We start from the raw sequence: 72,089 nt of genomic DNA on the forward strand, positions 1-72,089 counted from the left end.
CCTGATGAAACCTGATAGGCTAGGGTCAGAGTGAAGAGAAGGAGGACCTCCACTATCAGTGGACTTGGGGAGAGGCATGGGAGGAAATGAGGGAGGGATGGGGGGGTTGGGAAGGGGCTACAGTGGGTATACAAAATGAACAAACTGTAATTTATAAAAAATAAATAAATTAAAAATATTTGGAAGGTAAAACTTAAAGATTTAAATAAAACTGTTAGTGTTTAAAAATATTTTAATAAATTTAGTAATTTATGAATATATGTGTGTCATAAGGTTTTATTGCTATGAAGAGACACAATGGTCAGAGCAATTCTTATAAAGGAAAAAAATTAATTGGGGCTGACTTTCACATCAGAGGTTTATTTCTTTATCATCATGGAAGGAAAGATGGCAGTATGCAGGCAGACATGGTGCTAGAGAATTAACTAAGAATTCTACGTCTGGATCCACAGACAGCAGGAAGAGAGAGTGATATTAAGCATGGCTTAATCATCTGAAATCTCAATACCTACCCTCAATGACACACATCCTCCAACAAGGCCACACCTACTCCAACAAGACCATACCTCGTAATACTGCTACTCCTTATGAGCCTATGGAGCCATTTTCATTCAAAATACCACAATGTGTATGTGTACATGTTACAGCATGTGTGTAACAGTCAGAAGACAACTTTCACGATTAAGTTTTCTCTTTCCTTCCTATGGCTCACAGGGATCAAACTCAGATTGTTGGCTTGGCAGCAGACACCTATACACACTGAGCCATCTTACTGGCCCACATGGTAAAATTTTTTGCCTAGACGTTCTGCTCAATAGTCAATGACTAAAATAAATGTCACCTTTTAGTATCTTTCACTAACAAAAGCAGGTCAAATTATACATTTTCCATCTGTGTTCTTATATCTCCTTTCTATGGACATACATTATTTTTAAGAGGCTTCATCACATAGTATTCATGGTATTATGACTTTATTTTTAAATTTTTTCTTCTTACGGTATGGTAAACATCTCAGAACCAAGAGTTCCAGACTTAATAGCATCTGATTTTTTTAGAAACAGTAACGTTGAACTTGCTTAGCTGATAACAAACTTAAAGCTCAGGAAATAACAGGGGAGGGTTAGATGATAAGGATTAAATTCTTGTTGAAACAGAGGTGATCTGAAGTAAAAAGAGGTAAATATATTAGTGTAGCATCTGGTATTAGAAGGACATAGAGCACAAAATATATTATGAATGGCTAAATTTAGAAAATGAAACAAAAATTATTAGAAGGGGGCACCAGGAGAACACTGCATCTAAGAAGCAGGACAACATTTTCCGTGCAGCAACCAAGAGACTGAACTTTGGGCCCTAAAACAACAGCGATCGTGTTTCCCAGGTGAAAAGAAACCCCCACGACGTGGGAATCAGGTGGGTCCAAGCTTAGGCCACCCAGCCAGAACCCAGAAGAGAACCCGGGTCACGCAGGCACTAGGTCCCCAGACCAGAGCCACACGTCTGCGTGTCCTGATCACCTTCCCAGGCTGATCGGTGGGCACAAAAACACCAGAGATGGGGAGTCCCAGTCGGGAGAAAAACCCACAGGGAAGGAAAGCCGCAGGACTGGCCACGGGTCACCCAGTCTTTCCCTGGAAAAAGTCTCGCAGACCGCGGGTACCCGCTGCCAACACTGAACTGGCCTCCCACCGCCAGCACGGAGTGGCTGCGCCCAGCTCTCTAGCTCTCTAGAGCTGCATGCCCTAGTGCAACAGAGACAAGGAGTTCCTGTCGGGAGAGGGCCCCATAGGAAAGGAAGGAAACAGTACTCCAGCTCTCTAGCTCTCTAGAGTTGCATGCCCTAGTGCAACAGAGACAGGGAGTTCCTGTTGGGAGAGGGCCCCACAGGGAAGGAAGGAAACAGTACTGACTTGGGTGACCCAGGTTTTACCTGGGGAAAGTCTCTCACAGACTGGCGGGTACGAGCCCCATCACTGAACTGGCCCCAGGCCAAAAAAAAAAAAAAAAAAAAAAAAAAAGAGTAGTTGGGCACCCAGCTCCTGCAGATTAGCAGGCAGGCGCATGTGCCACCAGCCCAGAGACCTGTTTTGTACCAACTATTCCTCACAGACAGAACTGTGTGCCCTAGGACACCAGAGACTTGGTGTCACTGTATGGAAATCCTCACAGGGAACTAAGCAAAAGGGACGGACTTAGGCTACCCAGTATATCCCTGGAAAAAATCCCACAGACTGGCCCAACCCAGGGACCTGCTGTGCACCAGATAGCCTGCTGTTACGAGGAGAGCAGTACTCACCCGCCACAGATTACTGCTTGGGTACTGGGGCACAGAGCCCCCAACCTCAGACCTTCAAAAGCCCGGGATCCCCGAGATCAACCCCCAGATACTGCTCCACGGGGCAACCACTTATCCCTAACAAAACTGACCAAACCACAGCACACACAGGTTACAGCAGCAGATCACTAAATTCACAGCAAGAAACTGGGCAGCTGTCTTCAGGACTTCTCCAGGTGAGAGGAGAGCCCTCTCGACTAATAAGGACCACAGTTACCATTCAAGTCTCTACGCCTGAGGCGAGCAGCAGCAACTTCTGAAAAACACCGGCCATCCAGTGACTATACCCAAAAAGTTCAGATGGTTTCCTTCAGAAAAAAAAAAAACAACAAAAAAAAAAAAACATCTTCCTGCCAAAGGGATTCTCTCCACCACAGGATTCCAGGAACCACCAGAAACTAATTCTAAACACCTAAGATAGCCCAATGGGTAGAGGCCAGCATAAAAGCTCAACCAACAAAAGACAGAGCAATACGGCCTCTCCAGAACCCAGTTATCCAGGGACAGGTAACCCCAGACACCTCAGCATAATTGAAATGCAGGAAGAGGACCTAGCATCTATGATCATGAAGAAGATAACAGAGGAAACAAATAAAATGCGTAAAGAAATGGAGGAAAATAAAAACAGTTTATGGCCAAACATAAAGAAATAGAGGAAGTTGCAGCCAAACAGTTAGTGGCCTATAGAGAGGAAATGCTTAAATCACTGAATGAAATAAAAGAAAAAGAGGATTGTTCAAACAAATAGCTGAAGGAAATGATGGAAAAAACAGGAAAATACAGTCAGACAAGTGAAGGAAATGAACAAAATGGCTCAAGACCTGAAGATAGAATTGGAAAACTTAAAGTAAACACAAATGAAGGAAATTGTGGAGAGAAAGAACTTAGGAAAGAAAACAGGAACCACAGAGGTTATAGTAACCAATAGACTACAAAAGATGGAAGAAAGAATCTCAGGTGTGGAAGACACAATGGAAGAAATAGATGTATCTGTCAAAGAAAATGTTAAATCTAAAAAATTTCTGACACAGACCGTCCAAGAAACTCAAGACAACATAAAAAGACAAAACCTAAGAATAATAGGTATAGAGGAAAAAGAAGATTCCCTGCTCCAAGGCCCAGAAAATATTTTCAACAAAATCATTGAAGAAAATTTCCCCAACTTAAAGGAGAGACCAATAAGAACACAAGAAGCCTACAGGGCAGCCAATAAATTAGACCAGAAAAGAAAATCCTCCCGCCACATAATAATCAAAACCGTAAGTATACAGAACAAAGAAAAGACACAAAAAGCTGCAAGGGAAAAAGGCCGAATAACATATAATGGCAAACCCATTAGAATCACACCTGACTTTTCAGCAGAGAATATGAAAGCCAGAAGGGCCTGGACAGATATCATACAGACCCAAAGAGAACACAGATGTCAGCCCAAGCTACTATACCCAGCAAAACTCTCAGTCCTCATAGATGGAGAAAACAAGATATTCAATGACAAAAATAAATTTCAACAATACCTACACACCAATCCAGCATTACAGAAGACACTAGAAGGGAAAATACAACCCAAGAAAACTAGCTACTTTCAAAAAAACACAGGAAATAATTAACTCATTACAGTAAAACAAAAAGCAACCAAACACACAACATAAAAATTGAAGGATCTAACAGCAAATGGTCATTAATCTCTCTCAACATCAATGGACTAAATTCTACAATAAAAATACACAGACTAACACAATGGATGCGTAAATAAAACCCAGCAATCTGTTGCATACAAGAAACTCACCTAAGGCACAAAGATAGACATTACCTGAGGGTAAAGGGTTGGAAGACGACTTTCCAAGCAAATGGACCCAAGAAGCAAGCAGGAGTAGCCATTCTAATATCTGATAAAAAAAAAAAGACTTTCAACCAAAATTAATAAAAAGAGATGGGGAGGGACGCTTCTTACTCATCAAGGCAAAACTCCAACAAGAAGACATCACAATCCTGAACATCTATGCCCCAAATAAAAGGACACACACATTTGTAAAAGAGACATTGATAAAATTTAAACCACATATAGTCAGGGTCCTCTCTCTTGATTATTTTCTTTAGATGTACAAATTTTAGTAGGTTTATCCTACATTACATGTCTATATGAGTGAGTATATACCGTGTGTGTCTTTCTGCTTCTGGGACAGCTCACTCAGGATGATCCTTTCCAGGTTACACCATTTACTTCCAAATTTTATGATTTCCTTATTTTTCATTACTGAGTAATATTCCATTGTGTAGATGTACTACAATTTCTGCATCCATTCTTCAGTTGAGGGGCATCTGGGCTGTTTCCACCTTCTGGCTATTACAAATAAAGCTGCTAGAAACATGGTTGAGTAAATGTCCTTATTGTGTACTTGATCCTCTTTTGGATATATGCCTAGGAGTGGTATGGCTGGATCTTGAGGAAACGCTATTCCTCGTTGTTTGAGAAAGTGCCAGATTGATATTCAGAGTGGTTGTACAAGTTTACATTCCCGCCAGCAGTGGAGGAGGGTTCCCCTTTTTCCACAGCCTCTCTAGCATGTGTCCTCACTTGAGTTTTTCATTTTGGCCATTCTGATGGGTATAAGGTGAAATCTCAGGGTCGTTTTCATTTGCATTTCCCTAATGGCAAATGACATTGAGCATTTCTTTAAGTGTTGATCTGCCATTCGATATTCCTCTACAGAGAGTTCTCTGTTTAGCTCTGTTCCCCATTTTTTAATTGGATTACTTGGTTTGCTGCTTTTCAGCTTCTTTAGTTCTTTATATATACTGAATATTTGTCCTCTGTCAGATAAAGGGTTGTTGAAGATTCTTTCCCAATCTGTAGGCATTCGTTTTGTTTTGATGACAATGTCTTTTGCTTTACAGAAGCTTTTCAGTTTCATGAGGTCCCATTTATTGATTGTTGCTCTTAGAGCCTGTGTTGTTTGTATTCTGTTCAGGAAGTTGTCTCCTGTACCAATGAGTTCTAGGGTCTTTCCCACTTTTTCTTCTAACCGATTTAATGTGTCTGGTTTTGTGTTGAGATCTTTGATCCACTTGGACTTTAGTTTTGTGCAGTGTGATAAGTATGGATCTATTCGCACTTTTCTACATGTAGACATCCAGTTAGACCAGCACAATTTGTTGAAGATGCTATCTTTTTTCCATTGTATGGTTTTGGCATCTTTGTCAAATTTCAGGTGTCCATAAGCTTGTGGGTTTATTTCTGGGTCTTCTGTTCGATTCCATTGATCCACCATTCTGTTTCTATGCTAGTGTCATGCAGCTTTTATTACTGTTGCTCTATAATACAGATTAAGATCAGGGATGGAGATACCTCCAGAAGATCTTTTATTGTAGAGGATTGTTTTATCAATTCTGGGTTTCTTGTTATTCCATATGAAGTTGAGAATTTTTCTTTCCAGGTCTGTAAAGAATTGTGTTTGTAATTTGATGGGAATTGCATTGAATCTGTAGATTGCTTTTGGTAAGATGGCCGTTTTTACTATGTTAATACTGCCAAGCCATTAGCATGGGAGAACTTTCCATCTTCTGATATATTCTTATAATTCTTTCTTCAGGGACTTGAAATTTTTTTCATACCAGTCTTTGACTTGCTTGTTTAGGGTTACACCAAGGTACTTTATGTCATTTGTGGCTATTGTGAAGGGTGTTGTTTCTGTAATTTCTTTCTTAGCCTTTTTGTCTTTTGTATACAGGAGGGCTACTGATTTTTTTTTGAGTTAATTTTGTATCCAGCCACTTTGCTGAAGATGTTTCTCAGCTGTAGGAATTCTCTGGTAGAATTTTTGGGGTCACTCAGGTGCACTATCATATCATCTGCAAATAGTGATAATTTGACCCTTCCTTTCCAATTTGTATCCCCTTTATCTCCTTTAGTTGTCTTATTGCTCTAGCAAGGACTTCCAGAACTATATTGAAGAGATATGGAGTGGGCAGCCTTGCCTTGCCACTGATTTCATTTAGTTTGATGTTGGCTATAGGCTTGCTGTATATTGCCTTTACTATGTTTAGATATGTGCCTTTTATCCCTGATCTCTCCAATACTTTAAACATGAATGGGTGTTGGATTTTGTGAAATGCCTTTTCAGCATCTAAGGAGATTATCATGTGTTTTTTTTTTTCTTTCAGTTTGTTAATATGGTGGATCACATTGATGGATTTCTGTATATTGAATCACTCCTGCATACCTGGGATGAAGCCTGCTTGGTTATGGTGGATGATACATTTTATGAATTCTTGAATTTGTTTTGCAAGTACTTTTGTATCAATGTTCATAAGAGAGATAGATCTGAAGTTCTATTTTCTTGTTAGGTCTTTGTGTGGTTTAGGTATAAAGGTAACTGGGGTTTCATAGAGTGAGTTTGGTAATGTTCCTTCTGTTTCTATTTTGTGGAATAATTTGAAGAGAATTGGAGTTAGCACTTCTCTGAAGGTCAGGTAGAATTTTGTGCTGAATGCATATGGCTCAGGGCTTTTATTTCAAAGGGAGACTGTCCACTCTCTCCATATCTCTTCAACATAGTCCTTGAAGTCCTTCCCAGAGCAATAAGAAAATTAAAGGAGATCAAGTGGACTCAATTCCAAAAGGAAGACCATTGGTGTTAGCTCTTCTTTGTAGCTCTGGTAGAATTCTGCGTTGAAACCATCTGGCCCTGCGCTTTTTTTGCATGGTAGACTTTCGATGACAGCTTCTATTTCCTTAGGGGATATAGGACTATTTAATTGGTTTACCTGGCCTTGATTCTGCTTTGGCATGTAGAATTGGTCAAGAAAATTGTCCATTTCATTTAGATATTCAAATTTTGTGGCATATAGTCTTTAGAAGTAAGCTCTAATTATTGTTTGGATTTCTTCAGTGTCTGTGGTTATGTCCCCCTTTTCATTTCTGATTTTGTTGATTTGGATAGTTTCTCTCTGCCTTTTAGTTAGTTTGACTAAGGGTTTGTCTATCTTGTTGATTTTCCCAAAGAACCAGCTCTTGGTTTCATTGACTCTTTGAATTGTTTTATTTGTTTCCAGTCTATTGATTTTAGCACAGAGTTTGATTATTTCCAGCCATCTACTCCTCTTTGGAGTGTCTGTTTTTGTTTTTTTCCCCCCTAGGGCTTTTAAATGAGCCATTACGTTGCTTGCATGAGATGTTTTGAATTTCTTCTTGAAGGCACTTAGTGCTATGAACTTTCCTCTTAGCACTGCTTTCATTGTGTCCCGTAATTTTGGGTATGTTGTGCCTTCATTTTCATTGAATTCTAAGAAGACTTTAATTTCTTTTTATTTCTTCTCTGACACAGCTGTCATTTATTAGCAAGTTGTTCAGTTTCCATGTTTGTGTAGGCCTTTTGCTATTTTTGTCATTGAGGTCCAGCTTTAGTCCATGGTGATCAGATAGGATACAAGGGGTTATTTCAATCTTCTTGGCATCTGTTGAGTCTTGCTTTGTGACCAACCAGATGGTCTACTTTGGAGAAGGTTCCATGAGGTGTTGAGACGAAGGTAAATTCTTTTGTGTTTGGGTGAAAGGTTCTGTAGATGTCCATGAGGTCCATTGATTCATGACCTCTGTCAGAGTTATTGTTTCTTTGTATAATTTCTGTTTTGTTGACCAGTCCTTTGTTGAGAGTGGGGTATTGAAGTCTCTCACTATTAATGTGTGGGGGTCTATGTGTGGTTTAAGTTTTATTAAAGTTTCTTTTTCAAATGTGGGTGCCCTTGGATTTGGGGCATAGATGTTCTGGATTGTGATATCTTTCTGGTGGATTTTTCCCTTGATGAGTATGAAGTGTCCTTCTCTATCTCCACAAGGAGAGCAACAGAATCAAAAAATCTGAGCACAGGGGTCTTTCCTGAGACTGATACTCCAACCAAGGACTATGCATGGAGATATCCTAAGACCCCTGCACAGATGTAGCCCATGGCAGTTCAGCATCCAAGTGGGTTCCATTGTAATTGGAACAGGGACTGTCTCTGACATGAACTGATTGGCCTGCTCTTTAATTACCTCCCCCCCCGAGGGGGAAACAAAACTACCAGGCCACAGAAGAAGACAATGCAGCCACTCCTGATGATCAGAAGGAAAGAAAAGAAGACCTCCCCTATCAGTGGACCTGGGGAGAGGCATGCATGTAGAGGGTGAAGGAAGGGAGGGATTGGGACAGGAGAAGGGAGGGAACCACAGGGGGGATACAAAGTGAATGAAGTGTAATTAATAATTTAATAATAATAATAATAATAATAATAATAATAATAATAATAATAATAATAAATGCAGCAAGCAGACCTCAGGGGGAGAAATAATTAACAATTAAATACATTATTTCCTTTCCTCTTTCCTCCCTCCTACCCATGCCATCTACTCCCCTTGTTCTTTCTCAAATGATGCTCTTTGTGGTTGTTTGAATAAGAATGGTCCTCATAGGGTCATATATTCAAATGCTTAGTTACCAAGGAGTAGAACTCTTTGATAGGATTATGTAACAACATGGTCTGCAGGTTTGTATTTGAGATAAAGAAGGACACTTCATGCTTGTTGCCTTTTAGGAGCAGACATATACCTTAAGTTATGCCTCCAAGTTCTCCCTGATTGACTGAATAAATGTCTACACAGCTGTGCAAGACAGAGGGAAGAGGTCTGTCCAAAGTTTTTGGGATTTGAAGACAGAAGGATCACGTGAGGGATGGACAGGTATGAAAAGAGGAAGAAGGAGAGTTGCAGTGGGATAGGTAAAGACCCATGTGGTCCAGGAGGAATGAACTCTGAGAATGGTGTGGAGAAATGTGGCCCAGATAGGACTGATTAAAGTTAATGGTATGGGATGTGGGGCTGAGAGTTAACAGGGTAGATTAGGGGGCAGTATCTGCCGAGCACTAGGTGAAATAAGGCTTATTTAAATAAAAAGGTGTCTGTATCTTTTATTTCATATGGTAGAGGGTTAATAATGGCACAATTATTATAGGATTTTAATAAAAAAATAATAGCTTATGTTTTCTACAACAGAATTAGAAAGATTAGGAGGTGTGGCCTTGTTGGAGTAGGTGTGGCCTCATGGAGTTAATGTGTCACTAGGGGTGGGTTTTGAGGTTTTTGAAAGCCCAAGCTAGGCTTAGGTCTCTCTGCTTGTCAATTCGGATGTAACTCTCAACTACTTCTTCAGCACCATGCCTACCTGCACCTATGTTTCCTGCCATGATAATGGGCTAAGCCACTGAAACTGTAAGCAAGCCCCCAATTAAATGCTTGCTTTTAGTTGCCTTGGTCAAGGTTTCTTTTCACAGCAACAGAACATTGATTATGACAGTCTCTTTTTCTTTAACTGTTTTTGTTACATATATGCATAAATCCATTATATATATATATATATATATATATGCAGCCTGCTGTGTCCATTTAATATTAATATTATGTGTATATATTTATATATTTTCAGGGCTGACCACCTGGTGTTGGATAACCAATTAGGGGCTCATGCTTGACTATTTTTCCCTGTCTCAGTAGTTAATTGCAAGTAAGTTTTTGTCACAAGGTGGGGTCCCATGAGATTTCACTTTTCCATGATAGCATGTCTATTAGTGTTATTATTGTGCAGGTCCTGGTTAGGCAGCCATATTGTTGAGATACCACTGGTATAGCTTCCCTAACATTTCTAGGAGCCATGATTTCAAAGAAAGTTTCCTGGTCTTGTTGCTCTTACATTCACTCTACCCTGTCTTCTGTGATGCTCCCTAAGCTTTAGGCATAGACAATAGAGGAGAGGTGTGAGGGAAGAAAAACTAATTTAAAAATGCTTGAAAAACTCATAAAGACTTCTGCCTTTCCAATTTGTATAATCATGCTATAATTCACAGACCCAGAGAAGCTTCATAACAACGAGGTCTCAAGGTGGGGACACATGACTCTCCCTGAGTAGGGGAAATAGAATAGGGGGTAGGACATCAGGTGAGGATGGAAGGACAGAGTACTGGGAAAGACAACTGAAACTAGGGGTCACCTTGGGGACAAGAAACTCAACTCCCAGGAATTTATGAGGGTGACCTTAGCTAAGACTCCTAGCAATGGGGAACACAGAGCCTAACTGACCATCTCCTGTAAGAAGGCAAGTTGAACACCAACTCAGCCCCCAAATCTTCAACCTATAATGTGTCCTGTTTACAAGATGTGCTGGGGTAAAGGTGATTCAGAAATTGTGGGAATGGCCAACCAATGTCTAGTCCAGCTTTACACCCATGCCATCATAAGCCCACCCTTGACACTGCATGGAGGACCAGGACCCAGAGGCTGAATAGCCCAAAGAACTAAGATAGAACCAAATATGATTGCTACCCTTCCCCCCACCCATATACCAGGAAAAAAAAAAAAACTCAGTGAACTGATTCTTAATGATACACTGCTTTTTACTCAAAGATTGGTGACTAGCCCAATTGTCATTCAGAGGCTTCACCCAGAATCCGATAGAAACAAATGTAGAGACCCACAGCCAAATAATAGTCAAAGCTCTGGGAATCCTGCAGAAGTGAGGGAGGAAGGATTGTAGGAGCCAGAAGGGTCAATGACACCACAAGAATACCCAAAAAATCAACTAGTCTGGGTTCATAGGGGCTCACAGATACTGAACCATGAACCAGGGGTATCCATGGTTCTGACCTAGGTATTTTGCATATATATTACCATTGTGTAGCTTGATCTTCTTGTGGGACACCTATCAATCACAGCAGGTGCTGCCTCTGACTCTTTTGCCTGATTTTGGGCCCCTCTTCCTTCTACTGGATTGCCTTGTCCGGCCTTAAGATGAGGGGAGGTGCCTAGTCTTACTGCAACTTGATATGCAATGTTCAGTTGATATCCATGGAAGGCATGCCCTTTTCTGAAAAGAAAGGAGGGGTGGACTGGGGAGAGAGAAGGGAGGTAGGCGGAGGGACTGGGAAGAGAGAAGGGAGGGGAAACTGTGGTCGGGATGTTAAATAATAGAATAAATGTAAAAGAATAAAAGAAAACTCATGAAGAAATCACATTATTTTTTTTTATTTACTTGTGTGTGTGGTGTGTATACCAAACTGTGTATGTGGCTTACATGAAGTTGTACCATTTAGTTTTATGATGCTATCCCCACAAGCAACAGACTAACAAAAACCTTAATAGTAGACATGAAAAACACCCCTCTCAAAGTTGTTTGTCGGGCAAGTCCAAGACACTCCCCCCAATATAGGCTATTGCTGCTGCCCTTGGTTATCTCCCAGAAGTTGAAGGTGAGTCCCTATTGCTGTAGACACCATCTAGTGATCGAGTTGGACCTGACCTGAAAGCCTCCTCCTGAGGAATAGTTTTCATAGTACCAAAGGGTACTTTACAAGCTGCTAAGGGAGGGAAGCAAACAATAGTCCCACCTTGCTATGATGCCTATGAACCACAACAATGACCTGCAAGGTGGAATATCCCTAAAGGAGAAATGGTGGCACTCATGTTGTGGCCAGTAACCAAGAGTCCAGTTAAACTTAAAGCCCATTCAACAGGAGGGCTGTGAATTTGAACTCCCTAAGGATCCAATTCAAGGACAGCTGCACTCACATTTGTTCTTATCTCACAGGTCAGCAGGCTAGCTAATCAGGCAGGCAAAAATGAATCATGCATTAAAGCAGTGATTCCCCACCTTTCTAGTGCTGTGCCTCTTTATTTAATACAGTTCCTCATGTTGTGATGACTCCCATAAAATTACTTTCATTGCTACTTCATAACTGTAATTTTGCTACTCAGCAGTGTCTCAGTTCGTAAGACCATTGGAAATACATGTTTTCTTTTCATTAATTACAGTTTATTCACTTTGCATCTCAGCTGTAGCCTCCTCCCAACCCCTCCCAATCCCAACCTCCCTCCCTCCCTCTTCTCCTATGCCCATCCCCCAGTCCAATGATAGGGTAGGTCCTCCTCCCCTTCCATCCAACATCAGTCTATCAGGTCTCATCAGGACTGGCTTGTCTTCCTCTCTGGATTGGTGAGGCTGCTCTTCCCTAAGGTGGAGGTGATCAAAGAGCCCACCACTGAGTTCATGTCAGAGATAGTCCATGTTCCTATTATTGGGGAACCCTCTTGGACACTTAAGTTATCTCCATGCATGGTCCTTGTTTGGAGTATCAGAAAAGACTCTGTGCCCTCCCCTTTCAGTGGACTTGGAGAGGGGCAGGGAGGAGATGAGGGAGGGAGGGTGGGGCAGTGAGGGAATGAGGGATACAAAGTTAATAAATTATAACTAATATTTTAAACATAAATAAATAAGGCCCCTGTACCCAGATTTTTTGGTTCTGTTGCTCTCCTTGTGGAGCTCCTGTCCCTCTAAGTCGTCTTTCATAAGATTCCCTGCACTCTGCAAAAAGTCCAATGGTTGTGACATAATGGTTGAGAACTGCTGCATTAAAGCCATGTTTGCAATTCAGTTTCATTTACTTCAAGGGTGTAACCTCTTCATCACATTATCAAATCAAGCCTCAAGATACTGCAGTGTCTACAGCTAAAAGCTCAATTTCCTGTTACCTATATGCAGCCCCACAGTCCATGACTTACTTTCCTACAAAGTAGATACACACTGCCTAAATGTCAACTCAAAGTTTAGGTTGCATTAGCTGTTCCAGGGGCTGAAATTAAGATCTTTTTCCCCTGAAATTATTTTTCCTTACAAGGGCTGGCAGCATTGTAAGGGAGTGACAAAGGGTTAAATTAACAAAGGGTTAATAATTTCAACCTGATTCTCGTGGTGAGCTTTCCAAAGCCTCTATGCATAGTAACAGTTCATAAACATGTTCACCAGAGATTCTTAACTTTCATTTATCTGTGATGTTTTTTATATACTTTAGACTGACCTTAAACTTCTCATTCTTCTGTTTTTACTTCCTGAGGGCTAGATTATTTGTGTACCATACCCAGTTTATGCAGTATTGGAGAGCTCAGGGCATCCTGAAATGCTAGGCAAGCATTCCAACTGAGTATCTCTGACCCCTTATTTCCAAGTATTGCCACTCGTTCTAGGTGGAATGCTTGTTTTTGCAAGATATGGTTTTATTTGATCCCTTCTGTAGTTTCCTTTTGTAGTTTCCAAGTAATAGTTTGTACCAGTTTGGCATCATCTGTGTAGTGGGTTAAAGCAAGCCACATAGCATATACAAGACGTGAAAGTTTAATAAGAACTTATTAGCAAAGGATCAGCAGGAATAACACATGGATTCCATTCTCACATGACAAAACAAAGGCAAAGCTGCCAACATCTGTACCCCAAAAGTGTTTCTTTAGGAGTCTATCTGTCCACAGCCTAAGATCTATAGAAGTCATTCATATGGAGATTTAAATTGGGATTTACATGTCAGTGACCTGAGCCTAGATGTCAGCTTTTAGCAGTGTTGTCTGTGAACAGCAGCTGCTAGCAGTTGTACCCTTGGATGTCATGGGGTTTGCACTGCAGGGCACTTACATCTCTAGTTAGATGAGCCTAGGATTTGGGCAATGCCCCTTTGGCAGTCAAGACTCACAAACCTAAGTGCAAATCTGATTGTTTACAGTTCTTTAAATATTTTCCACACGTTCAACTTCAGTTTGGCTTTTTATATCCTCAATAGTATCTCCTCACTTTCAAATTCTAAGTGCCTTAGTTATACCAAACTTGGAACATTTAAAAATAATGGGTTTTCCGTGCAGAGATCAATGCCATAGCCAAACCTGTTTCTCTTACCTAATTAGGTAAGGTTTTACCTCATCTGAGGTATTTTTTATACTTAACACTCATCAGAGGCTTTCTTTTATAGTAAATAATAGACAGTGGTCAATATAGATGCTCCATAAATTGCAGAGAGACTGAGAAGTACAAGGCCCTATTTAGAACACCTGTTATCACACCTCACCCCAAGGCAAAAGACTGTAAGAGCCAGAGGTAGGGATGGATTTTTTATGGAGCATATGGAGCATATGGAGACACGACAGACAAGGCTGTTGCACATGTGAACTTAGTGACTGATTATATGGACAAGATCAGCCACAGTCATCAAACCAGCCAAATTTGCAGAATTAGTGGAAGTTCTACCCCTACCTGATGAACTTTGCAGTTGATGGCTGCTAGAGGCAGAGTAAGTTTTCTTTGGGGATTCAGTCCCTGACAGGCTCGGTAGAGAACCCTATACCAATGAACAGACTGGTAAAAATAAGTGGATTCAGTTACTGAGTTTAAAAAATACATGGCCTTTGGATGGAAAAATGGTAGTGAGGCAAAGGAGTAGAAGGGAAGGGTATCTGGGGTGGTTACATTCATTCAAACAATTTTCAAAAAATAAATGTTTTGAATTCAGCAGGTAAGGTGATTTCTACCAAGCCTGAGGACTTGAGGTTGATCCCTGCAGACTCATATCAGTGAAAGAATCAACTTCAAAATGTTGCTCTTTGACCTCCACCTGCATACTGTGGCACACATGTATACACACAATAAAATAAAAATGTATAGAAAGAAAAATTTTAAACTCAAAAGCCTGCTCGACCCTGGCTCTAATGTCAGGGTGTTCTGATGTGTGCACAGACAAGAGTGAATGCTTAATGTAATTTACTGGAATCCTATGTCTTAAAATACTGAACTTTATAACTAAGAACATAGAGTAGAATTTAAGTATTTACTTTATTGTTTTACAGTTCTTCATAAAATATATTCTGATCATGGTTTTCCCTCCCCCGATTCCTCCCAGGTTCTTCCCATTTCTTGCCCATTCACCCAACTCGCCCCCTTCTTTCTCTATCTTTAGAAAGCACACAAAGTTTCACTTTTTTTTTTTTTTTTTTACAAACACATAAACCTCAGCATTCAGAAGGTAAGGCAAAAAAAAGAAACTGCCATGAATTTGAGGTGAGCCTGGTCTATATAATGAATTCCAGGTCAGCTCTAGTTATGGTATGAGACTGTCATAGATAAAAATCCTGGAGAGATGCCTAAGCAGTTAAGAGCACTTACTCCTCTTGTATAAGACCCGGGTTTAGTTTCAGCACCCATATGGTAGCTCAGAGCAACCTATAACTCTGGTTTCAGAAGATCTGACTCCATCTTCTGATCTCTGTGGACACCTCCATGCACATTAGACACACACATACACCAAAACAAAAAGAATGTGTAAAGTGATTATTTGCTCTGAATGATAAATAAATATCTCCTCTAGTCCCAACACCTTATTTTTTCTATTTGTGTCGAAATTTAAAACCGGAGCAAACATCTGTCAGACTAACATTTTGCTTTTTCATAAGTGCAACTTTTTAATAAAAATTTACATCTAGATAAGATAAACAATCTTAGATTTTGAAACTTTAATAAGATTTTAAAAACATGACTTTGAACTGAAAAACATACACATTTTGCACACAAATATTGTAATATGAATCAACTCCAACTCCATTTGAAAACATGTGAATCAAATTACAGTTTTAGAAGTTAGTAATTCACATTTAAGCAAGTTAGCGCCTTGCTGAAATCAGCCTTTGTAAAAAAGAGACTTAGTGCATATTTTAATGGTACATTGTGACTGTGTACCATTTGTTGATTTTTCACTTTATTAAACAAGATTATGTTCTTCGAAGTTGGTAAATAACGGCTAACCTCTTATGACGTGAAATTTCCAATGGTAACAGTTACATTTTGTAACAGAACACTTTCTATAGATTTCTTTCTTACCTTAAAATTTTAAAAGCAATCATTGTAAGGATTGCATCAACATCAATTTAGCAGAGGAAGATCAAACTTTATTGAAACTGCTTGCATACAAAATATATTGCACTATAACCAAACAAATGTCAACATAAAATCCAATCTGTTGTTGCTAATATGTACAGAGAATATTGCCCAAGAGCAGTTACATTACAAGGTCATTCTACCTTGGTTAATTATCTACAGTATTTTAAACTGAACAGCTTACAGATGATGTGTGCAAGGTACCAATTTCTGTTTTCAAATACTATACATTCCCAGAATAAATAACTAGAAATCAACATTAATGTTTGGCAATACTTTTTAAAAGACTTTTTTAATATGTGTGAAATCATGTGCAGTTTGTTGCCATTTTATATTCATATTTGTATGCAAGGAAAAGTAAATGAAAAATGAAAATTCAAAGAAACAAATTCACAAAGTACATGAGAGGCAGAACTTCGGTTTTGTACGGCTCTGTACATATTCAGTGGTACCCCTACTCAGGAGTTATGTTTTAAGAAAATATAACATCTCAGAGTGAAGGTCCTTCACATATTTTTCTTCAGTAAATTTCATTCATTAAAAAAAGAGAAAAAAACATCAAGAATAAGACTCAACACATCATAAAAGAAAAAAGAAAAAGTGTTACTTGTTAACCAATCCTAGGTCTGCTTTTCAGTTCTGCTTATACATTAGACTTCGTATTTCAAAGTTACAAAGCATTTAACCTGCTTTCCATGTTTCTCTCAGACAAAGTACCTATACTTCTGAGGGTTAATATGTGTTCATGAAAATGACCTTCATATCTCCCCAAAATAAGCTTTAACATAATATGAGTGAAAAACATGACAAAATCTGGGGAGAACAAAAAAAAAAAAAAAAAGTGTCTCTAAGCTGAAATTCATCATCAGGCCAAAGAGCAGGCATACCCTACTAACTTTCGACCAGGAAGATTTGCAAGTAGCTGAAAACATGTTTAGCCTCTCCTAATTGAAAAGATAGTTATTTCTTCTCCTGTCAATACAGAAAAATTACACATCCCTTTCAATAATACTATGTGTCATACTTCAGTGCAACAAAAAACAAAAACAAAAAACAAGTCCTATTCTTTATACTGCTTAAGCTGATGTTTATGTAATGAAAAAAAAATATGGAAAGCATGCATTCTTCTATAAAGTACTAATGTTTGACAGGGTTTGCTACATCTTTAACATTTAGTGTTTCCAACTTCTCTTCCCTGAACTCTGTATCCAAATATAATATTCCTACCTGCCAAGATATAAAAAAGGCACAGATCATACAACTTTTTTTTTTTTTTTTTTTTGCTAATGAAAATGACAAATGTCACATCACATACATTTCAGGGTCCACTAAAATACTGGAAAAGTGGACCAAAACATAAACTGACACTGGACATGAAATGGCACAGCATTTCATGGAGACTTTTTATGAGACCGAAGACAGATATCTAGTATGATTATCACAAATGTGATTTACTCAGAAAGACTGAAACGTACTGCTGAGTTATATAGCCCAATGCAGGAAAATGGTCCTAGTTAATAAAGATCACTGTTTAGTATTTTAAAAAATAAAAGTAAAATCCTGCCCTGAAGTGTTAAGTATACTTAAAAGTTATGCTTCAATTTTCAAGATCATTTTGTGCAAACCAGGAAGATTGTTGTTTATGGCCAACATAAAAATATTCTTTGCAGAATTTTTATTCATTTCATGCCCTGTGCCGTCTTGCCTACTATTTGTCTTTGGCCTAACAAAGTTTTCTAAAATGGAGTAAGAATTACGGAAATGGTAGAGTAAAGATAACTTCAGAATTATGCAGTTTACGGTACTCCATTCACGAGTGGTTGCTGTCCATCCACACTGTCTGGCTTTTCCTTCTTCTGGTTACGATCTTTACCTGTACGCAGTCTGTTACCTTCACTGGAGGTATTCTGTAATAGATTAGTGTGGACACTCTTTTCATTATTGCAGTCAACTTTGATCTAAAACAAGTTATAGTTTATATTCACACCAGATCCTATGTAAATGGCCTGACAAAAAAAATTTAAATCCTGAAATGTGAATTCCATATGTTAAACGGGGAAATGGAAACAGATGGATCCCTGAGTTCCAGGCCATCCAGAGCTACATTAAGTGAGATTCTGTCTCAAAAAAAAGAGTGGAATGTAGATGAAAATATAAGTGTAAAAAATCAAAGCACAGTAGGGCTTTTTATTGTTCTTTAGCTGGAAAACAGTGGCCATCTCACTGTGTCCAATCTAAGCGAAAAAATATCTAATTTTGTATTTTCCTACTTTATATTCCAAGCAGAATAAAAGAGACTATTTAAAACAAATTTCTATTATTGGCTAGTAGAAGATACATGTTATATGCAGAATATACAGCACACCATATGAATGCACATGCACACACAAAGCACAGCTCACAATAACATATTTCAAAGAGTGGCTTACTCTGCATCAACTGTGAAATCCAAGAGACATACAAAATAATGTATCTTATTACAGTTTCACCAGAATGAGAACTCAACCACTAAGAACTCAACCACCCCATTCATGAGCTAACCTTTAGTCCCCATTTACATCATCATAGAATCAGAAAGTTTTTCTACAATGAAAACTCCATCTATTCCTTTAGAAACCTCCTTCATAGCTGCTTTAAAGTCTAAATAATGAGGGCTAGGGAGATGACTTAGCAGTTAAGAGACCCTGCTGTTCCAGAGGAACTGGGTTCAGTTCTCAGTACCCATATGTTGGCTCATCAGCACCTTTTACTTCACTTTCAGTCCATGCCTGAGGCACATACATACTCTTATACATAAAATAAATACATTAATAAATAAAGACATTTAGAAATTCTAAATAATGTTCTAGCATAAACTTTTGGACGTAGTTTATATCAGTCTAGCATAAATTGTACTTTCTAGGAAATTGTACTCCAGTAAGAAGAGTACAATAACTATAACTTGAATGCTGAAAAATAAAATGAAAAGAGGAAATCTGGAAACAATGATTTGTACAACTAGAATCCTAGGAAGGTATGAACATTAAAGTAATTTAAAAATAACATTCTAAGGGGTACAAACTATTTTTAAGTCTTTTCTGTCTATCTAGTCCTTCAAAAACTGCCACAAAAATCAAGACTCCCTTAGAGTTGGTATGGATTCTAAAGAAGATTCTACTATAACAATTTTGAGTTAAAATTAGCTAACAGTATGTATTTGTTTCTAGACAGAAAGAAAGTCTTACTATTTGGTTTAAAAATTTAGTGTTAACAATTACAGATAAAGTGAAGGAGAACATGAGTTCTGAGAATCAGGTACCAAAGTTTGAGTGACCATCATATTTTATGAAAGCTAAATAACTATGGGCACCAAACTGCAGCTTCTGTTTACTTACCTATAAACTGGATAATAAAATTTCTTACCTCAGTGGATTATTGTAAGATTAGGTGAGATAAAATACACATGAAGTACTTAGTAAAGGTGTCTGGATATGTTCAGGGAATAAATCTGAAATTACTTAACAACTGGTTAAGCACTGACAACAGGTACTTGAGAAGGGATCCTCAGACTAGACTGTGCATATAAATGAACAGCTGACCCACAGGGCATGGAAACTAGCTGAACATTATAAGCCCTATCTTATCATGACTATGAGACAAATAAGGGCTATCCCTGAAGCTAAAAGGAGATGGTACCTGACTCAGGTCACTTAATACATTTCATTCAGAATACTTTGTTTGAGCAGGCTGGAGAACCAACATGATCTGAAAATTATAATGTGGCTGAGAAAGTGTTCACAAATACTTAAAGACCACATATTCTCTGGAGAAATCCTCATACTTGTATATTTGTCACAGAGGACTAAGATTGCCACACTGTATTGCTGAAGAAAAAAATATTTCATATACTATAGATTCACCATCTTTGGCCATATTCAAACTACTTAGATGGAAAGAATCACTTAAGTTTTACCTGCAACGATCCATCAGCTGTTCTTCCTTTAGTCTCTCTTGGATTACGTGGACGATTATCTGTTCTGGAATGATCGTCGTTTCCTGCATAAATATTTTTAAAGTGTTTAACAGTTAGTGACTCTAAAATATTTGCTCAGAATTCTGTTTTCAGATCCCCCATTTAGACCAACAATAGAAGCTAAAATGTAATGGCCTACTAATTCCAAATGACAGTTAATCTGTTCTGCTAACAAGAAACAAAGTATTTTGAAGGTATTTTCTAATGAATCAACAGGTCAATCTGGATTAACAATGAGATACTGATTAGAAACCCCAAAGACTATGAATTAGTTATCATTACTTATTCATAGTTTCCATAAATCATAAGGAAGGCTGTCTTCTGTCATCACACAAATGAAAAAGTACTCATGTGTAAGATTATAAACATAAGAGAATATATCATCAAGATTTTTACTTAGCTTCAAACAGCTAACAGTTTACTTTTAATCTTTATGTCTCTCTTTAAAAAATATTACATTTTTATTCATTTACTTTTGGGTATGTATGTGTAGGGGGACATATACCACAACTTATGTATACAGGCCAGAAGATAAGTAGCAGGGGTTGTTTCACTCCTTTCAGCATGTGGGTCCTAGGGATTGAACTAAGGTTTCATGCTTGGCAGTAAGTACCTTTATCCACTGAGCCATCTCACTGAACCGTATTCTTTACTTCTCAGTTATGTAAACCACTATACCTTTGAAGCCTCCTCCTCTTCCTCTTCCTCCTTGTCCTCTTCCTCCTCCTCCACGTCGTCGACCGTCTCCTCTGCGCAGAAAGCTCTCCCTCACTTCCTCTGTTGGAGCTAATGACCAATCACTGAGTTCGTCTCTGTGGTCAGATTCTGATTCAGAAGCATTTGATGCTTCAGAATTAGTTCCTATCGAGAGTTAAAAGTTATATACCATTGTCTGACTTAAAAAAAAAAAAAGTTAACAGAAGCTTCCAGAGATGAAGTTTCAGGAGTGATTAAATATCTTCCCAATTTAGAAGCCTACTAAAGAATATACTCATCTTCTGTGTTTTAAAGGAAGTAATTTTAAATTCAAAATGAAGGGCTTGCCATATTTGAAGCAATTTTGCTTTTCAAATTTTTTAAAAGGTGTTCTGTTAGCTACCTAAGTTCAGATCTGAATGTGCCATATCTTTAAATAGCTGTGATCAATGGAGGAAAACTTGTCTGTAACAGTGTAATACTTTGATAATCAAAACTTCTATAGTAAGAGCTTTTAGTATTAGGCATTGGGGCAGAAAGATGTACACATTTTGGCCAATTCTAAAAGCAGCCAATAAAGGCCACAATGATATTTGTGTCTCAAGACAGGGTCTCTTGTGGGAATATCCCCAAAGAAAATCTCCCTCCCACTCCCACTGGAATAATTGAACAAAGGATCACTATAAAACACCTCTTTATGTCTGAGGGGTTTAATGACATAGTGAAGGGGAGTAGGAAAAAAGAGCTCCACAGTGAGGAGAAAATTCATTGGTCAAAAGAACAAACTGTTGGAAGGAGGGTTAAGGGTTATGTAAAAGGTTGGCCTTATGAGTAGGTATCTCTCCCCACTCTGGAATATCACTTCTACTATCTCTCTTCCTCTGTTGGAGCTAATGACCAATTATAGCTTCACCGTTATAGCATCACTCCTGCGGATCTTGAAGGCCTTTTCCATCTTAAAGAGTTCCTTATGAAATTCAAATATTTTTGAGATGGATTATACCTTATGCCATCATTAGCAAGTTACATAGTAGACACACAGTTGAGCAAGAAAGACAGTAGGAACTCGTAGGTAGGCACTGGGTTCACTGAAAGTTACTGGGAGAAAAGAAAGAAGCACAAACAGAAGAGTTGGGAAGGCAAAGAGACACTTTGCCTACTTCTTGACTGTGCCTATGGCTGACTTTGGCATGCCACTCAAAATCACCTTATGAGCCACAGGATGCAGACCCCAGATTTACACAGTCTATCCAGCAAGTATGACCAGCACATGCCTGACAAAAAAAATGAGCCACAGTACACAAATGAAAAGGTTTGGGCTATACACTAATAAAATAAGGAGAGGTCTTAGGTCATCAACACACTAGGGCTTAAGCAGATTAATCCCCAATTAAAATATAGACAGAACTCACAACTGCTCTTTGAACTGTGTGTCATTAGCAGGCTTTAACTCTATGTCTCTTCAAACACAATTTGACCCACTATGAGTTGGAAACCATGTAGTGAGAAATTGTTATAATGGAGTTCTAATGAATACTAGAGATTAGCAGCTATTAAGTCTAGAAACAGATAAAGTTACTGAGGAAAATGCTTAGTTTGTACCTGAAGTATATCCAGGACCGCGTCTGCCGTGCCCCCTATTTCTGTAAGGTCTACTACCTCGACCCATTCCTTGACCATCATCAGTCATATAGCCTTTTTCCTTATCTGTACGATTTGGTGGTGGTCTAGAACTAGCTCCAATTTGTCGCAACTGCTCATCAATTTGTAATCTCTCCAAACGCAATTGGTCTACTTCCTATTTAAAATATACAAGATAACAGTAAAAATAATTTGACATTTTACTTAGTAATACCTTTCTCCTTTTCATCAGATAAAAAAGTATACTGGAAATATTTCAATTTCAGTTTTAAATTTATAGTAAATACTACCAACACAGAATTATCAAGAAATTGAATGGTTTCCTTAAAAAGAAAGATTACTATTGATACACTTACTGATGTCAAGACTTAGAGCTATAGCAAAACACTCAGTTTTAAAGTTATATTATATAAATTTAAGATTGAGTGATTTGGCACTACTATTCAATTAATCTGTAGATAAGGCAGAAATACATCAGTTTTGGGGAATTTTGATGTAAAACTGACTAAAACAACACTAAAAAGTATAAAAATACAAATAAATGACAAACATTTAAGGTTTAATCAACTAACCTTAGTCACACATTATAAATGAGCTCAATGAAATTATATCATCAGTTAATATTTTAATTTACAAAGTATTGTCCTTGGGGTATTTTTTTAAGAAAATATAATTATTTTGGATGTAATTATACAATAAAGGACCACTTGTTTTCAATGAACTAAAAATGCTAATATTCCTTCACATAAAGGGGGGAAATCCCTAGGTATCCAATCAAAACATCTAAATCTCCCATCATACCTTAGAAAAAAAACTTCTTAAAATACTAAAACAGTTTACAAGTATAACAAACAATATAAATTGAGTTGAACAAAATGTATCAACTCCAAAACCCACTGATAGACCCTTATAATATATGCAAAAGCTTGGGTTCTATTGAATCCAGATGAAACTTTCATTTTAATCCTTGCCTTTCTAACATATCCATGAGCATCTCATTTATTAGCTACAGGGAATAAGATCTGTAATTACAGCAAATATTCAGTGTGTCAGTCAAAAAGAGGTCATCAAAACTAAGTTGTCAAAATCTTAGTTCTAATCTAAGGAAAGAAGGTCAGACTGAGAACCCACAGTGAATTTTACTTGTTCTCTAAACCAGAATATGTAATAAACTGGGCAGCCAAAAGGAAAGACTGTAGCTGAGTTAGTGGCTTCCTACAGAGGTTTATTTCTAGCTCATGGAATGTGTTGTCTAGATCTTGCATAACAGAATGGTATTCCATGGTTATTCTACTAGGCAAAGCAGTCAGTCTTGATGAGATGCCAAATCCAACCAAAAGATGATTTGGTGATGGAAATAATGGCAATAGCACAGCTGCCAATAACCAGACAAGCTATTCAATAGAGAAAAATAAATCAAATTACCAAAGAAAGAACATTAATTGAAAGAACAGGGGACATGATACAATGCAGCCCTATCTAGGTCACAATAATTATTTTAGCTAAGATTATAAAGGAAACACAAACAACAAACTGCACATAAAATATGTCCAACAAAAAAGAAGTAAGCAAATCAAAGTGGCATCCTACCCATGCCAACCTTGCTGGATGAAAGCTTCTCACATTTATTTAATAACTGAATGAATGGAATGGCCAGGTACTGCACCTTTTCTCCTTTAACTCTTACTAGTGGACTCATTCACATTTTATTCTTTAAGTCAGCAAACACATCTTAAGATAGTATCATGAATAAAATAGAACAAATTATTTTATATCCTTTTTCAAAAGACCTATATAATAATTCTGGTATATGTATTCTTTAAAATAAGACATTATAAAAACAAAAACAATTAAGATTTCATTACATTAAATTTATAACATCTGTGCCAAAGGGAAACTGAAAAAGCATTTAGTCTAAGTTATTGACTTGCTTAAAGTCACATAGTTCATAGCTGTATTGCCAATCCCATGCTCTTTTTTCTAATACCACCCTGGTTCCTACTTCACAGCTTGCAAGCTAAAAGAGGCATTACAGTAAAAACAGTAAGATGAGGATATACAAGAAGACACAAGTAGTTTATATTTTGATTAACACAATATAGAGAAAAAGTATGAAGGGTAAACTTTAACAGAGGATTTCACAAAATGCTAGGATTTCTGTGATAAACAACATAAGAGGGACAACCAAGGCGAGTACTACAGACATAAAATTTAGATTGGAAAACATCCATAAAAGCTACAAGGTTCAACCACATTAAGATAGTATCTATATTCAGTCTGTTTAACATAATAACCATAAATATAGTAATATATTGAGAACTAGGATATTAGCCGTAAGATTTATAATGAAAAATTAACTTATGTTTTTTAGAAGAAATAAACTAAAACAATGTGAGTATTATATCTATTATTTTTACAAAGTCACAGATTGTAATGCACAGCTTAGAAGGACCTTAGTTTTGGAAAGATTTACTATAAAGTTTTTAATAATCAGCACAAGAAGATTAGAAGCTAAAAGTCATCTTGCCCTCACCTTTAAGTAGTTCAGGTGATAATCCAAAAGAACAGTGGCATTAGCGATGCTGTCTTTTGTTCCCACAAAAACAAATGGTACCATACCCTGAAAAAGAAATAGTAACACTGAACCTAAGAAACTAGTGATGGTTAATTTGAAAAAAAAAAGTACAACTAAAGACTAAATTCCTAGCACAGAGTCTACTGAGCAATAAGCACGCAAACATTTCTTTAAAATATAAATCAATATGTAAAACCAAGTTTCACATCTAAATAAGGACAGATCCATACAGTGATTCCTAAAATATCACATTGTTTTAAAGACTACCATTTAATGTTGGCAAAATAACAAATATATGACTAAAAATTTTGCAAACTTTATTGTGAGATGTGTAGCATAAATGAGATGAAAATTTATGCCTGAATTCATTTATTGCAAGTTTTAACTAAATCAAATTCAGTTTAAAATCAGACACCAAGGATACAAATGTAAAAATGTAAAATCAGTTTTGCTAACCAAACAGAATTCAAATCATTAACAAAATAAGACTAAATTAAAATGCACTGAGTAATCTGTACAAGAATAAAAAAAAATCAAGGTAAAATCATATGCATAATATTTGACAAGTCAGTATAAATTTCAGAACTATGAAAAATATACAAAGTTCAATTATAAAAAGAATTCTGATATCTTTATGTATAACACTTCAAAACAGGGATTGTTTAAAAAGTACAATCTAAATATCTTCTCATCAGCATAAGAGAAAAAAAAACTCAAACCATCCCATATCACAACCAGTAGGGAAACCTAGCCACAAGTGTACAAAGAGGGGGAAATTAAGGTACATTCTAAGTTGAGAACAGTCCAATTATTTTACTACTAAAGAAATACACATGGTTATTGGTATTCACATATGACTAATGAAAAGTATTACAGTTTTAAGTGTTTGGCAAAGTTAAAAGCTATAGGAGGCCAAAAAAGCTGTCCCTTGAGCAAAGTGTTACTCTTTTCTAAAGAACATTTTCTATGTATATATAGCGATTGTTGGGATGCTTTTGTCTGCTTGCACTCAGTATACAGTAGGTTCAAGACAGGAAGGGAAAAATGACAGCATTTTCTTTATCCTTGTACAAGAATGTTACTGTTGATGCAGAACAAAACTGAACCATCAGAAAATATTTCTTATAGATTTGATTATCATCTAGTAGGCAAGGTGCTCTCTTCTAGTAGCGGTGACTAAATGAACTATCAGGTTCCCAAGAAAACTTGTAAGGTCTTTCCTTTTTGTACTACAATATGTAACCCACTCCCCTATATTATTCCTTTTTTCATGAGCAAAGACACAAAGGCGTTAACTGTATTATTTTCAAGTGCCACGTATCAAGTGATGGAATCCTATATGCTTTCCAAGTAATCAACAAAATAAGCTTTAAATTCAGTGTTGTAGACTTCATTAAGCTGAATTTAAAGAATATTATTTAAAATTATTTTCCCTTATAACATGGCACAAACTGATGGAGTACTCAGGAACCACTATAATTTAAGTGCTTAATCAGAAGATCTGAATTAACTGAAAATATGGAATAGCAATTATTAGTATAAAGTGATTCTCTATTCTACAATGAGAACTGGGATGCCTAGCAGAAAGGAGTATCCAATTCATATGCAGTTTTAGTCCTTTATATAAAATGACATTTTTTTTTTCTTTTAATCTCTTCTGAGTTATACCATTCTCAAAGGCGGGGTAAAGGACCCTGATGTCAAGGAGCTTACAATGTGGTTGAGGAAACCAACAAGAAAACATATAAAAACATTATGCTCTGGGTGAGCACACAGGAAAATGAGGCAGGTGGGAGATCTACAGTAGGTACACAAGAAAGGCTTCACACACAAGAGGGTCAAAGCAATACAGCAAATGCAGGAGAAAAAAAAACAAGTTTGGGTAGAATGAACCCACACTTGGGTTTTTAGTGTACACATCTAGAAGCAGTAATTATAATATACTTCAGAGAATTCAAAGAATTTTAGTAGGGCTCAAACTTCCCTAGAAGACACAGTGGGGAGACTGGTGAAAAATGACACTGTGACATGTAAGGGAGAACTTCTACATGAAATAATGTTGTTTGAGATTTAGTGCAGGGCTGTGGATCCAAATACCCACAAACACTCCTCCACCAGCCCTCAACCATGAGGCTCATTTGAAGTCTTTCTTAACAAGGGGAATAAACATTAAAAATATCAACTTAAAATGTATTTTTCAATGAATGGTTTCCTACCTGCCAAGCCTTGGGTTCAGGTTTCTGGGGTTCCCCTGCTACAATTGATGAAACCACTAACACCTAAAGTAGTATAAGGAATGCAAGTGATGTGATTAACTATAATGAATGATACACAGAAGCCTGAACGCAGGACTTTTACTGCAGGACTTCTAAATGCATTTCTAAATAGTTAGGTTAGTTCAAATAGTGAAAACCAGTTTTTAACATAAGGCTTTAAGAAGTAAATAACATAGCTAATAGAAGATACACTGTGACTTAAAACACCTGCAAAATTTAAGAAGTTACAGAATTAAAGGAAAAAAAAACTCCACCCTCAATTGAAAAAAGCGACCCCCTTATGTTTACAGCTTAAGATCTGCCACTGTGAATAAATTGAAAAATATGAATTACTTTGTTTTGTAATCTCATATGTGAAAACATAGAATAAGAGTAGCCTACAAATCTAACCAGAGAAAAGAGCTCAAATATCAAATGTGGCATCTGTGTCAAAGAAATTACTTTTAGTGTGATTAGTTGACAAATTAATTCTTACCCTCTGAACTTTTGTACTGTTAGGTTGAGAAAAATGGGTGCTGTTTTCCTTTGTATCTAAATGTTTCTTTTCTTCAGAGGAATTAGGTCCAACCCTTGAATTATTGGAAGGTAGGGAAATTGGTGGCATAATTTCCTTTATAAAAAACAAAAGGTAAAAAGTACCAATTTTATGATTATTTAGTTCTATTAATGTGTCCCTGACTTTGTTCTTAAACAAAGCCATTTAATTATTTAAAAAGCAAGCATAATTCAACATATTAGAAACAAACAAAATGTTTAAAGTTCACCTTTTCCCATTAACAATGCTATTTAAAAAAACAGATTACTATAAAGAGTTTTCACATAAAAATTATAGGGGTAAAATTATGCAATTAAAATGAAATCAGGAGGTAGAGACAGATGGCTTAGCGGTTAAGAACATGTACTCTTCTTGCAGAGGAACCAAGTTTGGTTTCCAGCACCCATGTCAGGCAGCTCATAACTGCCTACAACTCCAGTTCAATAGGATCCATTCTCTCTTATGTTCTCTCTCTGACACATACACTGACACACACATACACACTTCTTCTCTCTCTTTAAAGAATGAAAATAAATCTTAAAAAACATTAAAAAGGATTTAACTTCAATTAAAATAATCTTTCACAAAAGACAGCTGGTTAACGTGAAAATTATGACCTTGTGTGTGGAAAGTATCTTCAGAATACAACTGCATCAATGGCCATCACATTCCTTCTTACATCCATACAAACACTTAAGCATGTGTTCAGGTAGATAAGACTGAGAGTTATAAAGTCAAAGATATGAGGATGTTAGGGGTAGTGATCTTATGTGCAAAAAAAGCACACACAGAAAGAATCACTTATCACAAACCTAGAACCTCTGCTTGGATGTGACCTGTGATAGCTCAGTAATCAATTGGTAAGGGGAACCAGGACTATTTCTAACAGGAACTTAATGACTGGCTCTTTGACCTCCCCATGCCACAAAGGAGGAGCAGTACTGTTAGGCCACAGAGGAGCACTTTGCAGCCAGTCCTGAAAATACCTGACAAAACGGAGTCATATGAAAGGGGAGGAGGTCCTCCCCTATCAGTGGACTTGGAAAGGGGCAGGGAGGAGATAAGGGAGGGAGGGTGGGATTGGGGAGGGAATGAGGGAGCGGAATACAGCTGGGATACAGAATTAACAAAATGTAACTAATAAGAAAAATAAAATTAAAAAAAAGAATCACTTATCACACAACCCTCAACAAAAGCATTTACAAAGGCTGTCTATACTTATTATTTAATTGTCATATATTCCTTATAGTTACAAGCTAATGACTACCCATTATAAGATCAAAAATATATGACAAATATATGTTAAAATTACTTATCTAAAGTCCAGAATTAGAAAACATAAAATCACTGTGTTGTTGAGGGTAGTGCATTCCAGAACTCATGAGGCAAAGGAATGCAGATCTGAGTTCAAGGGCAGGCAGCCTGGTCTTCACAGAGAGTAATCCAAGACAAACAAGGCTACTACACAGAGGAACCATGTCTTACAAGCCAAAAACCAAACCAAAGCAAAACAGAATTGGATCATTTATATTCAGGCTCAGTGGTAGAACACAACATCCTGGATTTGTTTCCCAGAATTAGAAAAAAAAACTTATATGAACATAATATAGAGGCCTATAAATTAGTAAGTAAAACACACACATACACACACACTACAGAACTTGCTCTTCTTAGACAAACCAGAAACATAAGCACTATTACATACCTCTTCTTGTGGGACATTTTTTTCACTTTCAGCCTCAATCCTCACCCTCACAACTCCTGATTTGTCCACGATCTCTTGAATCAGTTTTCCATTTTTTCCTATTACTTTGCCTAAGAAAGGAATAATTCATAGTTAGCTCTAAGAAGACATCACACAAATCCTACAAGCACACCTCAATATAAACTATCTTACACATTTATATATACATACTAGATTATAAAATTCAAAACAAGCTTTTTGAGAAGATAGTTTAATTAAAAATTGATTAGGTCATTATTTAAACTCATTTGGCCAGATACTACAGTTGATTAATACTTGTGAACTGATTGGGTAATTTTAAAGGTAATTCAAAGAGAACTTCTTATCTACATAAGAGTGTATACTTCAAACTCACTGGCACTGTGGTATTTACCACTCCATAAAGCTGTACAAAAGAAATTAAGGAAAAGAAAGACAATAAATATATTTGCTCATTTGACAATTTCAATTTTCTAGCTCTGATTCACAATTCCTAATTTATACATAGGATTTTTAGAATTGTGTATGGCATATTTGCAAATGTTCTTAAGTTTCAAAGAAGTTTAGGAAGCTATCTAAGTATCGTCAGGTCAAGAACAAATTCTTCAAGTCAATGTTACTAACAGAATAGTTTTCTATGCATTAGTCACAATTTAGAGAAGTATATTGATAGTTAAAGTACAATTTCAAATAACTCAAAACTAAAATGAGAAAGTTAGTAACATCTGCTGAAACTTAGAAGAACCCAGTACTACTAATAAATAGTACCTGACTGTGTTTCATTGTATAATATTCAATTATACATAAAATTGGGACATGACTGCTTTTTTTTTTAATTTTATTTTTCTTTTTAGTTACATTTTGTTAACTCTGTGTCCCAGCTGTATCCCGCTCCCTCATTCCCTCCCCAACCCCACACTCCCTCCCTGGTCTCCTCCCTGCCCCTTTCCAAGTTCACTGATAGGGGAGGACCTCCTCCCCTTTCATTTGACCCTGTTTTATCAGGTATCTTCAGGGCTGGCTGCAAAGTCCTCCTCTGTGGCCTAACAGACTGCTCCTCCCGTGGGGGGGGGGGGTCAAACAGCCTGCCCTTGAGATCCTGTTAGAAATAGTCCGTGTTCCCCTTACTTTGGAAAACTACTTGGTTACTGAGCTACCACGGGCCACATCCGAGCAGAAGTTCTAGGTTATATCCATAGATGGTCCTTGGTTGAGTGTCAGTCTCAGAAAAGACCCTGTGCCCGGATATATTTGGTCCTTGTAGAGCTCCTATCCTTTCCATATCATACTAACTTCCCTTCTTTCATATGATTCCCTGCACTCTTATATAGACCTAAAAGATATGATAAACATAATGAAATCTACACACCTAAAGAATATAATCAAGAAAGTGGACACAGGCGAAGGTGATTAATCCTCATTTAGAAAGACAAATGGGATGTGCATTGAACTTATGACAGGAGTCTACCACAAAAGGCATCTGAAAGACTCTACCCAGCAGTGTTTCAAAGCAGACACTAAGACTCATGACTGCTTTTATAACCACCATGATATATGAGTATAAAGCAGGAATTTATAAATTAAGCACTACTAACTTTAGAAATATATAATATATAATATATTAATAATATACAATAATATATTATTTAATACTATATAATATATAAATTATATAATATATATTTCTAGAATTAGTAATATATATATATATGAGCCATTCCAGGTTTCAAGGGCTCAGCTATGGAACCTTAAACAAGCCATGACTGAAATGCTGCTATATACTTGTCTTACCTCTTAAGTAAGGCAAAACTGGTGAAAAGGGAAGTCAAAATTTGCTTCCAGCTATTCTAAATAAGAAACTATCAAAATGTCTTCTTGCAGAAGGATTCATGGTTCTTATAATCAGAACCACAGTTTACATTCTTGGCTTTCTCACTTCTCCTCCATGAGCTCTTTGATCTGGTCAGTGGTTAGAGGATGAAACTCATCCCACTAAATCAGGATTCCTAATTTAAAATCTGTTATTAATTATTTCTGCTATTCTCTTCTTCAAATGAAAAGCAAGTACATTAAAAAAAAAAAAAAAAACTACCTGGAGTCTTCCCACAGGTTTTTTTTTTTCTGTAAAATCCTTACATATTCATGAAGATTGATTTTAATAAAGATGTAAATTGTCATGAAGTGGGATTTTAGCATGTTTCTATTAAAATAATATCTTGATGTTTAGCATGGTTCTATTAAAATAATACCCTACATGCCTGTGTCTAAACAAACTCATTGTCAAAGTGCAGAAAGAACAAGCAACTTTTTAGGAGTAATAAATTGCTATGTATACGGAAGACTTCTTTCTGTTTTTAATAAAAAATAAATCAGTAGCTGAGACTTCAGAAAACTCATGTGATACTGACTCTGACATCTCCCTGAACTTCTGCCCAACAAACTTTAGAAAAAAAAAAAAAAAAACTTTTCTGAAGTCCAGCATTCCCAGAGGTGTAGCATTCCTCCCTGAAACAAAATTCTCTCATTTCACTAGGTATCAACATGCCAAGAGAACTCAGTTATTTACTGCAACAAGCTTTCTAGTGAAAAGTAAATTCAAACATCCTATACATTCAAAGAAAGACTGAAGGTATAATCTCTCTTTCATCTTTGATTATCTAATCAAATCTAGTTTAATCCTATATCAAAGTTCCAAATTCCAAAGGAACAATTTACTGTAATTCTGCTGTAAAGAAATGGAGTAGTAATGAATAAACAAAAGAGAACATATAGTTTTCTACTGTGCCCAGAACTGTGCTAGGTACCCCACACACCTATACCTCAATCAAACAGCTAGACCATTAATTATCACATTCATATATATGTTAAGTGAAGGGAAAAAACTGCTCTCAAGAGCTAAATTATCCAAAGTCACAATGCTACCAATATGTATAAGCATGATTCTAACATAATCACTTCATCCTGTGCTATGTATGCATCTTCTGCACAACTGGTATGTGTGTTCATAACACTACACTCACATACTTGTGTTGTAGTATGTAAGCTAATTTCACTAGAACTTGTATTTTTACCTTCAAGCTATTTTAATTAATGGGAAAAAAATACCATGACACTTGGACATTTTTTGGAGTCTTGCTATGTGTACCCCAAGCTATCCTTGAAATTGTGACCCTTCTCCCTCTGTCTCCTGAAGGCTGGGCTATTTTTACTAGTGCTTTTTAAATGATACTAGAAGATGATTACAATCCTAACTTGACAAAATGTAGCCTTTTTTTTTTAAAATCTTTTATTTATTTTTTATTAATTACACTTTATTCATTTTGTATCCCCCCATAAGCCCCTCCCTCCTCCCCTCCCGATCCCACCCTCCCTCCCCTTTCTGCATGCATGCCACTCCCCAAGTCCACTGATAGGGGAGGTCCTCCTCTCCTTCTTTCTGATCTTAGTCTATCAGTTCTCATCAAAAGTGGCTGCATTGTCCTCTACTGTGGCCTGGTAAGGCTGCTCCCCCCTCAGGGGGAAGTGATCAACGAGCAGGCCAATCAGATTATGTCAGAGGCAGTCCCTCTTCCCATTACTATGTAACCCACTTGGACACTGAACTGCCATGGGCTACACCTGTGCAGGGGTTCCAGGTCATCTCCACAAATAGTCCTTGGTTGGAGTATGAGTCTCTGGGAAGTTCCCTGTGTTCAAATTATCTTGTTCTGTTGCTCTGCTTGTGGAGTTCCCGTTCCCTCCAGCTCTTACTATTTCCCACTTCTTACATAAAATTCCATTCACTCTGCCCATCAGTTGGCCATCAGGCTCAGCATCTGCTTTGACAGTCTATACTGCAGAAGCTTTCAGAGGCCCTCTGTGGCAGGTTTCAAGGTTGTTTCCTGTTTTCTTCTGGCCATTCTCTTTGCCTTTCAGGATGGGGATTGAGTATTTTAGTTAGGGTCCTCTCTTTTGCTTAGTTTGTTTAGATGTACAGCTTTTAGTGGGTTTATTCTATATTGTATGTTTATATGAGTGAGTAGAATGAGAGTCCTCCCGGCGCTGCCATCTTGCCCCGCCTCCAAATGTAGCCTTTTTTATGTCACATTTGTTTTCTCATGAATTATTTTTTTTAATTTTTATTACTTACACTTTATTTCACTTTGTATCCCCCCATAAACCGCTCCATCCTTCCCTCCCAACCCCACCTTTGCTCCTCCTTTTCCACAAATGCCCCTCCCCAAGACCACTGATAGGGGAGGTCTTCCTCTCCTTCCTTCTAATCCTAATCTATCAGATCTCATCAGAAGTGGCTGCATTGTCATCTTCTGTGGCCTGGTAAGGCTGCTCCCCTCTCAGGGGGAGGTGATCAAAAAGTAGGCCAATCAATTCATGTCAGAGGCAGTCCCTGTTCCCATTACTATGGAACCCACTTGGACAATGAACTGCCATGGGCTATATCTGTGAAGGGGTTCTAAGTTATCTCCATGCATGGTACTTGGTTGGAATATGCTCAATCTCCATCCGGAAAGGCAAGAGGATGGCATCAGTAGAAGAAGAAAACAGGAAATAAGTTAGGAGCCTCCCACAGAGGGCCTCTGAAAGGCTCAGCCCTGCAGACTATCAAAGCAGATGCTGAGACTTACGGACAACTGTTGGGCAGACTGCATGGAATCTTATGAAAGAAGTGGGAAATAGTAATCTGGAGAGGACAGGAGCTCCACAAGGAGAGCAACAGAACCAAAAAATCTGAGCACAGGGGCCTATGAATCTTTTAAACCATGCACATAAAATACATAGAAATTTTGTTCATTTTAAACTTCTACAAGAGGATTAATATGCCCCAAATTCATTTATAAATTAAAAACACATTTTTTGTGTGTGTTTATGTGTTTCCTATGCTAACACCCATCACAGTGATGATTAGGAAACATTAATTTAAAAGGAAGAGCTACCACTGACTCCATAAAATCCGAGGACATTTGGAGTTAATCTTTGAAATTTACTACATCTAAGTAAGCCACATCTAGATATTTAACTCAAAGATAACTGACACAATAAATACGTCATTTAATCAAATATCACCAATTATAAAAAACTCAATTCTCATTCATTCTGAAAAAAAAATCTAATGCTATGATTCAAAAAACTATGCTATAAAGAGGCTAGGTAAAATTTATCCTTTCAGATATTTATAGGTTTGAACTAACAAAGTATTTCTTGTATTTCTTCTGAAAATATATTGTTTAAGTATATATCTTCTTACACTGTAGAAACAGGCTACACTTCAAAGATTGCTTCAATTAGATTACACTTTTCAGAGATGGAAAGAGATTAAACTGGTATAGAAGTTATGTACTAGACTTTTATTTTCTGTTATATATATCAAGAGTGTAACCAGTTCTGATGAGATCTGATAAGCTAGGGTCAGATGGAAGCCTCCTCTATTCGGTGGCCTTGAGAGGGGCATAGGAGGAGATGAGGGAGGGAGGGTGAGATTGGGAGGGGAGGAAGGAAGGGGTTACAACTGGGATACAAAGTGAACAAACTGTAATTAATATAAAAAATAAAATTTTAATTACAGTTATTTTTTACTTACCTACTAAGTTACGAGGAACTTGTATGACATCTTCAGCAAATTCCAGAAAGCTTCTTGCCTTTTTTACTGCATCCTGATCCTAATAAAGAGGGGTGAGTGGGTATAGTATCAAGACAAAAGATCTGGCATTTGAAATGCTGTTTGTTTGCTTCTTTGAGAAGGGTAATTAGATTATATGGCAAAATATTTACCTCTCCATAAATATGAAATGTGCAGGTATCTTCATCTAAATCAATAGCAGTGACCCCAGGTACTTTTCGAGCTTGCTGAATATTAGCACCATGAGTACCAATTGCTAGACCCATCAGATCTTCTCGTACGATAAACTGCTCGTGAAATCTTGAGGCAAGCTGCCTTGAACTCTGAAGAGAAATGCACAACTGATGAACATGCTTTATCAATTTTTAAGACTATTTCATTTAGGTCAGCCATGTAAATTATCTTGACCCTATATATCAGGGTTATATAAATTGCTTTAGATGAAAAGTAATTTTAGAAACACACATAATTTTTTTAGGCTACTAAAGGTCTGTACCACTTAAAACATTTTTGTTGTTAACAGGAAAGAGCTTGTTGACAGTTTTTCAAGGTTACTGTTGAAAACCTATTTGCAAGGCTGCCTTTGTTATTCAATTATGCCCACAATATAATAATTAAGAAGCAGAAAAAATATTCCCAATTGAAAAACAGTTCACCTGGTCTGACAGACTCAGTTCAATTTAAAAAACAAATTAGAAAAGCCATCTTTAAGGAAAAATTTGTTCACTGAATTTTATTATGAATATTAGTTCTTTTTCTTAGAAATGGTGACATTTTCATAATATATCACCAGATATGGTGTATCTAAACATCCTTCTGTTGAAACGTGGCACTAAAACAACATACTCCTCAGTCTCCAAACCTAAGAAAAAGCTTTGTAAAAGTTGGTGTTTTATCAGATTAGGGAATACTTAGAGAATACAGAAATTTCAAATTTGTATTACTTATCTATTCAGAGTCTGTAAGACTTTGTGATCTGAACCCACAAGCTTGATGATCTCTTCAAAATATCCATCGATGACAAAACTAAGTTCCAATGATATCCCACACATGTGGATAATCACTGCTTTTAAGTAGCATATCAAAACTGAATGTTTAGTTCTAACATGCCATTAATGAAAATCAAACAGATTAGTGGCTCATGTTGAAAAATGGGTATTTCTTATCAGGATTTATGAACCTTTTTAATATTAGTAGTAAAGAAAATATGCATGCACACTAGTTTATCATTATTCAACACAACTAATAATTTGAATGATGACTATATTTAATATAAGAAATTTTAAAAGAACAATAGTTGTTTCTAAAGATAATAGTAGTAAAGTATACAAAATTTTCTAGGATTTTCGAAGAAGTCACATTTTTGGATCTTGATTCATTAGCCTGGTTCATTCTTCCCATTGCTAACTTATGGATACATGTAAACCAAAGATAACGTAAAGAACATTCAAGAAGAATTAGATGCTTAAGAAGAGGTTTATGAGTACATTTTCATAATACAGTGAAATTACAAAGGCCGTTGTGGTCTAAAATTTATGAGAAAAATCACTAAACAAACCACAAAAGTGTAAATGTGAGGTCATCAAGAATGAATGAGAGAAAGAGAAAAAAACAAACAAACAAACAAACAAACAAACAAACAAAAAAAAACAGACCTCAATGGCCATTTGGCAAACAAAATAAATTTTTTCTTTCCTGTTAAAAGTTCATCAATCACACATCAAGTTGGAAAGTGGCAATTTTCACAGCATTGACTACCTTTTTTTTTTCCTCTTAAACTACAATTTGAAACTTCCCTCTTTTGCTATATCAACTAATGATTCCCCCTAACAAAATGAATAATGATGAAGGACTCTTCAATATGACAGCAATCTACTTGAGTTGGCACATTAAAATAAAATCCATTTAGTTTCTATGGTAATGGATGGAAGTACTAGATAGTTATCAATGAAAATAAATGCATGATGATGGAAATTATTGGAGGATTAATAAAAGTAGATAAAATGCACCTTAAGAGACGAAATAGTAAGTTAGGGAAATAGCCTCTGGCAGGAATCTGAAGACAGGAGTTTTAAAGAGTGACAACCAATTAGAATGAAGAAGTTCTATACCCTTTTAAACAGAGATAAACATACATAATGAAAGGAATAAGATTAGATATTTAAATACTCTCTAGTACTTTAATGATAACATGTTACATAGAAGAAGCATTGTCTCACTTTATAGCAGTTTTGACATACTTTTGGTAAAAATGAATTGTCCAAATTTTCCTTAAAATACATGAAATTCTGTGTAATTGCAAAACATCAGGCATGAAAGCTTTAGTATGATTATATTTCATTCAATTTAATTTTCTAAACTAGAGGGAAATAAGAAACAATAAATAAACAAGCTGCTCATATTTGAATTTGAGAACCATACAGTTATTTCTGGACAGCCTTACCAACAGCGCTAGGGAAAGGAACATACCTCCAGTTGTTTACTGGCTTCTTCATTTCTAAGTATAAGAGACAACTTAGTGCGCAGACTTCGAAAGTGCATGTCAATCAACATGTGCGCTCGCTTTGAGGTGACTTCATTGATGGACTGAGTGATTTAAAGTTAACAACATTGTTATCAAAGCAAATGCCCCAAATGAAATAAACCAAACTGGAAAATTAAAAAATACTCACCAAAATGACCAGTTGATAATTTTCTGGATCGTAAGTTACAGAGAAGGCACCAACTGCCTTTTTAAAATCCTTATGTGCCGATTCTTTGGCACACCTAAAAATAAAAAAAAAAATATATTCATCATTAACATGAATGATCACCAATCACTAGAACAAGAATTACACTAATAAGAATCAAGGATTTATACTAAATTTCTTTTATTGGTAAATTTACAAGTTATGTTCTTTTACTACACATCTTTGAAATAGTCAAAGCAAACATTTGATACAATAAAGAAAGGGTAAAAAACCAGCTAATTAAGACATTTTTTTGAAAATTTCATGCATAGGCACTGCATATACATAACCCCCTGACTCCCATGTACCTCTAGCTATTTTTAAAGCATGTATTTACCTGTGTTTCTGTATGTACACATGCATAATGTGTGTGAGCATACACATGATGTGTGTGAGTACATGTGGGCCATGGAACGCATGTGAAGATAAAGGGACAACTTATTGAAGTTGGTTCTCCACTCCCACTGTGTAAGGCCCAGGGATCATACTCAGGTTGTCAGGTGTGACAGCAAGTATACCTACAGAGTCATCTCATCAGCTCTAGCTTTGCATTTTTTTCCCCTTTTAATAGATGGTCTTAGCATGTTATCCTAGATTAACCTTAAATTCAATTACATAACTGATGTTGGCCTCTATCTCCTGAGTGTTGAGATTATAGGCTGGTACCACCATTTCTAAACAGTCATTCTCTTGAGAAATTGCTGTTAGGGTTAGAATGCCGAAGAAGTCACATTTAGGCAAACCACTCTCTTCTGTGTAATTTCTTATTTTGCTTATACATAGTCTTTTTTTTTTTTTTTTTTTTGTAGGCCAAACTGAAACTTTTGGAGATAAGTTACAGAGTATCTGAATTTCTTTTTTCTTTTTCCCTTTAAAAAAAAACAGCTATGTCTATTAAAAGAGGAAATAAAACATACAAAAATTACTTGCATATATAATCTCAAGAATTAAAAAAAAATTTATGTATTCTGAACTATAATATGACATTTATCTAGGGTAGATGTCCACATGAGACTTACTATGCCTTTAAAAGTCAATCTCTTATCTGAAATATTTAACATAATTCCAGATAAAAGATTACAGACAGAACTTTTCTAAGCTTCTTTAGGTTTAACTCACTATATAATTTTCTGAAAATAATTTATCTAAAAGGAAAAGCATCAGAAGAAAACTTTGTATTCTATAATGTGACTTTTGAAAGAATTATCATTTTGTCGTTTTCAAAATCTTAAAAAACATGAAAAAATTGGTTTAGAGATTTCAATGTAGATTACACACTTTAGCCATATATCAAGTGGGTTTAAATAAATACAAGACTTGCTTGTTTATATAACTAGGAAAATAAAACATTTTACTTCACTAGTAACCAAACTATTTTTGCCAAAAGTCACTGAATGCAAAAACATAATATTTTTAAATTTACATTCTGAATTAGCAACTTGTATACATATATACATTCACATATGTATGTGTACGTAAAAATGTGTATTTGTAAAAATACACACCCTTTCATGTTCCTAGCATTTTTTCATATGGTGTATGTGTGTGTGTGTGTGTGTGTGTGTGTGTGTGTGTATATATCAACTTACATCTGTCGTAAGTCTTCTGGCACCTCAAGTTTCATCTTATGGAAAGTATCTTTTGTAGCAGGTTTGTTCGGATTAACAGACCGTAGACGCTCAATTGTAACAATTTCATTATATGTAGCATCACATGCTGCATATTCTATCACATAAAACTGAGAGAAATAAACAAGTTATTCTTAGCCATATTTTAAAAAAGAACAGAAACCTATATTTCTATTATTTTGAGACAGGAACTTATAATAACCCAGGCTAGCTTAGTACTTAATATGTAACTATATAACCAAGGATGACCTTGAATCCCTGATCCTTCTGACTTGGCCACTTAGTACTGGGATTAAGGGAATGGATCACCATACCCAGCTCCTACTATCATTTTAAAATATAAACTCTCAGGGGAGAGGGAGAACTTTACTCAATGGAAACACGTAGTATATAGTAAACCTATAATGAAAACATTTTCATAAAATGACTTAAATTAGGCAGTAATTCAAAATGACATCAAAATGAAAAATGTAGTACCTGGCTTTAAAAAATGTAAATAGTATGAACAAATATGCATTTCCTACCTCACCCTTTATCATCCTCACTTTAGCTAACCACCAACAGCAAGGCTCTTTTTCATTTGCTCTGGAATAAACCTACACAAAAATTACAAAACAGAGTATTTATGATTAACATAATTCAAAACCAGCAGATATCAGACGTTGAGGAAATCTTAAAAAGTCCCTACATATCTTTGAAATTGTATGCCGCATGCCTTCACCCAAACTGTGCTGATTGATATAACCTAGACAAAGATACATAATTGGGAACAACCTGAGAACTCATTGTTTAAAGCACTCTGCTTGCTTCTTTGCTCTATGTCAACATGGACACTTGAGAAAAGATGACATCATTAACATGGCTAGATTTTCTTCTGTAGGTACTTAATGAGCTACAAAAATATATCTGGAATCATTTAAACAACATTTTTTTTATTATAGTAAGTAAAACTAATCCAAAGTTACACACAATAACTACAACTACCTGTTCATTAAGCAGATAAGTTCAACAATCACTCAAACAACTAGCCTTTATCTCTTCTGAAGGCTACTCTGCTTTTCCTCCTCTCTATGAAAAAAGACAAATCTATTGTGGCAATCATCTAAATATCATTGTTCTGCCTCACATACACAGTTCTAATGATTATCTTTTAGGAAATCACCTCAAAGTTCATTTGCAATATGTAACCTGGAATCTTTTGTAAAGATACTAACATATAAGTGTTAATAGAATATAAGCCATCTTACTGTCTCCTCAGGTAACCTCACCTGTCATGCAATTAAGTTAAAAAAAATGGTTTTCTTGTCATAAAAACAAATACACACACACACAAACACACACACACACACACACACACACACACACACACACACACACACACACAAACTGGCCCTTGCTTTTATGAAGCCTGCAACCCATAGGGAAGTAGTTAGCAGAGGGTTTTTGAAAAAGAACAAACACATTTATTTACTTGGTAATGAAAGTATATGGATGCACATGTAGAGGTCTGAGAACAACTCCACAGGTGTCCTTTCTCTCCTTCTACATGTAACTAAGATCATCAGCACTGGCAGCAAGTACCCTTATCTACTGAGCCATACCTGCAGGCTAAAGGCCTTTAGAGGTTTATTTAACATCTCTCTTTACAACTAAAATCTATTGCAAAGCCAAACCCAGAAGACACTAAGTACATTTTAAGGCAAATAAATAACGTTATTCCTCATTTAAATTGTAGAAAGAAGAACATAGGTTTGGACATTCAGAGACCTCCAACTAGACTCTGAAATATCATTGTTACCCCTATATTATCTTCAATTTAGCTTTCTCTTCCTTCATATGACTTTTCACTTGTCATGAAATTAGCTATTCCAGCAAGAATGAAAACTCATCAAAGGAAGAAAACTGTTCTGTTTTGATGTACCTCTGATATCCAGAAGAAAATTAACATTTAAGGACCTAACTTCATTTCAAGTATTTACTTGCTTTTTTCATACTGCAAATATGCATGAAATTAGAAAGAATAAGGTAATATACTAAGTCCTATAGTTTTAAAAAAGAGCTCAAATGAGGCTTGTGAAGTGGAAGATAAAAGAAGCTACAAAACTGTTAAGATAAATAAGACTATAAGGGCAAAGTATAATACAAAATCAAAATCAATTTTCAATGAATAAAGAATCACAAATACAATGATTCTGATTAAGTCCCAACAGCATCTTTTATTCTAAGAGCTCAATGGTAGATGCGCAGTATGCCCTGTGAAGAAGATATCTGAGCTTTACATGTGATATAAAAGATACATGTTTCAAGTAAGATATACCAGTTAGTCCAGTGTGGTGTCTCACACTTTTAATCCCAGTGCTCATAGAGTCAGAGGCGGATCTCTAGAAGTTCAAAGAAGGCCTGATCTACAAAGTTAAGTCCAGAACAGCCAAGCCCACACAGAGAAACTCTGTCTCAAAAGAGCCAAAGAAAAAAAATGTGTACGTGCGTATGAGATGTGTGTATGTATTACTAAAATAAATTTTAGGTTACTAGTCTATTCTTTTTAGAAGCACGGTCTTTCCAAGTAGACTTGGCTGCCCTACAACTTACTATGTAAGCCTAGTAGGCTTCAAACTCATAAATCCACCTGCCTCTGTCCCTTCAGTGCTAGAATTAAAAGCATGTGCCAAATAGTTCTAGAGCCACACCAGGCTCTAGAACTATTTCTTAAACTTGTTTTAGGAGGTACATATGCAAAACTGGCTCCTAACATGTTATGTAGTCAATGACAAAAAAATGAACAACTGATCTTCCTGCCTCTACCTTATAAGTGCTGGGATTATAGGCATACTTCATCATCATGCCTTGTTAGAATTATGACTTTTTGTAAAACTATTTTTTAATTCATTTTGCTTGAAAAGTGAATAAGAACAAATGAAAAAGTATTACCTACACAAAGAGTTAGAAATGGACCAATGGTATACTAATGGGTAAAGGAACTGGAGACAATGACAAGATAGTCCCTGACTATTGCTTAAATAGATAAATATAAGCACCATATAACATTTATAACATTTCAAATCACTAACTAAAAGGGATACTCAAAATATATGGCCATTTCAACTCTAATACTCAAGGTGGGTTAAATACTGTTAAAAGCAACATATATTTTTAAATTCTAAGAAAAGTAAATACACAGATGCCTTCAGTCCTTAGTTATTTCATGGCTAGAGTAACTCACCTCAACTTCATCACTTTCATTTATATCTTTATTATAACCTACAGGTGGTGGGAATCTCACATCATGGAATGGAATCTGTCTCTCTGGTTGCCAGCTGCAAAAAACCAAAATATCATTATTTGACATGTTCCTGGTGTTTAATGCAAACACTGACCATGCTGCAATCAACTTTGGTTAAGTGTGAATTTTCTGGGTTTAATGAAGCAAATGCTTTCAAATGGCCAGTTTTTGCTGAGTTGCATAATGTAGCAACATCTTAATGAAGTCTATATGCAGCAAAGCAGCTTTTGCCTCCACACAAATTTTTCTAAACACAACAGACTATTATTCAAACTATTATTCAAAAGGTTTTTCTTCTAATAATTTCAACTTTAAGACTTTTAAAACAAAAACAGAAATTCTTTTGATGCTTATTTTAGCATTGATAATTAATTGTTAGTAATATCATTAACAGTTCTACTTGCAAAATAATTCAGACCACACTTCATCAACCACAGAAACTATCCTCTACTTCCCAAGCAAAATGGCAGTCAGCACACAAGCAATTCTCAACTCACTTTTACCCCTTTAAATTTTAGATCCCACGAGGTGTTCAATTCTTGCCACAGGTAGCTGGATGCTGATCAGTATGATGCATCAACATGGACTGGGTTGGTGTGTGTGTATGTGGGTGTCTCCTAAACCACAGATACCCAATGGAGACAGCCTACAGGAGTTCAATTACATTGTCTACATTTCTTAATCTAAAATAATATTGAACAGCTTTAACACAATTTCTTTTTTACTGAGAAATACATAAAATACTAAGTAACAAATTTTATAGATACTGGATGATTCAATAAGTTGAATAGTCACTTTTTTCATAAGAAAACACTACGATCTGTTCTGTGTAAAACATGTTTTTTTACATTTATTTCAAATTTTCTGTGCTTATATGTATGCTTTTGTGTCTGTGCATATGCATGCACAGAGGCCAGAAAAGAGTATCAGACATACTGGAACTAGGGATTCAGATGCTGAGAACTGAATTACAGTCTTCTATAAGAGCAGCAAGCATCTTTAACTGCTGAGTAATGTTTCTAGCCTCATATAATGCCTATATTTTTGATATAGGATATTTCAGTAAAACACTACTGAGGAATACTAATTTCTTTTTTTTTCCTTTTCTGTTTATAAAGGAGAACTGTTGCATAAGAGGACAAATGAGTCAGAATTTATAACATGTTATAAATTATATGTCATATGGATGTCACTAGTTGTCAATACTTATAAAAAACCTGTTCTGTTTTATTTTACTTTTTTTTTTTTTAGACCGGGCTTCTCTATGAAGCCTTAGCTTTTCTGGACTCACTTTATAGACCAGGCTGACCTCAAACTCATCTGCTCACTTCTGTCTCCCTGAGTGCTGGGATTACATGTGTGTGTCACTGAATCTGGGTCCAGTTTTATTTTAATTACACTCTTTTCAAGTGTATTCATAATTCAACCAGATTTCCACAAATTCTGACTGAGATAAAATTTATAAACCACAAAATTCACCAATTTAAATGTACAATTCAATAGTGTGTAGTATGTTCTCAGATATATACAATTATTTTTAGTGAATTGTATAACATTTTTAACACCACAACAGGGAGTTTTCTATACTTTAGTTACAGCCTTTCTCTCACCCTCAAACAAGATCTAAGTAATCACTTTACTTTTTAATCTACAGATTTTCAGCCTGTTTTGTATGTACTATTATCATGGTACAGAAAAGCTAAATGTTGTAAATATCACCACAGTGTCACAAAATTGTAATATCAGTACCAAATGTATATGTACTTTAGTGGCCCAAATTGTTACCTTAAAAAGGCCATTATTTTAAAAAAAGGCCTTGATTCATCCTCAAGAAATTTAGTGAATAGATTTTTCTCTCAATGAAATGATAATATCTATACTACTGACTTTTCCACACAACCCGTATTCTTATGTAACTAAAAAAGACTGTAAAACCTACAACCATTTTTTGTTGTAAACACCCATGAATTCCCACATTTTCAACTTTTAATATAATTACAAATATTCCTGCTATTTAAACTGTCAGCTAGTTTTTATCGGTGGGTTGGTGTTCCCATCATTCTGCTAGGAGACTAGTCTAGTTAGACAGTATCCTCTCCAATCTCTATGGCCTCTGCTACAAGGAATCTCTGCTTGAGTCCTCCTCATCTCTTCCCAGGAGCCTACTCTGACTTAGGTCTCCAGCTTGTCACAGAGATAACCCTACTCTCAGCTTCTCTTTTTTTCTACAGGCCTTCTGTACCTTCTCCCTTGTTCTCCCCAGGTCTGATCTCTCCATCCTCTTAATTATATGCACCCCTATAGAGCAGACAGAGCAGAGATGGAGGAAATGTCCAACCAATGATCCACCCTACCAGAAAGTGTCAGCCCCTGACACTATAAAAGATACTCTGTTAAGCTTTCAGACAGGAGCCTGACAGAATTGTCCTCTAAGAGACTCTACCCAGCAGTGCCTCAAAACAGATACTGAGACTTACAGCCAAACATTGGGCAATGAGTAAGGAGTTTTGTAGGAAAGTGGGAGGAAAGAAAAAAGGACCTGGAGGTTACAGCAACTCTACAAAAACACCAACAAAGCCAACTAAACAGAGCTCAGAAGGGTTTGCTGACACTGAAGCATCAACCAAGGACCATTCATGGACAGGACCTAGGCCCCCTACAAAAATGCAGCAGATGGGCAGCTTAGGCCTCATGTGGTTCCTCTAGTGAGGGAAGTAGAGACTGCATTGGACACAGACTCACTTGCCAGTTTTTTTTAACTTTCCCCTGGAGGGGCAGCCTTGTCAGGCCACAGGGAAGAGGACAAGCTCATTCCTGATGCAAATTGATGAGCTGGGGTGGATGGGAAAGGTAGCTCCCCTTTTCTGTGGAACAGGGGAGGAAGGATGAGGCTACAACAAGAATGTAAAGTGATTAGAAAAAATAATTTAAAAAATCCAATGATTCCATGAAAAAATATATACTGTCAGCTAATAATAGAGAAAAATGTACCTTTTCTTTTCATAATCAAATGGACTTAAGGATCAAGATTATACATTAAGGACCTCTGAAGTCATTGGCAAAAGAGGGCCTTCCACTGATTTAATACTGAGCTCTCTGGGAACGACTTGTTTGGTAATGGGAAACAAAAACTCAAACCAGATTTCACTTCAAAAAATGAGAAAAAAAGGAATAGGAATAAAACATTAAAATCTTCAACATTAAGTTTGAGAAACTTACTTGTTTTCAAAAGCAACTGTTATAGAATCTTCATGGACATCTTTCACAAATGCCTGCAAGAAAAATACAACAAATTAACATTTAAGCTTGGAGACCATTTAAAGGTCTCCAAGTCTCTTAAAGTCTACAGAAGAATTAGCCAAAGACAGTGAAAGATGGAGAAGCAAGAGTAAAAATACAGACAACAAAAAGCACCTTGATATTGGGGAAAAAAATCATCAATAATGAAGCTGAGTCAGTGAAAGAAGCACTAGTGTTTTTAACCCATAATGTGTGGATGGGATGGATATCTACAAGTTAAGCAATACATGTTCCCTTGAGAACACAGAAGCACCAGGGAACCCTGCTCAAATTAGATGACAGAGAAAGTTATTTCTCCAGGTTTCACTTCACCAATATGGCATTGGCAGCACACCTTGATGATTCACCAGCTTTTACAGGTATAATAAAGACTATGAAAATTTCCACCCAAATTGCAAAAGAAATACCGGAGGCCAGGTAAGAAATATGTAAATCAGGGATAAAATCCCTATGGGGAGCTTCTGAATGATTATGTGAAGCCAGTGATACAATGGAGACGCCAAAACATTTGGAAATTCCAGGAATGTGGAATATAAGGCCAAAAATTGTAGGGAGCAAGCATGTACACACACACACACACACACACACACACACACACACACGCATGTACACATGCACATATGCACAAACACACACACACACTTATGGTTACAGATTTAAATGATGATGAATTCAAATTTTCTTCTCATCCATCTGCTATTGCTTATTTCCTAGATATATTTAAATTACTAAAATTTCTACAGCATATTTTGACAACTCTGGTTTAATATTATTCATGATACTTTAAAATATACCCTATTTCATCAGCAAACATGTTTCTAGTGTTCTAAGGGATTGTTTATCCAATTCAAAAACAAACATGCCTGATTTTGATTTAAAAGTCATGAGAAATGTTCACTCGGGAGCTTAATATTATATACTATGGAATAAAATTATGGAGAAGGGGAAGGATACCCATTTCGTCCCCAGGAGTCCTCTGTCATCACACAATAGCTAATACTACTGTTAACAATACATTTCTGGAGGAGAGTATTAGATACCTGACTAAAATTAAGATTTTCAGACTTTCACTATCTTTCATTTACTAAGGAAAGAAAACTGATTCTTTCCTCATCCATGTTGAAAGTTGTATGATGTTTGTATGCCTTGTCAACAGTACAACATCACTAGTACTTTACAGTGCATTATATACTAAAAATGTTAAACTCTTTGGTCAGCAAACTGAACTTTGGTACAATTGGGTGGAGATTTGTCCTTTGTAAAACGAAGTCTTTCAAAAGCTGGTCTTTGCTGTTTGTATAGTCTGTGGTAACCAGAAGTGACCTGTGGCTATTTATGTCAAAATTAATGACAAATTCTGTCACTCAGTCACCTACCACATTTTGAGTGTTCAAGAGCTATGGGTGGCCCAGTGGTTACTGTAGCACACCTTACTGATCTCTCCCTTCTTACCTAAATTATTATGTAGTTTAATCATATGCACTCAGATGTGCATATATGTGCATAGATGTGCATATACATGTGCCTATAGACTATATAGTCTATATTCTGATTTCTCCCATCTTGACTAAATTATTATCCAGCTTAATCATATGCATTCAGTAATTTCTCTTTTTCCTAAAAATGAAACATTCTCTCAAAAGAGAAGTATAAATGGTATAAATTTAAAAGAGAAAAAGCAAAAAAAGCAAAACCAAAAAAGGAACAGAAGAAATGTTTTCACAGTCCTTGAATATAATTCTGGATAAAAAGTGTCAGAAATAGTTTGAGTAATCATCCCATCCCAATGGGACCACTGCCTCTGAGTTAATGAGGTTTTATCTATGCATAGATATTTGCAGGACTGTTTCAAAATCTGTCATTTTAGTCACTGTATATTATTTGAATATAGCAGGCATTTAATACGTTCTGGTTGCTGCATTACTAAATAGAATAAAAGAATCTCTAAGTGAACTCTGGCCTCCACACACACTAAGGACAATACATCCTGTCAGTTCTAAAGTCTTTTAGCAAACCTTCTCTCCACAGGTTCCATATCTTTCTATGTGCTCTCATTATTCTTCTTCCAAGGATGCATTTTTATCTCTCTCTTTTAACTCATTTACTACATTCCTCTAGAGAGCTATCAGCTAACCTATTAACTTGAAAAACATTTTGCTGTCATTCATTTCTACTAGGCTAAGTTGGTGTTTGTGAAAAACAATAAACTAAGAAGATTTCTGTGATATTTTCAAAGGCATATTAGATGAATGCCCAAAGAGAGCTTCACTGTACCTGCCAAGTAGTGCTATTACTGGGATCAGGAACTTAGAGGTTGAGTTTTGTTGTGAATTAAATATAGGCTCAAAAATCTTAGCTCTATCACATAATAGCTGCAGAATCTGGGAACCTCAGATTTCTCTCTCTTTTTTTTTTTTTTAAGTAAGGACCTTTACTAGCCTCTTAAGTTGTAACGAAACCATACACATATATAATTTTCATAAAAGATACAGAACCGTAAAAGCCATAAAAATACATTGTATTTCAGAATGTTACAGTCTTCCTCTATACTTTAAAAAAGGCTTTAATGGGGTTATCAAACCAGAAGCTCTTGAAGGCATGACTAAAGATTCAAGTTCTCCACAGGATATCAGTCACTCAATACTGCTAATGTTTTCCTAAGGAGAGATGAGATTTAGCCACTTATTATCATGATGGCAGGATTCACAGACTGCTAGTCGGAAAACTAAATTAAAGCCTTAAAGGTCAAAAAAAGGCTTAAAACATAAGATAGGATAAGAAAGGAATATTTCTACAAAGTTACTAAATACTAAATGGTTACTTTGGCTCTGGGAAGAAAAAAAAAAGACTTAAGGGTTTGAAAAAAGTGATAAAAAATAAAGCAGTGACCAAACACACTAAGGTTCTTCACAGAAAATTTAAGGTATTTTAGTATCCCCCATTTAGTGGCAAATGGGATGAAACATACTCCTGAGGATATACAATAACCAGAAATATCTAAGCAAACACTATTTTATTAAATCATTGCACAGAAGACAAGTCCAGGCCTATTTGGGTGAACTTTTTATTCCCCTATTATGACTTCATAATACACAAAACCTACATATATTAGGTTTTAAGATAGCAAACTAGGGGTTAGAAAAATTGTTCCATGGTTAAGAGCACTGGCTGTTCTTCCAGAGGATCCTGGTTTCAGTCCTAGCATCCACATTCCGGAACACAACAATCTGTACATCTATCCCAAGGGGGACTGATGACCTCTTCTAGCTTCCTCTGTGCACAAACATAAATCCAGGCAAAATTCATACATATAAAATAAATTAAAACTTAAAAAAAATAACAAACTATCTTAAAAATAGAGATGAACTGGCCACAGAAGGTTATTTTATAAAAAGTTTCAAGGTAGCCCCTTAACTGTCCCTGAAATATTACATTATCAGTACAGACCTATGCCAGAATGTGTAGTGCAGAGAAAGCTTAACAGCATTATAAAATATTCCAAATAGAGATAAATTATGGGGGAATATAAAATGTATACTTCAAATCCAAGGCTTCATATATACAATGAGTTTTTATTCACTGTAAAACATGATTCACCCTGACCAAAGACAATATAAGTACAAAGAAAAAAGTATTCAATGACTTGTTTTCCTGATGGTTATATACTGTTCAAATAAGTTACATAGCTTTTCAGGGTTAGTGAGTTCTTAGGGTAAGTAACAAAAAGCAAGTGTCACAGCAGCATCAAAGATTTGTAATTTTACTTTTTCTTAAAAAGATTTTATAGGAAAAATTACAGGATGCTATTTCAAACTAGAAGGGTTAGATTAAAAATACTGATACATAAACTGGAGGTTAATGAAATCTTTGTGTCCACAGTTAAAAATGGTGTACAACAAATGTAGTCATGTGATGCTAATTAGGGCAATGTCATAGTAACAAATATGAGCAAACAGTATAATGAAATTGAAAAGTGGGCTGCAAATAGAATTCACTTTATTTTTTCAAGCTAAATTTCATCATTTCATTGTCAAAATTCTGATTTCAAATCCTAAATCCAAAACTTTTAGCACCCTGACAAGCATTACTAATTATTTATCTCATTTCCCTATATGTCTACATTCTTACATAAATTCAAACAGTGGGATATAGTTAAGTAACAGAGATAAAGTACTGCCTAGGACTCCACACTTGGTAACTATCACCATAACCATGATCCCGATCATCTTCCAGAGCGCTGAACTTCCAAGTACTGCACTGTTGGATTTTACACAAAATTAGTAATTTTGAAGTTATCAGAATACATGAGTATGGAACTGGAAAATGCACTTTTCCAAGGTGGAGTATTGCATCCACAGAGATACTAAATCTTACAAAAGGTATGTGGATTTGGAAGGATAAAATGTGGTGATTTACATCACTCATTTCTTCAATATGTAAATTAATACCTATACTTGCAGTTTGCTTAACTTTAAAGAAAACCATGAATGTGAGTTTATTTGAAATTTATGTAGGCTTATAAATTTCTAAAACTTGTGAAAGTTTATTTGTGGCAAAACATTTATTTCTATCAGGTAATAATTAACTAAAATGATAAGCTGGGCACTAAAGATTTCGTTACTCCCCCCTGTCCCCTCCCATTTTTTAAAAGACAGGGTCTCACTATGTAGCCCTAGCTGGCATGGAACTCAAATCTACCAGCCTCTGCCATCTTGCCTGGCATTAAAAAACATTTTGACTGTATATTGTATATTAATTAACTGCTACATAATATAACAATACTCAGCTAAAAGGAGTCTTTTTTTTTCAGTTAGCAAGCTTAAAGCTATTTAAGTATAATATGACAATATATTTATGTATTTGTATAATTACCCATAATAATGAATCTGATATAAGTCATTATAGCTTGAAATTAAAAGGTTTTATATCATATGTCTCCAATATTATTTACTAATTTTCATGCTAGAATACAAAACCTGGAAATCTTCCTATTTAGAGTACTTTCACATCTGAATGGCACACATTCTACATTCTACATTATTATTCTCAACATACACAAACTGCAATACATAAAAAATACCACATAGGGGCATATGCCCATAAAATAACAATACACTGCAATATACTGCAAAAAAAATTACTAGTTTAAGCAATACTTTGTAAAAATCATATGAGATACAAATAAAGTGTCTTCATATTTTAAATAACATGCCCAAAGGGCTCAAAAACTGGCACAGGTGACCAACTTTTTCTAGATTAAAGAAATATCAAAACTTAAAAGTAGAGGCTCTGCAGTCCTGATGAGACTTGTTAAGCTAGGTCAGATGGAAGGGGAGGAGGACTTCCCCTATCAGTGGACTTGGAGAGGGGCTTGGGAGGAGAAGAGGGATGGAGGGTGGGATTAGGAGGGAATGTGTGGGGGCTATAGCTGGGATACAAAGTGAATGAACTGTAATTAATATAAATTTTTTTTAAATTAACTGAAAAAAAAAAGTAGAGTCTCTGGTAATCACTAAATCTAACTTTCAGATTTTAAAAATAAACACCAAAAGGGCCTGGTTTTGAGATGGTTCAACAGGTAAAGGCTTGCAGACCTGAGTTCTCTCCCCAGTAGTTACATGGGAGACAGCCAACACCTGTAAGTTTTCCTCTGACAAGTGTGGTATGGGAAACTCAGTGGCACCCACACACCCTCTCACAGTCACTAGTAAATATAATAGTTTAAAAAAATAAACAATAAAAACCACCACAAAACAAACAAAATACCTAGAACTGGTTGTCCCGTGGCACGCCAGAAACATGATTTGCAAATTTGAAATCTTGCTTTAGTGATCTTTTAGAAAGTCAAATCATTCCTAGCTTATGTTCTATCTACATAGTTATTCTGCAAACTAAATATGTACAACTATCCTTCAGAATACACTAGTTCTAGGAAGCAAATCAAAGATTATACAGAATTCAACTGTACAGAATTTGATTTATTGGACTTTAAAATTTTATTTCTATCAATTTAATGAATAAGGTTTCCAGTTTTTCTAGAATGGTCTTTATTTCTCATGTTTGTCATCCTTTTACCAGAAAACAACTCAGCATGCTTTTACTTTACTTCTCCTGTTCACAGCCAATATTCTAACTGGTTACATAGTAATGGGAAGAGGGACTGCCTCTGACATAATCTGATTGGCCTGCTCTTTGATCACTTCCCCCTGGGGGGGGAGCAGCCTTCCCAGGCCACAGTAGAGGACAATGCAGCCACTTTTGATGAGAACTGATAGACTAAAATCAGAAAGAAGGAGAGGAGGACCTCCCCTATCAGTGGACTTGGGGAGTGGCATGCATGCAGAAAGGGGAGGGAGGGTGGGATTGGCAGGGGAGGAGGGAGGGGCTTATGGGGGATACAAAATGAATAAAGTGTAATTAATAAAAAATAAATAAAAGATTTAAAAAAAAATTAAATCTATTTCAGTACAGACAGTGCCTTTCCCTTAATACTGATCAGTTTAAATTGTTTAAAAAAAAAACAAGCTTAAATACAATAATACAGTAATTTTAAAAGTACTACATGTCCCACCCCCAAGAAATAAAAGAATAATCCATAACCCACTCCTTTTAGAAGACACTGAATAAGCAAAGAAAAAAACAAGGGGATTAATAGCAAAAAGTGAGAACTTTTTAAAAATATTCCAATCAGTTTGCAGTCAAAATTATTGGAGCCAATAAAGCCTTCAAGGTTAGGATGTGCTACTTGCCTTCTTTGTTAAAAGCCACAAACAGACTCAAATCTAAGCTGGTATTAGAGATGAACAAAAATACAACTTAACTATTATCCCTTGCTCATCGATGTCTCGGTGTCCCAACTCTAGCAACTAAAACTGTCATTCTAGAACCTAGAAACCTAATGCAAACTAACCCAAACTAACTGGAACAATTTTTTATTATGGCAAATTAAAAAAAATTGCGTTGGTAAAAATTAATAACATAATGCTGTATTATTTGTCTCCTATACGACATTTTTTTACTATAAATTAGTATTTTACAAATTTCCTACATTCATAAAATTTATCTTCCTCTAAATTTCTCTGTAAACTTGGTAAAAGTATAATTTATTAAAGTCACTTTCCCGATTTTAGCCAAGTACATCCTGTTTGAAATGTCCAAGTTATTCTGCAATAAACTTAAAACTGTTGGACAATGGTAATAGTATTTTCCATGCTTCCTTCCATGTGCACCTTCTGTTACTAAAATATTCTAGTGAGGTGGGGCCTTACACAGGCTACAAACATTAAAAAATGTATAAAATTGCTAGATCTACATTTATGCAGTATCAACAATCACATCACAGTGCATATATTTTAAGGCTTCTTTAAGAATATATGTTACCTGATAGTCAATGACATTAAAAAAAAAAAAAAAACTCTCAGTAATTCCATGAATGCTTATTTAAAACCTCAAGTATATAGTCCAATGCCACACTGCAAAAGTCAAAGCGATTATACTCAAGTTTAAGCACTTCAGAACCCAGAACAAATATTCCAAACTGGTCAAATTCACTAACAATCATATAGTCCCAGTCAATTTCTTGAAGTTCTGTGGCATATATTCAGGTCCTTGAGAACTTAAACACAAAGAAAATTTTTAAATAAGCAGACTTGAGCTGAGACTTGAGCATCTCTGAATTTCTCCCAGTTCGAAAGAGGTTAGGAGGCCATGGATATAACCTTTGGCCAGGTTCTTTAATAACTCTTAGATGTCACAGGCTTTCAGAAACTTTTAGGTCTAAAAACCTTCGAAATTCACAAAGAGAGACCACTAAAACTCAGTTGCCATTGTGATTCCGGGCTATGGCTTATTATGACGTCCTCCACGTCCCTTGAACAGAACAGGAGAGCTCTCCAAAGTCTGTATGGCAGATCGAGAGCCAAGAGCCAAAGACTCCTGAGGAACGTCCAGGCAGGGCAGGAGGTGGCCAAACTGAGGCGTCTCTGGTTCCTGTTGCCCGCGTGTCAGGCCCCGAACCCATTGAGAGAGGATTATTAGGGAAAGCAGGAGGACTAAGCCGCCTCTGCCACCACCTCACGCGGCCGCACTGGCGGCCGCAGCCCCAGCCCCATGGCCGATCCCTGGTAATCCCAGTCCCGCCTCACAGCCTGAGCTTGGCCACTCAAACGCCCAGGGCTTTCCGCGCTGCGGTTGTGTTCTGCTAGGCGGGCGCAGGGGCCTCGGGCTGGGGTAGGGGTGTTAAGGCTGGCTACAGGCCCGAGCCCGCCGCGTCCACAGGGCCTGCCCACCGTCTGGGACACAAGGGAGGGAAGGAGGCCGAGCACCGGGCCTGTCCGGTAGCCGGTTACCTTGTAGAAAGCGCCATTGGAGCCCCGCACTTCCACCACCAGCTCCTCCATCTTCTCTTTCGTCCTCGAACCGGGAGCCCGCCTCTGAGAGGTGGGCTGCAGGCGCTCGAGGCCCAGCCGCCGCCGCCGCCGCCGCCGCCGTCGCCGCCGCCGCCGCCGCCGCCGCCGCGTTACTGCACGCCCCCCGGCAGCGGCGCCGCCGTCACTGCCTCCGCCCGCGTTCGCCGTCCGTTGGCTTCACTGCCCGCCCTCTCAGGCGCGGCCCCTCGCCGGAAGTGAAACCGTAATGCTGCCTAGCGTCTGACTGACTGAGGCCGACAGCTCTGCCCGCGTCTTATGTAAACAGTCAAACGACGTCACGTGATACACACTGCCCCTCCCCCAAGGAGCCCGGCCCCCTCCGCTCCGCCCTTGCCTGCTCCTGGACAGCTGAGCACGCGCATGCGCCCTCCTGGGAACCTGCCCAGGGTAACAGGGCCGACCTTAAGGCCCCCGCTTGGTGAAAGGCCGGAAAGTGGAGAGGGTGGTGACAGGTCTTGTTGCCTCTGGTAAGCCGCCTGGGACTAGAAGCCTTTTTTTTGCCTTTTTGCAAGGACATGGGAAAAGGCTTCCAGTTGTCGAAAATGGGGCCCCACCAGACCTGGAGGAGCTTTGGGTACATTTTTCTTCCCTGGAAATCAGGACAGGAGGAGCGATCAAAAAAGAAAAAAAAAAAAAAAAAAAAAAGAAAAAAGAAAAAGAAAAGAAAACTAATGAATTCAACTGGAGAACACTTTGATCTAGGAACAGTGATGACCTCTCTGATCCTGACTTCCCCAGCCAGAAAGCAAAGTATATCACTATACTACCAAGAGATTTGGGGAAGTATTGTGGGAACACCTAGTACTTTTTGAGGGCCAGTGGGGTGTGCCAGGACTTCAGAAAATGTTATCCCTTTCTCAGACAGTGCTGCCCTGCACACATTCCTTTCAAACTTGTAATTGAAATTCATAACACAAGGCAGAAAGGGGGGGGAGTTAAACAATTATTAATTTCTTTGTAGTTTGCTTCTGCCTCGTCTGTGTATACCCTGGGCATCGGTAAAGCAGTCATATACCCTGTCTACATCACTATAACTTTTTTCATGTACCTCTCTTCCTTTTCCTTCTACAGAAGTACCAAGCCTAACTTTTTTTTTCCTTTTGGCCTTTTACTGGGCTTGCATCCAGCCTGACCCATGCTCCCTTATTCTAAAAGGCTTGCATCCAACTGAGAAGTTCATTGAATGCTTACCATGTGCCAAACACTGTACTAAGGGCTAGTGAGTCATTAGTGAGGCAGAACAAACAAGCAAAAAACCCAAAACCTGTCATTGTTGAAATTGGAACCTACAGGAATAGATGGGCAAAATTCAACTCCTCAAAACTAAATGTGAGGCTGGAGAGATGGTTCAAGTGGGTAAGGCCTTTACTAAAGTAATGAATTCTGAATTTTGGAATCCCTAGAATCCATATAAAGCTGAGATTACTTGCCTAAGTAAGCCTATAGAGTTGATTCCCCAAAAGTTCACAGGTCAGTGTGCCTTACCCAGATGCAAACAACAAAAAGAGATACTCTCTCTCTAGGTAGAAGGCAAGAACTACAAATAAAGAGGCTGTCCTCCAACCTCTACACATGTCCTGTGACATATGTGTGCCCAAATGAATGTACACACACACACACACACACACAGAAATGTAAATATGGAATTGCAACTGCAATGAGGTCTATAAATTGTGGTTCTATACCTTTTACATTTGGATATGAGCCTGTATGTTGTGTGGGAGAGGTGACTACGGAAGCAAGATGATTCCAGCTGCAATGAGACACGGAAGACTTACTTGGGAGTATGCACTTGGGAGAGGAAGGGGGAATTGCCCCAGGCAGATGTCATAGTACTAGGATGAAAGGCATGTTGGACTTCCAGTTCTCAGCTTGCCCCAGCCAGAACAACGTTAATGCTATTGGAATTCCAGCTTTAAGGCAGTGGATCAAGGGCCATATTCCCTGACTCTGACCCACTGAACGAGGGTCTTTGGAGTAGCCACAATATATTAATAACCCAGTAGGGCTGAAAACAAATATCACCATAGGCTGGATGGGAGCATAACATAAGCTTGAACTCCAGTGTACTAAAAGGGGGCATAATGATTGAAAAGAGTATATCTTCCAAGTGTAAGATATGCAGTTTGCTCAGGGCTTTCAAACATGTCAGTGCTTCACAAAGGTCATGTCCTAAGACATAGTTTCATGATTTCATATCACTGTACATACTTTTCTTTCCCCTCAAAGTTATTAGTTAGTCATATGCAAATATTTGAGTGAATTTTTCTTTCAGTTCTTAGCATGCTTTCATCATTAGTTCTCACATGCCCCTCTTTTTCTCTTTTTATTTTATATGTTGCTTGTCTCATTCTTCTAGAAACAAATTGTAATGTTTGATATAACATTAATAGATTAAGACAGTGTTTTTAAGGACGGATTATCTGTAGGGCACGCTAGCCGGGACTCAGTATCAGCAGAGTCTACCCTTGAATTTCCTTTCTTTCTCCACTTCTAGAATGCTGGGATAAAAGGCATGTGCCTAAAAGCCTGCCACAAAATAAATAGTATTTGTGTACGGCTTTTGTATTTACAGAAATGCTACTGGACTGTAAATCTGTTTCTACCTGTTACCATTAAATTTTTATTTTTAAAATTTTTTTTGAGCCAGGTCTCACTATTTAGCCTTGACTGGCCTTGCACACATAGTGATCTGTTTGCTCCTGCCACCTGAATAGGAATAAAGGCACATGCCACCATTACCAGGGGCATGAAAACTCTTGTGATTTTCTTAATGAACCTTGGCAAGAATTGTGTGTGTGTGTGTGTGTGTGTGTGTGTGTGTGTGTGTGTGTGTATACTCTTACATGGTTGTGTATATACTTCCTGTTTCTTTTTTGCACTGCTTATACAGCAGGCACTGAATGCTTAATATTTTTCTGTCATATATAATGGAGTAGAATTATTTATTTACATTTATTTTCCTGAATGGACTGTTAGTATTATCTAGGTAGAAAAATATCTTATTCACCCTTGTACTCTAAGTAGATTTAAATTTTTGGTGTTTTTCCTCTCTTCTTGGACATGTTGTAGCTTTATCTTTCTTCTTTTTTCATTCTAGGGGTGGAGCTGTATTCTACAGCTTATGCTGGGGTCTTTTTTTTTCTTAACTTCAAGTCTCAGTCTTATTCTGATGTCTCTCTTTTGAAACTTCCCCTTGAAAGACAGTTTAGCCCTAATTATGACCCTTCTCTTCCAGTTATCTTTCCTCTTTGTTCCTGGCAAGATGATTTGCCCAAACTATGCCATTTTGATTCAGATTTATCTCAGACCTAATCCCATACCAAATCCTCTCAGAGTCCAGAATATTCCTCTTACCATTTATGCTTATCCAAGTTTCCATTCTTTCCCATGGTTTCCCCTAGCCATTCTTGTCTTCTTCTTTCCCAACACAAAAAAATAATACCCCTGCTTAAGTGTCATACCCATCATACTGTCATCCAAAACATGCCAATAAGTCCCTGGTAAAATTTCTTTGGTAAAACCTAAAGTCCTTATTTATTCAAGTCTCAATGTTCTACACATTCTGGCTTTTTAAAAAACCTCTTCTGCCTTAAATTCTAAATTTTACAATCATGATGCTTTCTTTGATGTATTGAAAGTATCAGGCAAGTTGTTCGTCTTTTTCACTAGAATGTAAACTTAATAAAAGTCTTTTATTTATTGCTTGTGTCACCAAAGTCTGGAACAAAGCAGAAGGTTTCTAAGTATTTATTGAACGAATGAGTAAGTGAATGGATGAATACATATTGAAGACTCAGAATAAATAAAAGCTGTTTCTATGCTTCAGCACATCTGGCCCTGCTTTGGCCCCAACCTTCCATTAAATAACTGTGTGTTGTCTCTGCATAGATTTCTTCTATATTTCATAGTTTTGTAACTTGAATCCTCTAGGCCTTTTTCATTCCCTAATCCCAGCTGAAATGCCTTCTGTCTTTCCAAATCTGGAAACCTTATATGCCCTCTAAGACACTGCTAACATCTGACTTCTTTCATGCCCTTTGTTCTGAACATGTCACCTGGCTCTGACCTCTCCTTTGAAAGAGACTTAAAAAATATAATGCAATGTTTTGGACTGACAAAATTAAACAGATAGTTCAGAGTTTTCTCATGCCCTGCCCTTGCATAATATGCTTTATTGTTAATATCTTGTACTAGTATGAGAACATTCATTATAATTGATACATCATTAGTGAAAGTCTATTACTTACAATAACATTCATTATGTGTGTTAGACAGTTCTGTGGGTTTTTGACAAATCCATAAAGAATCCACCATGGCCTTATCACAGAAAATAGTTACATTACCAAAAATCTTTCTGTTCTGTTTATTGTACTACACCAATAACTAACTACTTACATTTGTTTTTGTTTGTTTGTTTGGAGACAGGGTGTCTCTGTGTTGCCTTGGCTGTCCTGGATAGCTTTGTAGACCAGGCTGGCCTCTGCTTGCTGGGCTTACAGGAAAGAACCACCAAGCCTGGCTACATTTTTTAAAGGGCATCTTCATTTATAGGTTTTAAAAATAGGTATTTTTGTTATGTGTATCTCTGTGTGTGGTTTTGTGAATATGAGTGCAGGTGCCCACGGAGGCCATCGCATCAGATTCCCCTGGAGCTGGAGTTACTGGCTGTTGTGAGTCATCACAAATGAGTGCTAGGAATAAACTCAAGTCCTCTGCAAGAGCAGTATCCAGTTTATACCTGGGTCATTTCTCCAACACCTCAGGTTTCTTGATTGCTACAGTTGTAATATACTAAGTAAAAAGTAAACACTGGTAGGAATCAGGTGGGAGTAAATGGAAACTGTGTTGTATATTTTTTCTAAATAAAAGATTTGCTAGTAATTAATACTAAGATTGTGAAGCACTTCATTTAATTGAGTCCTAGCTTAGTACACAGAAAGCCTATATTTGATCCCCAGTACTACATAAAACCAAGCTTTATGATGCATACCTCTAAACCCAGCCCAGCATGGAGGCGGAAGCAGAAGGATCAGAAGAACAAGGGCATCCTCAGTTTTATAATGAGATCCTGTCCTTCAGGAGCAGAACTTGTCTTAAAGATAAAAAGAAAACTAAGGTAATGCTTGCTGTAGGAAAATATTAAATGGTAGTATATTAGCATTTCAACGATAGCAACTGTAGTTAGAATGAATCATATCTAAACCTTTTGACATATTCCTAAGATGTTTTTACAACAGATATCTAGGTATGTCTAGAAAACTCAAGGGAGAAAAATATTATCACAAGTTTATTATTCATGAGATATTAGAAGCCTATTATCGAAGAACATATCTGGAAAAGATAGGTCAGATAAGTGTGATTTAGAATTAGAAGACAGATTAGGACAATGAGACTAACTCAAAACTTGGTGTAGTATTTGTCATTCAGATTGTGCTCTGGATCCCTAACCATGGCCTCATGAACAAAATCAAAATCTAAGATGATCAGCTAGAGATATTATGGAAGGCGTTGCTTGTATTTGGCCTAAGTTCTTCTCCACAACATGGAGCTGACACCAACTGTTTTTACCAACTAGTGAGAGTGTGTATCTTCAATTTCTTCATGGCAATGATTTGTGCGTCCATACAGGAATTTCTGGACACAGATAGCAGCAATGGTATAGTTTGGAGACAGAGGTGTTAGTGGCCTTGTTTCATCTCCAAGTACTAATAGAGCTTTAGAGACAGGAACTATCAAAATAGGAACAGGGAAAAGGAAAATGCCAACAGAGAACACATTAAGCATTACTAAGGGATTCTTCAGAATTAGTTTTAAGAAACAGAAGAGACTACAATATCCTCTAAATTATATTGGATGGAGCACAGTCAGAGAAATACACTTATAGTACTGCCATTATGACTCTTATTTTTCCATCTAGGTTAATATGACTGAGAATAAATATATAAAAGAATGTATTTCACTAGGCCTTGCAGCAGAACTGATTGCTATTTGATGGGTCCCTTTAGTACTGAAACCTGACTTATGAATGCTGACTAAAGTGTAATATACTGAAGAACAGAAGAAAACAAAAGTCAGTTTGGCTTGAAATATTTATGTCTGATAATGTTTTCACCTGGTAAATGGTAATTTTGTCATATAAATAAAAATAATAATGTACACTTTGCTCAGACTATTATTATTCATAGAAACTGACCAATTAATTATTTAAAAAAAAATTAATTCTTCAAAATTAAGGCGGGGAGCTGGTTTTAATCTGATTAATGACAGTTTGGTCTTCCGAAAAAGCTATATAAATACTAAAAATGGAACAGACCCTGTAGCTTTTTAAAATCAGGCTCTTTTGTGGTAATACATTGTGAAAATGATTCTAATAAAACCGAAGGGAAAATTGGGAAGAATTTTCAAATTTGAGGTCAATTTCTGTTTCAATGTTTTATGTTTAACATTTATAATGTTTTATGTTTCAGGTTTTGATGTTTACAAAGTTTTGCAAGTGAAAAGAGATACTTTGGACACATAATTGTCAATTCCAATATCTTTACTGCCCTTGAAAGCAGATGTTGGAACCCACAGCTGATGGAAACACATCAAGCCTTGAATTCTTCAGCGGTAAGCTGATAGGGAATTTTCACCTTCATAAGCTGCAAAAAATATGTGGAAAGTAGCATCTCAGACCATTGAGCTGAGGAAGAAAATACTGTACAGATTTTCCTGGTAGGGGGAATTAAATTTAAAAAACAAGAGTGATGGACATCATGAATAATTAGGGCACTTGGATGAAAGATATAGAAATTTTAATAGGAAAATTGATAAGAATTTCAGGGAAAGAAAAATATAGAAGGTAAAGAAAAAAGAAATGATAAAAGGAAATCTTTGTCTAAGGATTAAAGGTATGAGTCTGTGGATTGAAGGTATACAGCAAGTTCCTGACTGGATTGGTAATTAGAGTGTTGGAGAGGTCTGTGCATTCTAAGATACCAGAAAGTTAGTATAGAAGGGGCTTAATGTTTCCTGCAGTAAATTAAGCTACTTGAAATACTAGAAAAGTGCTGTATTTGTAGATACCACCCTGAAAGAAAAATCCAGTTTATTAAGATTGCCCAGGTTAGGATGGTTCAGGCCTGAGATGAAAAGGGCAGTTCTAGATACAACAACAAGCAAACTGTTCCTCTGACCTTCATAGAAAATGCTATTAACAAAAGTACTCTCAAAGCATTGATGGCAAAGCATGGCCAAGATATGATACATCAATTCTTTTATTTATTCATTTATTTTTTTATTTATTACAGTTTATTCACTTCATATCCCGGCTGTAGCCCCCTCCCACATCCTCTCCCAGTCCCACACTCCTTCTTTATTATCTTTCCATACCCCTTCTCTACTCCACTGATAGGGGAAAACCTACCCAACAGGTCTCATCACGACAGGTAGCATTGTCTTCCTGTATGTCTGGGTAAGGCTGCCCACTCTCTCAAGGGGAGGTGATCAAAGAGCCAGACACTGAAACATGTCAGAGACAGTCCCTGCTCCACTCATTAGGGAACATACTTGGAGACTGAGCTGTCATAGGTGACATCTGTGTGGGGGTTCTAGTTTATCTGAATGTATGATCCTTGGTTGGAGTATCAGTCTCAGAAAACTACTCTGGGCCCAGATTTTTGGTTCTATGGGTCTCCTTGTAGAAATCCTATCCACTTCAGGTCTTTCTATCTCCCCCTTCTTTCATATTATTCCCTGCACTCTGTCCAAGGTTTGGTTATGAGTCTCAGCATCTACTTCAATATCCCACTAGCAGAGTCATTCAGAGGCCTTCTGTGATAGGTTCCTATCCTGTTCCATGTTTTCTCCGTCTTCCAATGTCTATCCCTTTTGCCTTTCTAAATGAGCACTAAGCATCTTTCCCAGGGTCCTCCTTCTTGCTTAGCTTCTTTAGATGTAGAGATTTTAGTATGTTTATCTTCTATTATATGTCTATTATTCACTTATAAGTGAGTATATACCATGTGTGTCCTTTTGCTTCTGGGTTACTTCACTCAGGATGATCTTCTCTAGTTCCCACCATTTCCCTGAAAATTTCATGATTTCCTTGCTGAATAGTATTCCATTGTGTAAATGTAGCACAATTTTTGCATCCATTCCTCCGTTGAGGGACATCTGGGTTGTTTCCAGGTTCTCACTATTATAAATAAAGCTGCAATAAACATGGTTGAGCAAATGACCTTGTTGTATACTTGAGCAGATTTTGGACATGTGCCTAGGAGTCCTGTAGCTGGATCTTGAGGTAGCACTATTCCTAGTTTTCAAGAGAAAATGTCAGATTCATTTCAAAACTGGTTGTACAAGTTTATATTCCCACCAGCAATGGAGGAGGGTTCCCCTTTCTCCACATCCACTCCAGCATGTGTTGTGACTTAAGTTTTTGATCTTAACTATTCTGATGGGTATAAGTATGGTTTTGATTTCTTTGTGGTATCCATAGGTGTGTAGGTTTATTTCTCTGTCTTTATTTGATTCTATTGATCTCAGGGTCATTTAACATTTGGATTTCCCTGATGATAAGGACAATGAGCATTTCTTTAAGTGTTTCTCTACCATTTAATATTCCTCTGTTGAGAATTCTCTGTTTAGCTCTGTACCCAATTTTTTAATCGGATTACTTGGTTTATTGCTGTATAACTTCTTGAGTTCTTTATGTATTCTGGATATTAGCCCTCTGTCAGATAGAAGGTTGGTGAAGATCCTTTTTTCTTATGGCAGTGTCCTTTGCTTTACAGAAGATTTTTAATTTCATGAAGTTATCATTTATTGATCATTGATCTTAGAGCCTGTGCAGCTGGTGTTCTGTTCAGGAAATTGTCTCCTGTGTCAATGTGTTAAAGGCTCTTCCCCACTGTTTTTTTTTTTTTTTAAATAAGGATAGTGTGTCTGGTTTTATGTTGAGGTCTTTGATCCACTTGAACCTTAGTTTTGTGCTACATGATAACTATGGATCTATTTGTATTTTTCTACATGTAGACATCCAGTTAGACCAGCACCATTTGTTGAAGATGCCATCTTTTTCCCATTGTATGGTTTTGGCTTCTTTGTGGTATACATAGGTGTGTGGGTTTATTTCTGGGTCTTCTTTTCAATTCCCTTGATCCACCATTCAGTTTCTTTGCCAGTACCATGCAGTTTTTATTACTGATGCTCTATAATACAGCATGAAATCATGGACAGAGATACCTCCAGAAGACTTTTTGTTGTACAGGATTGTTTTAGCAATTTTGGGCTCTTTGTTTTACCATACAAAATTGAGAATTGTTCTTTCAAGTTCTGTAAAGAATTGTGTTGGTATTTTGATGGGAATTGCATTGAATCTGTAGATTGCTTTTGGTAGTATGGCCATTTTCACTATACCAATCCTTGTGCATGGGAGATCTTTCAATCTTCTGATAGCTTCTTCAATTTCTTTCTTCAGAGACTTGAAGTTATTTTCAAACACGTCTTTCACTTGTTTGGTTACAGTCACACCAAGTTACTTTATATTATTTGTGGCTATTGTGAAGGGTATAGTTTCCCCAATTTCTTTTTCAGCTCTTTTATCTTTTGTATACAATAGGACTACTGATATTTTTGAGTTAATTTTGTATCCAGCCACTTTGCTGAAGGTGTTTATCAGCTGTAGGAGTTCCCTGGTAGACTTTTTTGGGTCACTCATGTATACTATCTGCAAATAGTGATACTTTGACTTCTTCCTTTCCAATTTCTTTCACCTTGGTCTCCTTTAATTGTCTTATTGCTCTTCCAAAGACTTCAAGAACTATGTTGAAGATATATGGTGAGAGTGGGCAGCCTTGCCTTGTCCCTGATTTCAGTGGGATTGATTTAAGTTTCTCTCCTTTTAATTTGATATTGGCTATAAGCTTGCTATATATTGCCTTTATGTAAATGCCTTGTATTCCTAATCTTTCCAAAACTTTAAACTTGAATGGGTTTTGGATTTTTTTTTCAAATGCTTTTTCAGCATCTAAGGAGATGATCATATGTTTTGTTTTGTTTTGTTTTGTTTTCAGTTTGTTTGTATGGTGGATTACATTGATGGATTTCCATTTATTTAACCACACCTGGATACCAGGGATGAAGCCTACTTCTTCATAGTGGATGATTTCTTTGATATTTTGTTGAGTGATTTTGCAGCAATGTTCATAAAGGATATTGGCCTGAAATTTTCTTTCTTTCTTTCTTTCTTTCTTTCTTTCTTTCTTTCTTTCTTTCTTTCTTTCTTTCTTTCTTCTTTCTTTCTGTCTTTCTTTCTTTCTTTCTTTGTCTTTCTCTCTCTCTCTCTCTCTCTCTCTCTCTCTCTCTCTCTCTTTCTGTGTCTTTGTGAGTTTTAGGTACCAAGGTGACTGTGCCTTCATAGAATGAGTTTGGTAGTGTTCCCTCTCTTTCTATTTTGTGGAACAATTTGAAGAATATTGGTGTTAGTTCTTCTTTGAAGGTATGGAAGAATTCTGTGCTGAAACCATCTTGCCCTAAGCTTTTTTTTTTGGATGGGAGACTTTTGATGACATTTTCTATTTCCTTAGGGGATACAGAACTATGTAATTTATTTGCCTGGTCTTGATTCAGCTTTGGTAAGTGGAATCAATAAAAAAAAAAAATCCTCCATTTTATTTAGATTTTCAAATTTTGTGGTGTACAGGCTTTTGAAGTAAGACCTAACGATTGTTTGGATTTCTTCACTGTTTTTTTTTCTTTATTAATTACACTTTATTCACTTTGTATCTCCCCTGTGGTTCCCTCCCTCCTCCTGTCCCAATCCTTCCCTTCCTCCACCCTCTGCATGCATGCCCCTCCCCAAGTCCACTGATAGGGGAGGTCTTCTTTTCCTTCCTTCTGATCCTAGTCAATTAGGTCTCATCAGGAGTGGCTGCATTGTCTTCTTCTGTGGCCTGGTACACAGAGGACCTCTGAAAAGCTCTGCCCTGCAGACTATCAATGCAGATGCTGAGACTTATGGGCAACATTTGGGCAGAGTGCAGGGAATCGTATGAAAGAAGTGGGAAACAGTAAGATCTGGAGAGGACAGGAACTCCACAAGGAGAGCAACAGAACCAAAAAATCTGAACACAGGGGTCTTTCCTGAGACTGATACTCCAACCAAGCACTGTTTTTTTTTTTTTATATCTTCCTTTTCATTTTGTTGATTTGGATAGTGTTTCTCTGCTTTTTAATTAGATTGGCTAAGAGTTTGTCTATCTTGTTGATTTTCTCAATGAACCAGCTCTTGGTTTCATTTATTCTTTGAATTGTATTATTTGTTACTAATTTGTTGATTTCAGCTCTGATTTTGATTATTTCCAGTCATCTATTCCTCTTGGGTGTATGAGCTTCTTTTTTGTTCCTAGGGATTGCAGGTGAGCCATTAAGTTTCTTGAATGAGATGTTTCAAATTTCTTCTTGAAAGCACTTAGTGCAATGAACTTTCCTCTTAGCACTGCTTTCATTGTGTCCCATCAGTTTGGATATGTCGTGTCTTCATTTTCATTTAATTCTAGGAAGACTTTCATTTCTTTCTTTATTTCTTCCCTGACCCAGCTGTCAATGAATAACGAGTTGTTCCGTTTCCATGTCTGTGTAGGCTTTTTGCTATTTCTGTTTTGAGGTCCAACTTTAGTCCATGGTGGCCAGATAGGATTCAAGGGATTATTTCAACCTTCTCCTATCTGTTGAGGCTTGCTTTGTGACTAATGATATAGTATATAGTCTTTTTTTTTTTTTTTTTTTTTTAGAATGTTCTCTGAGGTGCTAAGAAGGTAAATTCTTTTGTGTTTGAAATGTTCTGTAGATGACTGTTAGGTCCATTTGATTCATGACCTCTGTTAGAGTCATTGTTTCTTTGTTTAATTTCTGTTTTTGTTGATCTGTCCTTTGTTGAGAGTGGGGTGTTGAAGTCTCCCAGTATTAATATGTGGCGAGCTATGGGTGGTTTAAGTTTTATTAATGTTTCTTTTATAAATGTGGGTGCCCTTTTATTTTGGGCATAGATGTTCAGGATTGTGATGTCTTTCTGGTGGAACTTTCCTTTGATATGGATGAAATGTCTTTCACCATCCCTTTTGATTAATTTTGGTAGAAAGTCTATTTTATCAGATATTAGAATGGCTACTCCTGCCTGCTTCTCAAGTCCATTTGCCTGGAAAACTGTCTTCTACCACTTTCCTCTCAGGTAATATCTATCCTTTTGACTTAGATGTGTTTCTTATATGCAACGTATTGTTGATTCTTGTTTATGCATCCATTCTGTTAGTCTCTTTTGGAGAATTGAGTCCACTGATGTTGAGAGAGATTAATGACCAGTGGCTGTTAGATCCTTTGATTTTTGATGTTGGTTGTGGTAGTATGTTTCTGTGCTTGGCTACTTTTAGTTTTGTTGTAGTGAGGTTATTTATTTCCTGTATTTTCCTGAAAGTAGTTATTTTTCTTTGGTTGTATTTTTCCTTCTAGTATCTTCTGTAATGCTGGCTTTGTGGTTAGGTATTGTTTAAATTTTTTTTTGTTCTTGAATATCTTGTTTTCTCCATCTATAATGACTGAGAATTTTGCTGGATATAGTAGCCTAGGCTGACATCTGTGTTCTCTGTGGGTATGCATGATATTCATCCAGGCCCTTCTGGCTTTCATAGTCTCTGTTGAATAGTCATGTGTGATACTGATGGGTTTGTCATTATATGTTACTTGCCCTTTTTCCCTTGCAGCTTTTAGTAGTTTTTCTTTGTTCTGTATACTTATTGTTTTTATTATTATGTGGCTGGAGGATTTTACTATTTTGATTATTATGTGGCAAGAGTATTTTCTTTTCTGGTCTAAATTATTAGATACTCTGTAGGCCTCTTTTATGCTTATAGGTCTCTCCTTTAAATTTAGAAAATTTTATTTTGATTTTGTTGAAAATATTTTCTGGGTCTTGGAGACAGGAATTTTCTTTTTCCTCTATTCCTATTATTCTTAGGTTTTGTCTTTTCATGTTGTCTTCGATTTCTTGGATGTTTTGTGTCAGGAATTTTTCAGATTTATCATTTTCTTTGACGGATACATTGATTTCTTCCATTGTATCTTCCACACCTGAAATTCTTTCTTTCATCTCTTGTAGTCTGTTGGTTATGGTTACTTCCGTAGTTCCTACTTTCTTCCCCCATGTTCTGCCTCTCCATGATTTCCTTGGTTTGTGTTTTCTTTAATTTTTTCCAATTCTGCCTTCTGGTCTTGAAAGGTTTTGTTGATTTGCTTCACCCATCTGACTGTGTTTTCCTGTGTTTCCTTCAATTCCTTCACCTGTTTGTTTGAACATTCCTCTGCTTCTTTTATTTCTTTCAGTTATTTAATTATTTCCTTTGAAAGCCACAAACAGCTTGGCTGCATCTTCTTGTATTTTTTTATGGATGGCCATAATCTATTTGAATTTATCTTCCTCTAATTCTTTACCGATTTTATTTGTTTCCTCCATTATCCTCTTCATAAGCATAGGTGTAAGGCCATAACTGGGTTCTACAGATGCCATATTGCTTTGCCTTTTATTGGTTGTGCTTTTATGCTGGCTTCTACCTATCTGACTGTCTCGGGTATTGGCTGTTAGGTTCTTGTGCCTGCTGGAATCCTGGGGTGGGGGGGGAATCCCCTAAGCAGGGTTCTGAAGGAGTCCTCCTCACCTTTGTGGGTATGGTCAAACAACTGTTGGTATATCTCAGGAACTGGTACAGCTCATCTCAGGCATATGGACCTGTGTGGTTACTGTGGTTGTTTGTAGTCAGGGGTCTCTCCTCTTACCAGGAGAAGTCCTGGAGATGGCTGTCTGGCCTCTGGATTTCTTGCTTTCAATTTAGTGAGCTGCTGCTGCTCTTAAACTATGTTTGCTGGATGCAGCCCTCTTGAAGACCCAGAGCTGGGTGTCCTGAGGTCGGACCTGATGTTCTCCCCACTGTGGGATTTCTTCCCAACAGGAAGACTCAGTCTGTGATATTTTGGGGGTCCACGGTTCCTTCTGGGATGGCGAGTAGAGCACGCAGGCTCAAGCGAGTGGCTCTGATGCACTGGTAACTGGGTGCCTGGGCACCTGCAGGAACCCAGGAATTTTTCCTGAGAACTTTTCGGGGTGTGGGAGTTGGCTGAGTGCCTGAGGTCAGACCAGATGTTTCCCTCATCATGAGATTTCCTCCAAAAAGGGAAATCCAGTCTCTGGTGCCCTGGATGCTATAGTTCTGCCCGAGACAGTGAGTTGGGTGTGAGACAGGTCTCTGGGCTGGTGGCTGAGCACCCATCGGATCCTGAGATCTTTTCCAGGGATTGTCTGGTTGACCTGAGATCGATCCCAATTGCTTCCTTCACTGTGGGTTTTTCTATCGACTGGAAATCTCAGTGTCTGATGTTGTGGTGCCCACAGTTCACTGTGGGATGGTGATCAGAGCACGCAGGCCTGTGGATCTGGACTGGAGATTGGGTGACTGCTGTGACCCAGGAGCTCTTCAGGGGTTTAGGTGGGTGAAATGAACCCAATTACTTCCTATACCATGAGGTTTCCTCTCACCTGGGAAACACAATTGCTGGCGTTTTAAGGCCCAGAGTTCAGTCTCTTGGTCACTGTGAGGTCACTGCTGCTCTGTTGGTCAGAAACTGTCGCACCTGCACTACCATCTTTGATCCCTGTAGAGCTCTTTTTTGTGATTTGAGCTTTAATAATGTTCCATTTCCGAAATGTAATGTCCTCCTGGTGAATTTTTTCCTTTGATGAGAATGAGGTGTCCCTTATCATCTTATTTGATTAATTTGGTTGAAAGTCCATTTTATTAGACATTGGGATGGCTATTCCAGCTTGTTTTCTGGGTCCGTTTGCTTGAAAAGCCTTTTACCAGCCCTTTACTCTGAGATAGTGTTTATATTTTTTGCAGAGGTGTGTTTCCTGCATGCAGTAGAATGCTGGATCCTGTTTCTGCAGCCATTCTGTTAGTCTGTGTCTTTTTACTGGAGAGTTGAGTCCATTGATGTTGATGGATAATAGTGACCAATTACCTTAGTTCTTTTTATCGTGGAGTTGGTGGTGATAGTGTGTTTCTGTGCTTGTTTTCTCGCCTTTTTTTCTGAAGTTTTCTATATCCTGTGTTTTCTTGGGTGTAGTTGATTTTTGTTAGGTTGGTGTTTTCCTTCTAGTATCTTCTGTAGGGCTGGGTTGCTGTGTAAATATTGTTTAAGTTTAGATTTGTCATGGAATATTTTGTTTTCTCCATCTACATTGATTGAAAGCTTTGCTGGGTATAGTAGTCTGTGTTGGCATTGGTGGCCTCTTAGAGTTTGCATGACACCTACCCAGGCACTTCTGAATTTCATAGTTTCTGTTGAGAAGTCTGGTGTGATTCTGATAGGTCGTCCTTTATATGTTAGTTGGCCTTTTTCACTTGCTGCTTTTAATATTTTTTCTTTGTTCTGGTTCTGCAGATTTAGTGTTTTGACTATTATGTGACACAAGGTGTTTCTTTTCTGGTCTAGTCTATTTGGTGTTCTGTAGGCCTCTTGTATGTTTATGGACATCTCTTTCTTAAGGTTGGGAAATTTTCTTTTATGATTTCCTTGACAATATTTCTGGACCTTGGAGACTGGAATCTTCTTTTTAGTCTATTCCTACTATTGTTAGATTTTTGTCTTTGTATGGTGTCCTTGATATCTTGGATGTTTTGTGTCAGGACCTTTTCTGATTTTGTTTTTTTTGAGGGATTTCTTCAATTGTGTCTTTAGCTCCTGAAATTCTCTCCTCCATATCTTGCTTAACTCTGTGGTTTCTGATCTTTTTGTTAGGTTTTCCATCGCCAGGAGTTTCTCATTGTGTGTTTTCTTTATTGATTCTTATTCCGTTTTCATATCTTGAACCATTTCCTTCATCTGTTTTATTTAGATTTCTGTTTGTCCATGGTGGCCTATATTTTCTTTTTGTTCTTTTCCTCTCTATATGACTCTATTTGTGCCTCTACATGTTCCTCTATTTGTTTATCTGTATTTGCCCACATTTCTTAGAGAATATGGCCATACCTTGCATCCTAGTTCATTTTTGCTTTTGTGTGTGTATGTGTGCTTTAGTTTCTTTCTATTTCCTCTTTCTCTCTCTCCCTCTCCCCTCTCTGTTTGTCTGTCTGTCTCTCTGTGTACATGCATGTGATTGTGTGATGTGTACACCAGTGTACAGGCATAGATGTATAGGTGAATGTGGAGGACAGAGGTGGATGTCAATCATTTTTTTTTTTCAATTGCACTCAGTCTTATCATTTTTTGAGGAAAGGGCCTCTGTATTGCTCTGTAGCTCACATTTTTGGCTAGGTTGGTTGGAAAGGGATATTTAGTAATTTATCTGCCTCTAATCCCTAACCCCAAATCTGGGGTTATAGGTATGCATGGCCATGGCCAGCTTTTATCTTGATGATGGTGCTTTGAACTCAGGTCCTCATTATTTCATGGCAAGCAATTTACCAACTCACGCATCTCCTTGGCCACCTTTGTTTATTTATATTTTTAAATTATTTCTACTTTTCTTTTGTTTTCATATTTAAAAAAAAAGGTCTCCCTGTGTTGCTTTGGTTTTCCTGGAAGTCACTTTGCAGACCAAGCTGGCCTGGAACTCATAGATATCCACATGCTTCTGCCTCCACAGTGCTGGGATTAAAGTTGTGAGCCAGCATACCTTATTCTTTTTATTTTTCTTATTTTTGTTTTTTTGTGTGTGTATGGGTTTTTGTCTGCATGTATATTTGTGTACCATGTGCATGTCTGGTTCCTAAGAAAATTATAAGAGAACATTGGATTCTCTAGAACTAGAGTTATAGAAGGTTGTAAGCCACTATGCAAATGCAGGGATCTGAACCTGCTCTCTTACCTATTGATCCATCTCTCTAACCCCCATTGTTTCTGTATCTAACACCAGAAGGGAAATGAAATCCTGAAGGGAGGAGTAATATGATATTTAGGTAGAGATCTATATAGGTGTATTAAGTAGATAGCTCATAACCTAATACCTTATAAAACTCAGGACTCCAGTGAGTAAGCAGTTAGTACAGTTTCAGGACAGGACTTCCTAACAGCTAGAGGCTTCCAGAATTGGGAAGAGGTGATAAAGCTTTGAATTTCATGTTGCTGATGCTTATAGAAATGGCATGGAACATGGAGATTACAAAGGCAGAGGAATTTTCTTTAATTTTTCTATTTTTAAAGCAATTTAAAATTTAAATATAGTTTGATCATATTCTTTCTCTCCCTCAAGTCATTCCTGAACCTCTTTCGATCCATACTCACCCAACTTTAGGTTCTTCCTCGAAAAACAAACAAAAGCCAATACAGCAACAGAAACCTCCAAAGTCAAAAGAACAAAATAGGATTAAAAAAAAAAAAAAAAAAAACAACAAACAGACAAACTATCCAATCAGAAAAACATAACAATAACCTCACAAAACTTTAGCTATATAAAACAAGACACACACCATGTGGAGTCCATTATATGTTGATCAACTATTTATGAAC

At 36.9% G+C, this 72,089-nt stretch overlaps 1 protein-coding gene across 5 annotated transcripts; it reads right to left on the minus strand.

Annotated features, from left to right (window-relative positions):
- Window positions 1-15,654: 15,654 nt before the first annotated feature.
- Fmr1 (fragile X messenger ribonucleoprotein 1) lies at window positions 15,655-54,754 on the minus strand. 5 transcript variants are annotated; one of them, XM_055599583.1, is made up of 17 exons: window positions 54,468-54,754; window positions 46,039-46,091; window positions 42,760-42,853; window positions 40,061-40,132; window positions 39,498-39,646; window positions 37,852-37,945; window positions 37,649-37,765; window positions 35,332-35,502; window positions 35,141-35,219; window positions 29,545-29,654; window positions 27,780-27,914; window positions 27,245-27,307; window positions 24,987-25,073; window positions 22,415-22,610; window positions 20,795-20,902; window positions 20,057-20,139; window positions 15,655-18,011 (listed from the first exon to the last, which is right to left on the minus strand). In XM_055599583.1, exons 1-17 carry the CDS (start codon window positions 54,516-54,518, stop codon window positions 17,901-17,903), a joined length of 1,773 nt encoding a protein of 590 aa, XP_055455558.1. In that variant the 5' UTR covers window positions 54,519-54,754; the 3' UTR covers window positions 15,655-17,900. The 5 variants fall into 5 exon arrangements, with proteins under 5 accessions (XP_055455558.1, XP_055455556.1, XP_055455559.1 ...); XM_055599581.1 differs by having other exon boundaries at window positions 20,795-20,977; XM_055599584.1 differs by lacking the exon at window positions 27,245-27,307.
- Window positions 54,755-72,089: the final 17,335 nt, after the last annotated feature.

This window comes from Psammomys obesus, unplaced genomic scaffold, assembly GCF_907164565.1.
Source record: "Psammomys obesus unplaced genomic scaffold, mPsaObe1.curated_primary_1811, whole genome shotgun sequence".
NCBI classification, from domain to species: Eukaryota; Metazoa; Chordata; class Mammalia; order Rodentia; family Muridae; genus Psammomys; species Psammomys obesus.

Coding starts and splice junctions, on each gene's coding strand:
- Fmr1 (XM_055599581.1), bottom strand. CDS start 54,518: ATGGAGGAGCTGGTGGTGGAAGTGCGGGGCTCCAATGGCGCTTTCTAC. Junction 27,915..29,544: donor AAAATGTCCCACAAGAAGAG/GTATGTAATAGT, acceptor TTTTTTATAAAG/GAAATTATGCCACCAATTTC. Junction 22,611..24,986: donor ATCACCTGAACTACTTAAAG/GTGAGGGCAAGA, acceptor TATTTTAAATAG/GAAGTAGACCAATTGCGTTT.